This window comes from Solanum verrucosum, unplaced genomic scaffold (genome assembly GCF_900185275.1).
Source record: "Solanum verrucosum unplaced genomic scaffold, falcon-dt-bn FXZP01000129.1, whole genome shotgun sequence".
Taxonomy (NCBI): domain Eukaryota; kingdom Viridiplantae; phylum Streptophyta; class Magnoliopsida; order Solanales; family Solanaceae; genus Solanum; species Solanum verrucosum.
Window position 1 is genome coordinate 777029 of NW_026020333.1, and position 72089 is coordinate 849117.

Below are 72089 nucleotides of genomic sequence, written 5' to 3' on the forward strand. Positions count from 1 at the left end.
CCGACCACACAAACTTATCCTTCTTTTGAGTCAAAGTCGTAAAAGAAGAATTAATGGAAGAAAATCCCTCAACAAGCCTTTTATAGTAACCGGCCAAACCCAAAAAGCTTCTAATATCGGAAGGAGTTAGAGGTCTAGGCCAACTCTTGACCGCATCAGTCTTCTTAGGATCTACCTCAACCCCCCTGCTTGACACAATATGACCAAGGAAAGCTACGGACCTTAACCAAAATTCACAATTGTTAACTTTGCAAAAAAAATTTGGTCCTTAAGAACTTGCAAGACAATTCTCAAGTGGTCCACATGTTCATTCTCACTGCTTGAATAGATCAAAATATCATTGATAAACACAATCAAAAACATGTCTACGTATTGCCTAAACACTTTATTCATCAAGTCCATAAACGGCGCTGGAGCATTAGTCAAACCAAACGACATCACTAGGAATTCAAAATGACCATACCGAGTTCGGAATGTTGTCTTGGAGGTTGCTGCCGATGTTGACATTGCGAACGTTGCTACGAATCTCATACACGCCCTTTACTATTGTTGTTGTCCTAAAAGTTACTGGCTTTACTGGATTTTGGTAGGGTATAGTTGTTGATGGATCGCTGTTCTCGCAAAGAAGAAGGACAAAGCAGGTCGGGTCCGGTATTGTAATACGTATTACTGTTGCTTGTATTTTGTTTTGCTGGGTCTTGAAGCTTGGAAAAAGAAAAATGATGTGGGCTGGGAATTGTTGAATTGGAATTGGAGTAGGCTGCCTCATTTGGCCCAAAAATTTGGTCTCAAAAAATGAATTATGGATAAAGTGAGAAAGTGGTTAGCAATGCTATAACACGATAATCAAATTGAATTTAATCGGTGAGCTTTGCCACAATTTAAATGAGACGAATTAATATAAATTAATTAACGAGCTTCTTAATTATAACAAAATAAAATAATTAATTCAATTATAAAACTAGTTAACTCAAAATATAAACCTAACTTAAATATTAACTTTGGATTAAATCAAAATATTTAAGTAAGAAATAAAATCTTTTGAGATGATTTTTGAATATTCATAAAATATACTAATTATACATATAAATATATATAAACAATAAACATTATTTGAAAATTATAAAAAGGTGACAAATCTATTTAAAAATTACTTGCAAACTATATTATTTTTATTTTTTTTGAAATTTTATAAACCTAATTATTTTGAATAGTTTGAAATTGAAGAAGCTCGATAATTAATTTATATTGTGGAGGTCCAAAATTGGGTATGTATATCTATGTATTTGCGCATCTATGGCAGCCAAGTTCGCAGCTTTGAGAAAATATATATGTGTATGTGTATTTAAATATCTATGGCAAATGAATGAGCGGCTTTGAGAAGATACATATGTATATCTATCTGTTTGTGTATCTATGTCATCTATGATAGGCAAGTAGGTAGCTCTGAGGAGATATATGTGTATTTGTGTATGTATGAATTGTCGTACAAGTTTTAAGGTCTTGGTTCTCTTTCCAAATTTGATATACACTTCTCGAAACAATCTCACTGATAAGATATCTGATACTTGATACAATCTACACTACTAAAAAACTGTCAAAAAAGGATGGCCAAAAGTGACGGACTGCGTTGCTTTTTTGGTCAAAATCGACGGAAAAGTGATGTAGTCACTTCCGTCGCTTTTTGTCTCGAAACTTTTCAAAAAACGACGGACTGCGACGTTTTTTGACTTTTTTTTATATAATTTTTTTTAAAAAAAATGCGACGGACTCCGTCGCTTTATTTTAATTTTTATTTTTTTAGTTTCCAAAAGGCAATGCAGTCTGTCGCTTTTCTGGAAATTTTACTTTTGAAAATTCCAGAAAAGTGACGGACAAAACCACGCTATCCGTCGCTTTTCTGTATTCTTTTAAAAAATAAACCCAGAAAAGCGATGGACAAAACCACGTTGTTCGTCGCTTTTTCTGCAATTTTTTTGACATAATTCAATTCAATTCTACATTATTCAGCCCAATCAAACACACACAATAATTATAAACAATCTACACAAAACATAAAACAACAAACTTAAAATAACATTCAAAAGTATCTAAATCACAATTTAAAGACTTATAAAGTGTTTCAAAATTCGTTTCAAAATTTCAAAAAGTTCATAAATGTCCAGAGATCTAAACTAGGGAGTGGAATCTACATAATCATCCTCATCAGTATTGTCGTCATCGGTGTCATCGGGAGCCGAAGTAGTAGGTCGACGAGCGAAGTTCATGACTTGTTCTTTGATTTGTTGAACGGTCTCACTCATGCTTTGTTGTTCAGCTACTCTTCTTCGCTCCGACTCTCCCAGTGCCGATGTAAGTTAGTGTTATTTGAGCCGACATAGCAGCAATCTCAACACCGTCAAGTGCCTCGGCTTGACGTGATGATCCAATACCTTCTAAGCTTGACTGGAGTTGTCTTACATCTTTTCGAGAGCCTAGACCATAGACTCTACCCTTGTGTGTCCCCCCTACCACTTTTTCTTTCCAAATCTGGGTGGACAATTTAGGTGTCATTTCAACCGTACTATCTAGATTCTCAGCGACGTGCTGATGAAAGTCATTTTGCATATTAAATATAAAAATTGACATCAATATATATACATATCATAAATATATTCACTATTAATATATATTATTTATATTAAATAACTTACAAAAGTTCGTTCGTCCGTCCCTTTCCTCCACCCACACATTCGGATCCGACTCATTTTCTTTCCTCCTGACATGAGTAAAACCTCCAGTCTCATAGGAGTGCATCCCAATTCTTTTTCCTATAAATAAAAAATGAAATTTATAACGATATATATGAATCAACTAATTATTTATTTAAAAGTTTGAATTAGAACTTACCATCTCTCTTGCAATTGTTCCAACGGTCTTTGCACCTCTAGTGTGCAACGAGCCATCCTTAAGATTGCCTCTAGCCTTTTTGGCTTGTTCTGACATTGCCTTAAACTTGTTTGTGTTCCAATACAGACCAAATTCATTAAAAACATGAGGCAACATCCAATCCGAACGTTCACCACTATCCCGAACTTTCTTTAGCCAGCTAGACAGTCTGGCGGATGCCCTCCTCTCAAATGTGGTCGTAATGACCAAATTGTACCTCGGCTCCCAAGTACACATAGTCTGAAAAAAATTGAATAATGTTAATTGGATCGATAGTAAAAAAAAGTAAAGTATACTAAACTTAACTAAAAAATATATACCTTAAATTCATTAAACATCGCCTGGTGTATAGTGTTTGGAATCTCGCTCCAAGAGTAATAAGCATGTGTATAAAGTCTTCTAACACAGTCTTTTAAATCCCGGGCAGCATCCTTTGCAGGATGCCACCTGCAAAACACATAATAAATATGTTAGTTCATGAATAATATAGTAAAGTATAAGAAAAAAATAAAATAAACTAACAAATAAATAACAAAACAAACTTACGATGATCCATCCGGCTCAATCATGACTCTACCAAGTCTGTCCTTTTGGCCAGGAGCTAAAGCAGGCATCTCATAATCTGGTGTAGCACTAGGTCTAGCTGTAGATGAAGGTGATGCATCAGGATGCACAAAAGTTGATATCGGCCATAGCATCTGACTGCTCGCTACTAGAATCTCCAATCCTCATGGCACTAATATCAACTTCAACACCACTAGTAGCTGCTCGATAGATAAAAGTCACAAAATTTCCAACTTCTTGCTTTCTCATGGATTGAAACAAATTGATCTTCAGAGTACTAAGCAATTCTAACGTACACAATTTTCGCATATTTCTCCAATAAGGTCCATATTTTGCAAACGTCAAATTTCTCTGATTGTACGCGACAAATTGAGCAACTCTATTCTTTGGTCGACTCGCAAAAATAAGATCATGTTTTTTCAAGAATTGTTCAGCAGCATGAGGAGATGAAGCAACAATTATAGGAACTTGACCAAATCGCATGCTCATTATGGGACCATATTTTTTGGCTATTTGATGTAGCTCTTGGTGGACATTTTTCCCAATCATATGGAGATTTCCTATAATTGGAAGCCCTTTTGGGCCTGGAGGGATTTTTTTATTCTTTTTCATGAATTTATTGTGTAATACTTGAATAATGTATAGCACTACAAGTAGTGCAACAACTTGTAAGAAAATTGAAGCCATGATATATGGAGAGATATTATTGTGTTTTAATTTTGCTTCATGACTCCCAAATTATAAAGATGTTAAGAGTTGGTTGGGGTGAAGGAAATTCAATGAAAATATTAATTGTTATAATTCCCCATATGGCAAAAGGACAAAGAAAGAAAAAAAAAACAAAATTTAAAAGTGATAAATTTGTCTAGAAAATTCATGTGTTATAATTTGACTTTCAGGGTTCAATATTCACTTTGAAATTTAATTGAGTCAAATTTGCTTTTAAAATTTTTTAACTTGTGGGGAAAACGAATTATATGTTAAAACTCATACTTTTCATTGCCATCGTAACTTTCAACATTCAAATATCAGACACTACAAAAAAGAATACTTCATGTTTTTATGATCAAAACAAATTTGCTTAATATGATAAAAAGGGAAAAAAACAACTAACAACCTACTCTCTCCGTTCCTTTTTATATGTCATCCCTTTCTATAAATAGTTGGACCATAATACTTGTCATTTCATAAAATCAATGCATAAATTATCATATTCTTCCTATTATACGCTTGATAGAGTAGTTAATTAGTCTTGAAAATATATGTTTTGGCCAACCTAGGAAAACTAATAAGTAATTAATATTCATTGGAGTACGTCATACATTGATTAATTACTCTCTTCATACTTGTCAGTTGTCATTCCAAATGCATTTTACTTTTTGAAATCTAGAATATTCATCATTTATTGAAAAGTTGACTTAAGAAAAAAAGATTAAAAAGGGTAAAAGGCTAAAGTTACTTAATTTATTAATGCAAGTGCAATTTAAAAAGGTGACATATAAAAAGAAACGGATGAAGTATTATAAATCTATATTCGATATTGCACTAATAATATATTATTATTTTTTTCTTTTTGGAAAAATTAGCTATTTAGTCATAATACCTAACATAATTAGTCAAAACAACTACACTTTAAAATATTTATTTAAAATGTCAAAATGTCAATATTTTCAAAAATAATTTGATCCAAATTTTATTATTTATATTTCCTTTTAATTATCAAAAGAGTCCATCATTGGACCAAATTCTAACAAATAACCGATTAAAAATAAAAAACAAATACAAAACTACCCATTAATATTCTTTCCACATCTTACACATTTCTCAGTTAAAGAATTTATTTCTCCCCACCTTTCACAGTTTCTCTTTCTTCACGTTTTTCTGCTAACCTAGAAACACAAATTATTCAAAGTTCTTATAGATTCTTCAACAAAATCTCTGTATTAATTCAAGAAATTTCTCGTTGGATACAAAATCTCTATATTAATTCAAGAAATTTCTCGATTGGTAAAGGTAATTTCGATTATTTATGTAGATTTATTTTGATTTGTTTTCAAAATCACCGATTATGGTGGTATATTTTGGTTTGTATACTTTACGGATTTTCAATCAATTTTTTCAATTTTTATGCGAGTTTGTTTATATATTCATCTAATATTTATGTATTTCAGAATTTTAGCCTTTAAACAATTTTTTTCGATTTTTTTGTGATTTCATTTTAAAATTTCACATTTATTAGAATCTACAAATTCATTCATATGTTTATTTTGTTTGATTTTTAATACATTTATATTTGATAATTTTGAAATTTGTTCTTAGGGTTTTAGATTTGGTGTTTTCATATTCACCAAGTATTTTGTATTTTGAATTTTTCAACTTTTAAACATTATTGTTCATTTTTTTGTGAGTTTGTTTTCAGATTCATTAAGTATTTTTTGAGATTTCCCTCTTTTATGTATTTCATATTTTTCGACTTTTAAACACTATTGTTCGATTTTTTTTAATTTTGTTTTCATATTTGAGATTTAGTAGATTGTAGTAATCTACTAGCACCCATACATCATATATTGTTTAATTTTTTTATACATTCATATTTAATAATTTCGAATTTTGCTTATAGGGTTACTAATGCACAAGTGAATACAGATTCAGATTTGGTTTTGATGAAAAAAATCGGAATAAAGAACATAGAAGAAGAAGGAGGAGGAGGAGAAGGTTGCAAAATTGTATTCATACCAGAATTGTATTCATATTAATTTTTGTTTGTCAATTGTTTTTCTTTTACTCATCATTTGTATTTTTATTTTAAAACATTGTATTTATTTTTTAGTTTGTAGTCATTCAAATTGGTATATAATGTATTCGTTACAATTCTATATATTATGATTGAATACATAATTTATAGAATTGTGACGAATACATTATAAGAAGGGAAATAGAAACTTATTGGTATTCATTTTTTCGTTTGAAATACAAAATAATACTGAAATACAACCTGATATTTGAAATACAAACTTAGTAAGATATATATTGTATTTTATTTGGCTAAAGCAATATAATTTTTATGAATACATAAAATATAAAATTGCGTCGAATGCATCACAAGAAGGGGAATACAAAATTATATGTATTCATTATGCGTTTGATATACAAAATGATATTGAAATGCAACCTGATATTTGAAATAAAAACTGAGCCAGAAAATACTTTCTGCAAATTTAAAGTGAAATAATAATATAACAAAACTGGATATTGAAATATAAATACAATTTATTTTGAATACATTTACAACTAATTTGTATTTATATTTTGATATATACTTCATAACTGCCTTTATTTTTGTACTTGAACTAGAATGCCAAAGAGTTGTATTCATCATAATTCAATACCAATATTTTTTGTATTTTAATTTAGTTATACATATCATTAGGTATTCGAATACATTTCGGATGAACACATATTCAAAGAAGTTCAAACATTTAAATATCCAAAACAGAGGGCATTAGAAATTTTCCAACATTTCCACTTATATAAGATATAAAATACAAACTACTGTTTTCAAAAAAAAATTGAAATCTTAAGAACAAAGGAAAAAAATGCTAGAAAGAAAAATGACAATATATGATTTCAAAGACGTAACTAATGTTAAATTTTTTTTAAAAATTACCTTTTTTGAAATTTTCTGTTTCATGATTTTCTCTATTCTATTATTAATTATTTGTATTCTTTCAAATTAATCAAAATAAAATAAATACATAATTCAGCTCTTAACAAACTAAAATATTGACTAAATAAATAGTGAAACTATTGCTAAGGAGTTCCATTAAAAGCTAAAATATTGTTGTTTTGAAAAACTTTCCTTATTTTTTTCATTATAAATTATAAACCCACTTAAAAATTGTAGTAATTTTTTCTATATGACTTAACTATGAGTTACTTTATCTGTATCAGTTATGAAAGCTTTTAGGAGATCAAATTAATTTTAAATTTTCATTGTATTGAAATTTAAAATTTCATTAAAAGGATTGAAAAAATCAAGGGAAAAAAATTATCGCATGTATAAATTATTAAAATTTTAAGATATAGAATTTATTCATATTTGTATTAAAAGTTCATTAAAAATAATCTGACAATTCTAATTTCTTAGAGTTTTATTTTTTTTTAAAAATCACTGGCATTTTTTTATGAACCACATACGAAGTGACATGTAAATGTTATACTGGTGAGCTTTTTTTGTAGTATGACTAAATATATTTGTTCTTAAAGTTAACATCATTTGTTTACAATTTTTTTAGAACTATACATTTTACCTAATTACAACAATAACATTTTTCTTAAACCTATTAAGTTGAATCTAAGAACAAAACATGTCCAAATAAATAGATCATTCATATATAATTAATTGAAAGGAAAAATAATCTAAATATATAATTTATTTTATTATATTCTCTAAAATTCCTTATCATTTGAAAAAAATTTACAAAAATTCCTACTTTACACGATGTATCAGTAGGATACATCACTTTACGCGATGTATCGGTCGGATACATCACTTTACGCGATGTATCGGTCGGATACATCACTTTACGTACCTAAACTATTGAGAGTGTGAGTTTCATACCTAAACTATCACTTTTTAGTTTAAGAAATACACATCTCTCTTTTATAAAAGAATTTATTTGTGTTTACTTCATCTCCCTCTCCGCCCCCCCCCCCCCCCAAAAAAAAAAAACTAATTTGGATATTATTTTATTTTTATTTTTAAACAATTCTACCCACCCCACCTAACCCTCCACTTCCAATTTTTTTTCTCATTTGGTGTTACATATATACATATCAAAAATATATTTTACTTGCCGCCGCAAGACATTTTTTAATTTTTTACTTATTTATGTTATATTCGGTACAAAAGTAGAATTTTTTTTTTCTAAAAATATATGTATGGTACATATCTAACACAAAATGAGAAACATGTAAAAAAAAAAAAAAAAAAATTAGGAGCAGAAGGTTAAATAGGATGGGGTAGAATTATTGTTTTTTTTTTTTAAATAAAACAATATCAAATTATTATTTTTGGGGGTGGGGGAATGAGTGGGTGGCTTTTTTTGGGAGGGGAGAGGGTGAACTATGAATTTTTTAAAAATATTTTATACTAAGATTATTAATTTTTTTAAATGGATGGGGGATTATGGGGGGGGGGGGTACGTGGAGGAGGTGGTGGAGTGGGGATAAGAATTTTTTTTTATGAATAGTAACACTTTAATTATTAATTTTTAATTAATATTAATAGTTTATTATTTATTTTTTGTCAAAGTGAAATATTTTATCCATGTGGAATGCCATGTGTCAAGTTTTTTTTCAAATAAAAGAGAGAGTGTATTACACACACCACTGATGTGTGTTTCTCAAACTAAAAAGTGATAGTTTAGGTATGAAACTCACAATCTCAATAGTTTATGTATGAAACTAAAAAAAAGGCGATAATTTAGGTGTGTTTTAAACACTTATCTCAATAAAAAAAGTAAAAATAAAACGCCCATCCAACTTTAAAGGTTTCAAATTAGTAAAAGCTCAATTATAATTATTTTTCGAGTCAAACAGCTTGAGGAAATGCATGTAACTAGTTGAGTCTTGCTTTTGAAATACATATTTTAAGGAAAATCTTTTCACAAAATTAGTTTACAAAAATTTCTTAAAGCTCAAGATGTCAAATTTTCAATATATATATATAATCAAAGCTACCAAAAAGTTTGCCTTTTAAAACTTCATTATATAACTATTTCATGCTAAAAAATTTACATTTAAAGGTGTTAAGAAAAGATGTATTTTTACACTCAAAATTTGTCTTTTAAAACTCAAGATGCTTCTCTTTAAAGGTAAAAGTTTACATTTTTTTTAACCTTAAAATCTGATCTTGAAAAGTGTTGGAATAAAATTGTGTTTTAAGATTTTAGTTTATAAAAAAGTACTATTCAAAGATTGATACAAATCTATTTAAGAGAAAAGTCCACCTTCTTTGCAAAGTTATGCTCTCTTAACCCAACAAACAAGTCAAGTAAAAAGTGAAAAAATATTAATTAAAAGATCATTTTAAGCCAAATTAATATACTAAACCCAATCTCTCTCTCTCTCTCTCTCTCTCTCTATATATATATATATATATAAAGTTGGATATAAACAATCTGATGTGGCACCTCTCTGTGACCTCCATTTCTATTTATCTTTTATCTGCTTTTTTGGACATTTTATATTTGTTTTCTATTTTTAAATTTATACTTTAAAAAACTGAAAGTGTTTAAATGCATTACCAATTAATCACCCCTTTTAAACATTCCTCAAATTAATATACATTTAAGTAAATGGAAGATAAAGAGACCAAAAGCTTTGCATTTTTCATAACTGTTTATATTTAGCCTATAAAATAGAAACATTTGATCATCCATAAACAACAACAATAGACTCCTTCACCTCTTCTTCTTCACGTCAATCAATTTCTGAATATCACGTTGTTTATAAAGGAAGGTCATGCAACAAGTGTACCTCTTCAAAATAAAAAACTTTTTCAAAGGATGTTGCATGATAATTTTCTCTACAAAGAGATATTTGTTGGGAAAAAAATTCATTTGGTTGAGAAATTTATAAGAGTGTAGATTGTTCAAAGGGCAAGAATAATATTTGGAGAAAGAATCAATCTATTTATGAAATTCATATCAAATTAAGGGGAGAATAAGGAAGAATTATTTGGAGGGAAAAATAATATATTTATGGAATTCATATCAAATTAGAAGGAGGATAAGGAGAAATTTATTTTCTCATTTGAAAAGAGCCAAAATTAATGCTGACATTATTTCTTTCAACTTCTTTGTTCTACTAATTTCCTTCTTTTTTATTTTTTCTTAAAGGTATTTTATATTTTATTTTTTCTTTTATGATATCATGCAAATATTAGTTACAAGAAAGAAATTTAAAATTTTACATTATATAATACCATGATAAATGAACATGTGTGCGTGCGTGCATATATATATATATATATATCCCCTCCGGTACAAATTTGTTCAGGGACACAATTAATTTTTGTCAAGTTTTCAAATAGTATTTAATAGTTGGGATCATTTCATTGTATATGGCTACTAAAATAATTAAAAATCTTAAATAATTCAAATAAGTAAAAAAACAAAGATAGAATTTAATATATAAAGCGTTTTCAAAAGTAAACTCAAATGTTAGGATTACATTTTATTTTTGTATTTATTAATTGATAGGATTTCACCTCAAAGGAATTTTTTTTTTTTTTTTTTGTGTGTTAGATATAGTGGGTAAGTCCATTATATTTAAGGTAGTCATATTTTACCTTACTATTTTATATTTAAGGTAGTCATATTTTAATTATTTTCATCATTAATGCTATTAAATCTCATTTCCATTTCTCAATTATCTCATCATTAATGCTTAAATCACTCATTTTTCTTTCTTTGAGGTTTTTTTTAAGAATTTATTTAACTTAAGGAATTAGGTATTATAACTTTATATGCGTTGTATTTTTATTTTTTTTTAATCAAAATTTAATTTATCATTTTATTTTTTTAATCATTTCTTCGGCTAAAAATCTATATCTATATATAATACTAAAGTTAAATGACCAAAAAAAAAAAAGAGAGGTGACATGTCTTATTGGACAGTATTATTATTTATCCCTTTTTTCGGAATTTTGAACTTTTTTTTTTTTAATTTTTTGATTAAAACTTGTATTTTTATTTTTATTTTCCTTATTAATTATTTACATTTCTTACATTTCTTCAAATCTATCCATCTTCTTCTCTTTCTTTCATCTTCCTCAAACAAAAAATGAATGTAATTTCCTCATTATTGTCATTTATTTTGTTTCCTTAAAATGCCTATCTTGTCATTTTTTCTCTAAATAAAATTATCTTAATATATCCATTATTAAAATTCTTTACATAATTATGAGTATTAAATAAGGGAAAAAATCACGTAATAATACAGAATGTTAATATTGATTGAATAATAATTTAACCATTTTCTTAAATTTTTATTTAGAATGCCTATAAAATTTCTTCACTTCATTTCTCCAATCATAAAAATAGTTATTATACAATTATGATGTTAAATTGCACTTAAATTATTATTTTACATTTTGTCTTCAAATTCAGTAGTTGATGATCAATTTCATCAAAAAAAAAAATCCTCTCTCTCTCTCTTCCGTCTTCTATCAAGTAAAAAATGCAAGTTTCCTCATTTATTTCATTTCCTTAAATACCTCCCTTGAGTTTATTACTATCATTTTCTCCTCTCTTTTTTTTTCTCTGTAAATAAATCAAAATTATGAATTTATATAAAGACAAAATGAAGAAATATCATAAGGTATCTTAAAATTTATAATTTAATAATTGGGAGTTATGAATATAAAAACTTAAAAATCATGGAGTGAATGATATTATTAAGAGAGGAAGTTTAATAGATATAAGTTATGGAGGTGATGCATTAAAAATAAATAAAAGGAAAAAACACATATGAAGAAGATAAAAGAAATAACTTTATATTATATAAAGATATAGATTCTTTACATTGAATAAATAAAAAATAACAAAATAATGAAGTGATTTAAGAAAATGATACTATAAATAACATAAACAAAATAAAAGAAAATAAGTTTCCTCATTTATTTCATTTCCTTAAATACCTCCCTTGAGTTTATTACTATCATTTTCTCCTCTCTCTTTTTTTCTCTGTAAATAAATCAAAATTATGAATTTATATAAACACAAAATGAAGAAATAGCATAAGGTATCTTAAAATTTATAATTTAATAATTGGGGGTTATGAATATGAAAACTTAAAAACCATGGAGTGAATGATATTATTAAGAGAGGAAGTTTAATAGATATAAGTTATGGAAGTGATGCATTAAAAATAAATAAAAGGAAAAAACACATATGAAGAAGATAAAAGAAATAACTTTATATTATATAAAGATATAGATTCTTTACATTGAATAAATAAAAAATAACAAAAAAATGAAGTGATTTAAGAAAATGATACTATAAATAACATAAACAAAATAAAAGAAAATAAGTGATTTAAGGAAATGATATAAATAATATAAATAAAGCGTAAAAGAAGAAATTAAGAAATATATTATAAAAAAGAGAAGAGTAACATTAATAATGAAACAAAATAAATATGGCCACTTCCAACATTCTGTAAATCTCCATTTTAGGAAAAGATATTAATAGCTTTATTGATGATAGAACTTAAAAATGACACTTTAATGTTTTGTAGAATTTTGAAGTAAATTTTTATGTCTTTTAAAATTTTAAAAGTGCCAAAAAATTCACAAAAAAGATAAATAAGATTCAAGCCCTTGAGAGCGCCACGTCACCATTTTCATATTCAGTTTTATTATTATATATAGATTATGATTGTTTTTCTTTTATTAACATTATGATGGTTAAGTACATTCAAATTATTTTATATCTTATCCTTTCAAATTCACTATTCAATGGTCAATTTATAGTTACATTATTATTTGTATTTTGTCATTATCTAACGATAAATATAAATAATATGATATAATAAAATTTATAGAACAATTAAAACAAACATATATTTAAATTAATAATATAATATAACAGATAATAACCATCCAAACAAGGTGTAATATTTTAGAAAATACAACCAACCAACACATAAGTTCCAACAAATAAATACCAAAAAGAGACTTTAGAGAAGAAAAAAAATGAGTTACATCTCATATCTTTTAATTATCATATATTTTTCATTACTTATTTATTTTATGTTATTTCTATAATCCAAAGTAAAATTGATTGTTTTTATTTAACATGAAATATTTTTTCACATTCATTCTTTAAAAAATAGGATGTTGAAGAACTATAGAAAATTGCTATGTTTTGTTAAGTTGATTTCTTTTCTAAAAATTTGGTATGATATTAATTATCAATATTATATTATCTTTTTTCTTTTCTTTCTATTCGATTTTTTTTCATTTTAATTTTTTTTTATTGCAATTAAAAAAGTGGAAAGAAAAATAAAAATTTACATTTGTTTAATTTGTTAATCGGTAGTCACAACTCACAATATAAAAGACTTTATTTTACCTTTTCTATAATTAATTTTCAATTTTAAGAAATAATAGTAACTTATTTTGATATTAATCATAATCTTATAAATTAGCCTAATATGTGGTTATGAGTTTGTCAATATTTGACTAACCTTTTCATATTACACATTAATAAAATTAACACACCCTTTCATATTCCATTTTAATGGAGGATAACAAAAACCCTACATTCTCCATTGCATTCACCATTTTTTTTATTCAAATACAAAAAATATAATGAACTTGCATTTTGTTCAAGTACTGTTATGACTATCATTACTACCCATTACAAGATAAACTTAGACGGGTCGGGCATGAATTTAATTTGTATGGGTTAAGATAGTTAGAGGTCGGATATGAGTTAAGAGTGAATGATGGATTATTTCTTTTTTTAAAATGGGTAATTTCATTTGATTTAGAGTTTTCTATCCAATTGAAGAGTACGGATCAAAAGTTTGTAGATGGGTATAAATGATCAGATAGTATAATTGAGGATAGAGCCAACTATTAAACAAAAATTTAGGGATATTTTTTACCCTTCTTCCTACAATTAAATCAAGAGATAATGATAACGGCATACAATATAATATAGTGAACATATAATTAATCGGAAAGAAAGTTGATTCTAACACATATATTTTAACACTCGCGCGAAGCTCGGCTACATTTCCTAATATCTAAATATAGGTGAGCGACTATGTCTTACTATCATTTTTAGTTGGTTTACACAAATTCATACATAAAATAAAACAAACATAAATATAGTTGCAAAATAATGAGTAAAACGTTAGTCAAAAGATAACAATATATATGTATGCATATAAAAATGTAAAGCTTTGAGATGAGGTGGAAATGCGGGGTTTTCTTTTGGGATAGGTAAATCTCTCTAGACACGAGCAAACATGCATATATTGATCGCTTCTCTGATTTGGACAGAGATGGAATCATATTACAACTCCAAATGCGCTCCCGAGTGTACATGTATAGAAGGAGAATGGAAAAAGGATTAGAGAATAGATATACTCAAACTGATCAAATATATTTACTAGAATATGGGTTACTCAAATGTGAGAACTCAAATAATTCTCATATAGTAAAATAAAATGATGCACCCCGTATCTATGATGCCATGGTTTTTAATAAGAAAAAGAAAGAACGACACAACACTCCATACACATTTAATTTCAAGACAAAATTAAAAGATTAAGGGTGTGTTTGGTACGAATGAAACTGTTTTCCTAGAAAATGTTTACATGGAAAACAAGTAGATTTTTTTACTTATTTTCTCATGTTTGGTTGGTGAGTAGAAAATATTTTCTGAAAAAAAATTTTAGTGTTTGATTTATGAATGAAAAATATTTTTGAGAAATATCTTTTATTTTTACTAGAGTAGAAGATAATTTTTGAAATTGAAAATATTTTTTAACAACAAACTTAATTTTTTTTTGGTGGGGGGGGGGGGGGGGGTCGAGGGTAGGGGTGAAAAAATAAAAATTAGAAGTTGAAAATATTTTTTTAAAACAAACTTAAATTTTTTGGTGTGGGGGGTCGAGGGTTGGGGTGAAAAAAATGAAATTTTGAAGTTGAAAATATTTTTAAAAAAACAAACTTAAAATTTTGTTTTGGGAGGAGGGGGGTAGGGGTGAAAAAATGAAATGCGGAGGGGGGGGGGGTTGAGGGTAGAGGTGAAAAAATGAATTTTGAAGTTGAAAATATTTTTTAAAAACAAACTCAATTTTTTTTTTTTTGGGGGGAGGGGGGGGGGGGAGGGCTAGCGGGGGAGGGTCGAGGGTAGGGGTGAAAAAATAAAAATTTGAAGTTGAAAATATTTTTAAAAAACAAACTTAAATTTTTTTTCCAAAGGGGGTGGGGAGCTGGTAGGGGGGCTGATGGGGGAGGGGCGAGGGTAGGGGGTGGGGTAAAAAATAAAAAACTGAAATTAGAAATATCTTTTAAAAACAACTTTTAATACTTTTTTTTTGGGGGGGTGGTTGGGGGGTAGGGGTGAGGGTGAGGTAAAAAAATGAAAATTTGAAAATATTTTTTGAAAACAAATTCAATTTTTTTTTTGGGGGGGGGGGGGGGGGCTGGTACGGGGGGTGAGGTAAAAAAATGAAATTTTGAAAATATTTTTTAAAAACAAACTTAAATTTTTTTCCGAAGGGGGTGGGGAGCTGGTAGGGGGGCTGATAGGGGGAGGGGTGAGGGTAGGGGGTGGGGTAAAAAATTAAAAATTAAAATTAAAATTATCTTTTAAAAATAACTTTTAATATTTTATTTTTTGGGGGTGGTGGTGGTAGGGGGTTGGGGGTAGGGGTGAGGGTGAAGTAAAAAAATTGAAGTTAAAAATATTTTTTAAAAACAAGCTTTAATTACTTTATTTGGGGGGGAGGGGTGGTTGGGAGGGGAGGGTTAGTTTGGGGGTAGGGACAAAATAAATTGATTTTTTCAACAAAAATAAATAAATGGAAAAGGGCCAAAAATACCCTTAGACTATATGAAAAGGTTCAAAAATACCCGCATTCACCTATTGGGTAAAAAAATACCCCACAATCCACCTATTTGGTCTATTTCTACCCTTAAAACTAACAACCTTTTAAAAATATATATATTATTATTATCACTTATTAGGTGTCATTTTCTTATTGGATAATCAAATCCCAACCCATTTAATTTTTTCCTACCCACTCATTTTAGTGTCCATGACCCAAACTCAATTAGAAGACCCATTAAAAAATAAATTGATTGATTGATTGATTGATTCTTTCTTCCTTTAACCCGAAGTCTCTTTCTTCTTTCCTCTTTTCTTATTCAAATATTTCAAAACTATTTTCAGTCAAATGATGCAATTTTCAGTACTATACTTTTTATTTTCGTATGAATATGAGAAGTTCCTTTATCAAAATTGTTTATCAAATTTGTATTGCAAATGATGGAAATTTCTGAAAAATGACCTACTAAAAACTTCCACATCTCTTAGCTTTTCAATAGAACATACTCATGCAAGTACATTCCACATATCTCCGAGGTCAATTCGCAGTGTTTATATAGAAAATCAACTCCTAATTCAAGGGATTTTAGCAAAAGATCCATAAGCTTTTTGAGACCATACAGATGTAGATAAATTAGCCTGTCCAAATTTCCTATTAACTTATGGATTTACGTCCACCTAGCCGCAAAGTATCAATACTTGGTGAACGATTGAAGTTTGGAGTTCTTCTGAGTTGATTGCACTTAGAGAGATCCATTTTTTTTTCAATTTTTTGCAAACTAAATATAATTTCAAGTATGATTTTCTTCCCATCAGTCACAAAAATAACACACACGAAATTGTATTGCACTGAAAATTGTAACATTCAACTGAAAAAAGTCTTGAATTTTTTTTAATAAGAAAAATTTAATGGGTCTTCTAATTGAGTTTGGGTCTGGACACTAAACTGGGTGGGTAGAAAAAAATTAAATAGGTTGGATTTGATTTATCCAATAAGAAAATGACACCTAATAAGTGATAATAATAATAATATATATATTTTTTAAAAGGTTGTTAGTTTTAAGGGTAGAAATAGACCAAATAGGTGGATTGAGGGGTATTTTTAACCCAATAGATAGATGTGGGGTATTTTTGAACCTTTTCAAATAGTCTAAGGGTATTTTTGGCCATTTTTCGATAAATAAATTGTAATTTGAAGTTGAAAGAGAGTTTTGGAAAATGTTTTCCTTAAGTTTTGAAGAAAAGTCATTTTCCTTAAATTTGAGGAAAATGAGTTGATTTGAAAAATATTTTCCAAAATATTTAACCCAACCAAACATGAGAGAATTGAAAAACATTTTCTGGAAAATGTTTTACTTTCATACCAAACACACCCTAAGAAGAAGAAGAAACATAACTGAACTTACGCCTATATCATAGCTAGCAGAGACATAAATGAACTTTAATCATACAAACTAAATTCGTGACATAAATAATACATATACAACAGGCTTCAATAAATGAAGACAACCCACAAGAAATTAGTTGGATGAAATTGCAGTGTGAAAAGACATTGATAAAACAAACTATTGAAAAAGGCAAGATGATCACTTCATTGATATAAACCAACTATTCAAATAAAATTTAAGATCAAGGTTCTCAAGAAAAAATTCCTGCATATATTTGAGGATTAACCAAGATTCAAGCAACATTTGATAGTCAATTCGAATATAGTCATCAAAAGCCAAATTTGACAACACTCAACTTGAAAATTACCTATCAAATGACTATCAAGAACACCTACTTTAGCCTATGACAACACTCAACTTGAAAATTACCGATTTGAGATCTTAAAGAGTCTTTATCTTATTAAGATTGGTCTTAAAAAAAGGAAAAACTAATAATAATTTAGAGATAACATCTCTAAATGAATCACACACCTTGAAAATACATTTTATATTAGGCTTAAACCAAGATATCATAAGAACATATTGTATCTAGAAAATATGATAACTCATAGGCATGATATTCAGAGATGTGATAACTCTAAGACACATCCTTATGACAGAAAAAAATAAAAATATGCATAATAGACAATATGTTACTCAAGATTCACCACGTAAAACAAATCTAAACATAAACAATATTTTGTAATTAGAAAATTTTAAAAGCCAAAAATGTTGATTAAAGCAACATAGACAAAATGAGGGGAGACAAAATTCTACATGTTTCGGAGCAATAAACTTTAGAAGCCTTCTTGATCACGGATCTACCCTCAAACTTGGACTACTCCGAACTCAACCACATACAAGAATCCAGAGTCAACAAAGATATGAAAAGTTAGATAGTTTTTGGAGTAGGAAAGGGATTTTGGGTAGTTTTCGATTGTGTATTGATGGCTGAAAAAACGATTCTCAAAACATCTCCCAAACGGATGCAAAAAGGCTGGTATTTATAGAGAAAAGCTAAGGTTTTGGGACCTCTTTTTGGGCAAGATTTTGAGCAGGTTTAGGATTTTAAACTCAAGTCCATGAACCCTAGAATGTGAACGTTGAAATCTCTGTCTCTATTGATAACACTCAACTACACTTCATCCGATTCAAGTGTATGCGGTCGCTAACAAGTATAAACCCAACTAAGAGTTGGGTCGACCCCACAGGGACTGATACGGTAAAGAATTTGATCAATAAGTGAAAGATGTGTTCTAATCGTCTGTAGAAGTAGACATTTTCGAAACAATTAAAGTAAATGGCAGGGGGTTGATAATTAATGTCAATTGGGGGGGATTAGAGTGAACAACTTACAACTACTAACAAACGGGAGTAATCAAGTAGAGAGGGATCCTTGGGAGTGTGATCAATTGAACGCCAATTTCGCTATATGAATGATTATTATTTACTTAAACTTGTGAACATCAGTGGCACTACAAAAGGAACTCCAATTACCAACAAAAAAATTCGTTGGTAAATTAATCAAATTGGTTGGTAAATTGAGTTACCAACCAAATGCCAACTTATATTAATCCGTTGCTAAAAGATTCGTCGGTAAATATTACCAACCGATTTTAATTTGTTGGTAAACTTACCACCTAAAAAGCAGTTGGTAAACACCCAAAGATGTTACAAAATTTTGAAACATGGCCTGAAAATTTCCGTTGGTAAATTCACCAACTAATTTTTGGTTAGTATATCGTTAGTACCTTTACTAACGAATTGAAAAGGAGTTGGTAAATTTTTTTCGTCATTATTCAATTCCGTTGGTAATTATAGTAACAAATGTCTGATAGTAAACTTTTCCAAATACATTGGTAATTGGTTGGCAATTTTAGTAACATAAAATTTATGTTGGTAATTTACCAATAAATTTTAAGTACTTTTTTTTTTTGGTTTCCCATCCGGTCCGGTACCCACATTGGAGCCCGATTAAATCCGGATTCACGCCGGGAAGTCCCACATTGGGGGTAAAATGTTCCCTAACAAAGGCGACTCCGTACCCAAGGGGAATCGAACCCGAGACCTCTTGGTTAAGGATGAAGGAGTACTTACCACTCCACCACAACCCTTGTTAGTAATAAATTTTAAATACGTTAGTATGATTATTTGTTTTTCTAATAAATTTACTAATTGATAGTTAGTTTGTTGGTAATGTATCATTCAAGTTCAATGTTAGGTTAGTAATTGATTAAAAATATGTTCAAAATATTATTAACTGAATGATTATCCAATAGTAAAATATTTATTAATTTATTGCATTTAAAAATCTAAGAGCACGAACATAAATCCAAAAATATTAATATCAATTTTATAAATCATAATTGAATGAAACAATGCAAAATCTACGATAACAAGTTAAATTAATTTCAATATGACACATATAATTACATCAAAAAATTTAATTTGAACATGCTTATCAAATATATTGACCAAATCTAAATTTTGGCCAAAACTTAAAAGTTAAAATGCCTAACAGCACAAACTGAAAATGGAAGCGTCAAAACCTGAACCAACCATCCTATTAGATATAAAAATGTCCTTTCCAAGCTAATCGCGCTAACCGAATTCTCATCAGAGTACGTTTATAAAAAATGTTAAGCAAAGTCAAATTTTGGCCAAAAGTTAAAAGTTAAAACGCCTAACGGTACAAACTGAATATGAAAACCTCAAAATCCAAACCAACTATACTATAAGACGAAAAATGACCTTCCAGAGCTTACCGCGCTGACGAAATTTCAATTTGAGCATGTTTCCCGAAAAAATTAACCTAATTCAAATTTTAGCCAAAAGTTAAAAGTTAAAACGCTTAACGACACAAACTGAAAATAAAAGTCTCAAAACCCAAACCAACTATCCTATGAGACCAAAAATGAACTTATATGGCTAACTGCGGTGACAAAATTTCAATTCGAGCACGATTACCAAAAATATTGACTAAAGTGAAATTTTGGCCAAAACTTAAAAGTTAAAATGCCTAACTACACAAACTAAAAACGGAAGCCTCAAAACCCGAACCCTCTATCTTATTACATAAAAAATGACCTTCAACATCTAACTGTACTGACGAAATTCTCATCTGAGCACATTTATCAAATATATTGACCGAAGTTAAATTTTGGCCAAAATTTATAAGTTAAAACACCTAACGGCACACACTAAAAATGAAAGCCTCAAAACCTGAACCAACCATCCTATTAGATAAAAAATGACCTTTGGAGTTAATTACGCTGACAGAATTCTCATCTGAGCACATTCACAAAAATATTGACAAAAATATAAGATTTAAAACACCTAACGACACAAACAAAAAACGAAAGCCTCAAAACTTGAACCAACCTTCCTATTAGACCAAAAATGACCTTTCGAAGCTAATGACACTGACAGAGTTCTAATTTGAGAACGTTTATAAAAAATATTGACCAAAGTGAAGTTTTGGCTAAAATTTAAAAGTTAAAACGCCTAACGACACAAACTAAATATGAAAGCCTCAACACTAGATGCTGATTTACCAAAAAATTTAACTTCAATTGGTAAATTTACCAACTATTCAAATATAAGTTAGTAACTAATAATTTACCAATAAATTTTATCACAATTGGTAATAGTTACTATTCAACTAAACATTCATATGTAATATTACCAACTAATAATTAATATGTTGGTAAATTTTATCAATGGATTAATGATCGGTTGGTATATTACCAACTATTTTAATGATGTTAGTAATTTACTAACTACAATCTTTATTCATCGGCAAAACTTCCAACTAATTGGATATTGGTTAGCAAGTTTACCAACAAATTATATTTCGTTACTAATTTACCAACACATTTATATTTGGTTGGTAAATTTAGCAACACAATCTTGCCGTTGGTAAATGTTTAGTTAGTAATTCATTGGTAATATGTTAATAAATTATATAAACAATTTTTTGTCATATTTACCAACCGATATATACTTCGTTTGTAATATTACCAACAAAAGGTGTGCGTTAGTAATATTTCAGTTGGTAATCCATTGATAGAATGTTGCTAAATTTGGCGCCATTTTTTCCCGCCGTATTTACCAACTAAAATACTTAGTTAGTAAGATATTGGTTGGTAATCTGTTAGAATTTCGTTGTCAAGTTTTAAAGTATAATTCAGTTAGAAATATGTTGGTAATTTGTTAGTAGAATACTAACCAACTTAAGTTGTTAGTAAAATTTGTTGGCAATTTGGGGTTTTTTGTAGTGTGGGTAGGCTAGGCCTTAGGTGTGATAGCTATTTCTCAATCAACTAACACGAATCAAGAGAGTTTTCTCGAACCTCGACAAGCCCAATACATGTAAACAAGCCAATACCTCAATCAATCTACTTTTTCAAGCTAGATTGGTAGGATTGAATTCAGACCCACTTTCTCAAGCTAAGTCCACAATAACCCAACCACTACAGTCATCAATTAAGAGTTTTAATCCTAAAACCTTTTTCTCAAGCAAGCTTATAATGCTAAACTAGAATTGTATTTGCAACTACAATTCATCAATTTTTAACTCAACTATCAATTGAACCCACATAAAATCAACAATAAAATCAATAAATATTAACACCCATAAGCTAATTGAAACATTCAATCACATAATCACACTCCCAAGAATGGGGGTTTTAGCCACACATAATAAAGAGCAAGAAATAGTTACCAACTATGTTTTCCATCAGTTTGGGTAACAAATCACAGGTCTTCAAAATGCTCAAATTGATTTCAAAATCAAAACCAACCCTAAATCCCTACTCAAAAAGACTAATACCAATGCTTAGAATGTTGGGGATAAAAAACCCAGGACTAGATTATGAGGGAACTCCTTTTCTTCTTTTCAAAATTTCATTTATATGTTCCCAGAATTTCAGCTTCGGAGTCATTCGGTGAAATAAGTCGGGCTTCGCCGAATGCTCCTTCCCATCACCTTCTTGGCTTGAATTTTCACCACTTCACTGTTGTAACTTTAGGCTATCCAGTTTGACATCGCCGATCCACTCGACACTTCGCCGAAACACCAAATGTCTCGTCGAGTTGGTCTTGTCCCAAGGCTGGCCTGCTGAATTTTTTGGCAAGTTGAATGTCCACTCAGCGATTTGCCGAGTAGCTTTGGCGATTATCAATCCTTTTTGCCCGGTGGTGTCCTTGCCTTGCTTTTTTGCCTTCCTTATTATAAATTAGCATTTTAACATTAGTTTAGAGCATCAAATAGGCATTGAGGACACTAAAACTTTGAATAATAAACCCTAAATGAGTCGAAATCTCTGACTCATCATCTATCCAACAAACTTGGTCGAAAAAGAGAGAGAAAATCTTATGAAATTTTGCATAAAATCACTTAAAACAAAGGAAAACTAACAAAAAAAAGAAAACCTTCCATACTAGTAACGGAGCTTGAAGATATCCTTGGTCAAAACCTCGGGATTTCTAAACGATTCTGCATAAATGGATACTCCAAAAGGCATACGAATCTCTACTTGCACAAAAGAGCGGTTGAAATTATCCTCAAAATGGAGAAGAAGCCAAGCTCATTCTCTGTTGAGACAACGAAGAGAGAGATGTGGCTGATCCAAATTCAGAATATTTTTAGGGTTTTGAGGGCACTTGGGACGATTTAGGTAGATTAAATGAGAGTAAAATAGGTAGTTCATGATATTTGGGATTCTAGGGCTTTTGATTTAAAATAACAACCAATAAGGAGAAGACAAGTGGAAGGTGTTTGCTGGCTATGAATGACATGTGAAGAGCATATGGCAAGCATGTGTTTTGGAACGTTGGTGCCTTATGTGGCACCAATGTGGCGCTTGGCGCTTACGTGGAAGGGGAATGTAAGAATGGGCTAGAAAAGGGTTTCTTCTTGGGCCAATGTTGGGTGGATTTTAGTTGGGCTGAAAATTTGTTTTTTTTTCTTTTCTTCTTAAATTTGGGCTTCTCATTTATTAACTAATGCAATATCTTATAAGATGACAATTAAAATTTATAAAATGAAAAAATCAATATTACGACTTTATATTAATATAAAATATAGATACAAAAAATATGGATTTATAATTAAATAAATAAGTACGAAACTTTTAAATAAAGTGACAATAAATCCATTATTTAAGTAAAAGAGATATAAAAACTAAAACATATAATTTAAAAATATCATTTTAATACGCTATTAATTTAGAAGCTCAAAAACAATGAATTAAAGAAAAGAAGGGTCAAAATTGGGTGTCAACAATTGAAACATTATATTTCATTTTGTAACATCTCGCAACTAGAAAGAACTAGAAGGAAGTTTAAAATCTGGAAATAGTTATTTTTGGAAAGTATAAGGAAATCTGGAAAAGTTTAAAGTAAGTTAAAAGTGAGTTTTTGGTCAACTTCAAACGACCATAACTCCTAGCTCATGATGAGTTAGGTGTAGTTCCAGATATGGTTGGAAAGATCTTGGAATGATCTTTCCAACGCCGCCAATTTTGCACAATTCCGAGTTCGTATGAGTAAGTTATGCTCTTTTGAAGTTGGCTGTTGGATTAAGAAAAGTCTAATCCGGATTTTGGAAGGGTAATTTAGTCTTTTCCTTACCTAATTATTCTAATTCGTCTTTAGGAGATTAATTGGGGTAAAACCAGATTTTGGTCAGTTTAGAAAAATTAGAGTTCACGTTAGGGCTTGGAGAAAAGAGAAAAGAGGAGAAAGGAGAAGAAGAAGCAAAATTCGTCAATTTTGTTAAGGATAGCTTGTGGATTTCGTCGGGGGTGATCCCTAAAAAGGTATGTGAGATCACATAGCATTGGGTTAGTTCACCCATGCGCCAATCATGATTTAATTCAACGAATTTAAGTCTTTGAAGGTTTAGAAATTGAGTTCTTGATGAACATCATTGAAGGTTTTATTGAATTACTGTGGGTTGTGTTGATTGAAGTTTCTTGTAATTTGATTCATGTTTTCGGGTGTAATTTCAGTTTGAATCTATCGTATATTGAGGGTATAAATGATGCTAAGTGTTCGGGGAAGGAACCACGGAAGTTTAGAGGGTTTAGAGATGAAAAACGAAGAAGAAAAGTCGTCAAACACTTAGGGATAGGGGTGGGGCGTCGCGCCAGCCAGCGCCCCCCAAAAGTGTCTCTGAATCTTCACCCTTGGGGAGCCGCACCAGCCAGCGTGCCCCAGACCATCCCCTGAATGTTGAGGGCTGGCGCCCCGCACCTCTCAGAGCGCCAGGGATGCCAGTTCTCCCCATTCGTTCCCCATCTTTTAATACTTGTTCCTTAGCAATGTACCTATGTTTTCTAGTTAATTCCAACACTATAAGGTACATTTAAACATCATGAAATCATCCATAACCATGAGATTATGAACCTTGAATCCATAATCCAATTCAAGGAAGGTTAGGATCAAAGTCAAGAGAAGTTAAGAGTCAAGTCTAGAAGTTAAGAAGCAAGTAAAACAAAGTTTTTAAAAAGTTTTCAAAAGTCTTTAACAAACGTTTCAACTTTGTTTTAAGACTTAAGTTTCAATTCAAGCAAAGAGTAAAGAGTTGAGTTCATTTCTCAAAAGAGTTATAAGGGAACTAAGTATTCCCAAAGAGTTTATAAATGTTTTCACATTTGAGGAAGAAAAGGGAACATCGATTCCAAGAGAGCTTTTAAGCTAAGCTTTGAGTAATTATCTCAAACCAAAGAAAGAAGTTGTTTTAAAACATATGAGCTAAGTATATTTTTGGGAGTAGTATTGAGCACCGATATGGGGATGCGAGTTCATATTAACTCAAGTCTCCATAAATCATGTAGCCATCATGGGTATTAATGGGTCATACTTTTTAGATGATCACATAAGTTAAGCTAGTGGATCCACTAAGTTAAGTAGTTCTATATGACGGCAAAGTTTAGGATAGTTTGGCAGCGTGATGGTAAGGACGTTGTATCACCACTTAGGCTCATAATGGTGGTTGTCGGTTAGAGAATCTCCCACAGAAACTATATTATTTTATTATATGAGTAAAGTTGAGTTTGTTACTGCATTTCCTTTAACGAACTAAGTTGCTTTAACTGTTTTATAAAGATTTTCATATATTACATGTGTTCATTGCTTTATTCTAAGTTAAGTTATTCATGAGTTGAGAAGAGCCAAGGTAAGTGTTTCTTTCAGAATCTTTTCAAGCCTATGTATTGTTTAACATTCCAACTCGCATACTCGTACATTCAATGTACTGATGTCAGTTGGCCTGCATCGTCTTATGATGCAGACACATGTAGCTAGAATCGGCATCCCAGCGCACAGTTGATCCAGTGAGTAGTTCAGAGTTAGTCGGTGAGCCTCCTTGCATTTTGGAGAATCTATTTTCATTGCTTTCTAGTTAGTTCATTAGGATGTTGTAGGGTTTGTCCCAACATCTATCTTAATTGTTTTAGAGGCTTCATTGATAGTCAGATGTTAGTCCTATGAGTCTTTTCATTTTCATTTCTTATTGTTAAGACTTGGGTTGCCACTTTTGGCCAAGTTGAATGTTTAATCTTTAAAACATTCCCAGTTATTTTATTATTCAGTTCAGTTAAGTTCATTGATCATTATAGATATGAATATTGTCTTTCACTGAGTTAAGTAAGCCAGGCCAAGGGTTCGCTTAGGGCTAGCAATGGTCTTCGAGTGCCAGTCCCACCCAGGGTGTAGACTTGGGGAGTGACACATTTATTATAATTGTGTTTCCACAAATTCCTGAATCCATATTGATTGTTTTGTTGTATACTTTTATTAGAAAATAATTAAATTAATAGGGGTGCAAGTCGAGTGTCTAGGAGACACCATCATTAATTTCTCGTTCTTTGAAAGTACACCTACAAAAGGGTGGTGTCATGACCCGAGCCTACACCCTGGATGTGTCCAGCACTCGAGAACCATTGTTGGTCCCCAAGCCTGACTGACTACAAGCGGAAAACTAACTTGAGCATATATAAGCATTAAATTGAAAGAAACGTTTAAAAACAACTTACTAAATCTCAAAACTTTGCTGAATATACTAAGTATGAAACATAAGTTTTAAAGAAAACCTTTGAAACTGAAAGACTCTCCAAAACTGTCTATTTATGAAACCTCTACTATATATAGACGAGTCTCGGGACAAGACCCATGACTACTCAAAATGTTACTAATACCGACAATTCATAAAACTGGAGTCCTCCGAAAGCAAGGAGGTCTTACTCAAAAGCTGGGAGCAGACGAAGTGATCTCAACGGACACTTGTTGAGGATACTAAGAATATGTATCTACATAATTAAAAGATGTATGTCAAATGACATCAGTACATTGAATGTACGAGTATGTAACATAGCTGAATAACAAATATCTGAAAGAAAGGATTGCAATAGATAACAATGTACTCAAGCTGAATGTAAAGAAATAAAAGAGTTAAATCATTTAAAGCTTTGTAAAATACTTTCTCATCTCTGAACTCAACATAATAAGTGATGTATAAAAATAAAATTTAACTTTATTTGAGAGATTTTCTAACTGACAACCATCACTATGAGGTACGTGATGATACAACGTCTCGCCCACGCTGCCAGAACTGTCCTATACCTTGTCGGGGTATAGAACACCTTAACTAAGTGGATCCACTAAGTTATGCTTAAAAAGCAATAAGGAATCATCTAAAAAGTATGACCCTTTACCCATGTTGGCAGACATGATTTATGAGGATTTTGAGTTGTTTGAACTCATCGCCATATCAGTGCTCAATACTACTCCCAATAATATATACTCATGCTCATATGTTTAAAAACATAACTCTTTTTCTGGTTTGAGATAATTGCTTAAACTACCCTCTTAAAAGAGGTAACTGCTCCTAAATTATCTTTTGAACTCATACCTCATTTAGAAATCTCAGTTTCTCTTTTATCAAAGTAAAAGTTGATGCCGTTGGGAATACATAGTCCTCTTATACTCTTGCTCAACTCATACTTGAAACCTCTTTTTTAAAAAACATATCAAAATCATATTATAATTTGATCATTGATGACTGCATAAAAATTGATGATATAACTTGATACCATACTGCTTATACATTGATGACATACTCGATTGTCATACTAATCATGTTTTAGAAACTTTTTTTCTCAAAACTCATCCCGCCCCCAACTCACACTAATCGTCAGAATTGGATTCTAAGGTCATCTTCCTGAACTTCTGATAAAAAATGTCCGTTCACGGTTCAAAAGCTCTCAAAACACTAAAACTCGCATAATAACTAAACAAACGATCAGGTGACCGAACTGTCAGTCCCAACAAGTCATAAATAACTTGGGGTTGCTACATAAAACTCTAAACTACGAATAGGAGACATAAATACAGAAATGACCTGGAGGTCATTACAAAAATAATATGTGAAACATCTATTAATTCTTTCGGAATCACTTGATTAAAACGAACATATAATACACATACAATTAAACAAAAAAGAAACACAATATATTACCCTATTAGTGACTTTTATTTTTATTATACATAAAGAAAAATACAATCCAATATATATATATATAGCTTAATAAAACTCATGTTTTTATAATTTTCCAAACATGGCGCAATGTATACTAATTTAATTTTTTTAAAACAAAATGAAAAAATATAATGGAGTGTCATTGCAAGGGCAATTTAGAACCTACCAAAACATCCACTTAATTGCCTAGGGTTTCCAATAATTAGCCATACAACATTTCTCTGTACACACATTATTCGGTGTATGTTTTGCAAGTGTTCTTCGATAATCGGAGCCTTTTAGCGAAATCGTCAGTCTCTCTGTTTAATCTTCTTTTGTTAACCGTTATTAAGTTGTTGTTTCGACTGATTTTTGTCATCTGGTTTCAGATTTTGAAATGGTGAGGACTGTGAAGAATAATCATGAAGAGGACGAAGAAGACGATGAAGAGTTTTCATCTAGAACTCCCGATGGTTCTTCTCAAAAGGGTATTTAATTTGCTATTTCTAAACTAACTGGGATTTGATGGTTTTTTTTTTTTTTTTTTTGGATAAAAGCTAATGGGGTTTGAGTGTGACAGGGAAATTAGAAGGGAAGAGCAATAATGGGAAGGTAACTGCTCATCGTTCGAAGCATTCTGAGACAGAACAGCGGAGGAGGATCAAGATTAATGAGAGGCAAGTCTATTAACACCTTTTCCTATTGGATATCTCAAAATTATTAACATTGTTCAATTAACCGCTCGTTTGGATGGTTGTTACCTGTTGTATTGTTTTGTGTTCTTAGTTTAAATAGGATGTTAGTTTTGATTGTTACTTATTAGATTTTATTGTATGGTTAAATTTATTGTTAGGTGAAGTCCCGCTTTGTGTAATAACTGATTTGGTGTGATTGCATGATCATCTTATTTTTTTTTCTTATTTTGTCGTTATTTGTTATTTGATAATTCTATTTTATCATTTACCCTACCTTTTCGTTTTACCCAGTATCCTACTTTTGTTTAGGTTGTATTTCAAATTGTTGATGTGTGACATTATGTAACGATGAGAAATGATAAATCTATCCAAACATTACATTGATTAAAACAATGCAGTACTATACTATACAATATGAAACAATATATAACGACCATCCAAACAAAGTTTAAGGGTTTAGGACTCGTTAGAAGTTGCAATATATGTATAAAAATCAACAACATTCCCACTGATTAACCCACAAGTGGGGTATGTGGATGGTAGGATTTTTTGGGAGGGTAGGATATAAGCCGACCTTACCCCTGTCTTTTGTGGTGTAGAGCGAAATTGTTTTTGATAGACCCTCAACTCAAAAGAAAAAGAATTCAAAGTAGGTTTTACAAGAAAAAAATATGACGGCAAAATAACATTTTACATGAGTTTTTGGCTAGAGACATCCTCCAACTATATTCAAAACTTAAGCCACATCCTTGAACCACCATAGTTAACAAAATACATCCTTGAAGTATTTAATGCTTAACAACTTTCATCTTTTTGTTTAACACCGTTAGAAAAGTAATGAAACCAGGCATGTGAATTCCCACACCAATATAAGCACAAACCAATATTCAAGTTGCTTTCACAGCTTCACATCATTTTCCACAAGACCCAGCCAAAAAATCTTCTTCCAGCTTTATACCATTAAAAATTGTCAATCATCAGAAATGATCAACCCCGTCACATAGAGGCAAGTGGAACAAGAGGGGGAATCATTATGTTATGGGATAGCAGGGTGTGGAAGGGAGAGATACTACAAGTTGGTGCTTATACTCTAACATGTAGTTTTGAGGCTTTACTTCAAAATTTCAACTGCCACATCTCAGGGGTCTATGCACCAAATTGTAAGGTGAAAAGGAGGGAGGTGTGGAATGAATTAGGAGGGGTCAGAGGATTAATGGAAGGGCCTTGGGCAATTTGTGGAGATTTTAATGTGTGCAGGTTCTCCTCGGAGAAAAGAAACTGTCAAAGAAGATCTTCAGCCATGAGTTCTCTGATACTATTGAGGACCTAGAGCTTATAGATTTGCCACTTGAAGGAGGTCAGTACACATGGTTCAAAGGGGATACACATACAACAACATCCAGAATAGACCGAATACTTTTCACGTCTGAATGGAGTGATCAATTTAACAAGATGAAGCAAACTACATTCCAAAGAATGACCTCAGATCATGTCCCAATAGCTCTATTTTGTGGACCTTGGGAACATAGTAAATCATATTTCAAGTTTGAGAACTGGTGGCTGAACACAGAAGGTTTTAGTGAGAAAATCAGTAACTGGTGGAACTCTTTCTCCTTCTATGGGAGGCCAGACTACATCCTAGCATGTAAAATGAAAGCACTGAAAGAAAAGCTCAAAGAGTGGAGTAAAATTGAAAAAGGAAATCTACAGATTCAAAGGTCCAAACTGCTTAACAAAATGGCAGATTTGGATTCTTTGCTGAACAAAAGAGCATTGACAGAGGAAGAGGCTACTTTGAAGGCAGAAATCTTTATGGAGTACGAAGAACTGATCTAAAATGAGGAATGTGCTTGGAGACAAAGGTCTAGAATCTTGTGGTTGAAGGAAGGAGACAACAATACAAAATTCTTCCATAATTCTGCAAATGCCCACAAAAGAAGCAACCATTTTGACCAGTTGGAAGTAGAGGGAACGATCATCACAGAACCAGACAGAGTAAGGGAGGAAATCATCCTGTTTTATGAGAAACTGTATTCTGAAACAGAGATGGAGACCTGATGGAAATTTAGTGAATTGTCCTTCAATATCAGAGGAAGAAAGATCACAACTACAGGCCAAATTTGAGGAGCAGGAAGTTTATAAATGCTTGAAGTTATGTGCCATTGATAAAGCCCCAGGACCTGATAGTTATACTATGGGTTTTTTCATCAAATGTTGGGAAATTCTTAAGCATGACATCATGGTGGCCTTCCATAATTTCTATAAGCAGGAAGTGTTTGAGAAGAGTTTCAATGCCACCTATATTGCCTTGATCCCAAAGAAGAAAGGAGCAAAGGAACTTAAAGACTTCAGACCAATAAGCTTGATAGGCAGTTTCTAGAAGTTGTTGTCTAAATTTTTAACAGAAAGAATCAAAAGGGTGATGTACAAGCTGGTAGACCCCCAACAAATGGCTTTCATCAAAGGAAGACAAATCATGGATGTGGTGTTAATAGCAAATGAAGCAATAGACTCTAGAGTGGGTCAAAAGAAACCAGGCATCCTATGCAAACTGGACATTGAGAAAGCTTATGATCATGTTAACTGGGGCTCCTTCTCAATATACTCGGAAAAATGGGATTTGGAGAAAAGTGGATTAGATGGATACATTTTTGCATCTCAACAGTAAAGTTTTCTGTCCTCATTAATGGTGCTCCTGAAGGTTTTTTTGAAGCCCAAAGAGGAATCAGACAAGGGGGTCCTGTATCTCCATTCCTCTTTATTCTTGCCATGGAGGGACTTAACAACATGATCAAGACAGCTAAAACAAATAGGTGGATCACGGGATTTGAAGTGTCTACAAACAATGAGAGGAGTTTGGAGGTAACACATCTCCAATATGCAGATGACACTTTGATTTTTTGTGATGCAGATGAGGAACAACTAAGATCCCTTAGGGTCATTCTGGTGCTTTTTGAAGGTATGTCAGGCTTCACATCAACTGGGGAAAGAGCCATTTATATCCCATAAACATGGTCTCTAATATGGAGCTTTTGGCCTCAGTGCTAGGTGGCGAGGTGGGAGCACTACCTGCTATCTACCTGGGATGCCATTGGGAGCAAAATCACACTCCAAAGAAATTTGGAATTCTGTCTTGGAGAAATGTGAGAAGAAGTTGGTCAGATGGGAAGCACAATATTTATCAAAGGGGGGCAGGCTCACTTTGATTAAACTTTGATAAATGCAGTCTTGGATGCCCTTCCTACGTACATGCTAACTTTGTTCCCAATACCTGCAGGAGTAGTACAGAGATTGGATAAACTAAGAAGGGGTTTTCTCTGGCAAGGAAACAAGAAAAGAAAGGGATACCATCTGGTAAAATGGAAAGTTATGATCACGGGAAAAAAACAAGGAGGATTAGGCATCAAAAATTTGAAGAACCAAAGCAAGGCTCTAAAGCTGAAATGGTTGTGGAGATATGCTCATGAACCACACTCAATGTGGAGCAAGGTGATTAAACTGAAGTACGGAGAGATGGATTCATGGGTCACCAAGGAAGCAACCAATCCCTATGGTGTTACTGTTTGGAGATCAATTAGGAATTGGTGGCCTTTCCTAAGGAATCATACTACTATAACAGTACACAATGGTGTCAGGACACAATTCTGGAAAGATAGATGGCTTGGTAATCAAAATTTGTCAGAGATCTTCCCTGACATCTTTGACTTAGCACTACATGAAGACAGAACAGTGGCTGAAATGTGGTCTCCCCAAGGTTGGGATCTATCTCTCAGAAGGAATTTAAATGACTGGGAAGTTTTTAGATTAGTTGAATTCTTTAAAAGGTTGGAATCATTTCAAGGTTTGAAGGAAGGGGAGGACTGCCTATGGTGGACATAACACAACAAAGGAAGATACAAAGTGAGCTCAGGTTACAAGGTCATGAACAGGGCTCCTCTAACCCTCAATTGGCCTTGGAGACAAATCTGGAAAACCAAAATTCCACTAAAGGTGGCATGCTTCACTTGGCTGCTAGCAAAGGAGGCAGTACTAACACTGAGAATCTGAGGAAACGAAACAGCATTCTGGTGACACATTGTTGTTTATGTGGGGAGGCAGCTGAGACAGTTAGGCATTTGTTCTTACATTGCAAAATCACTGATCAACTGTGGAAGATTTTCATCAATCTCAGAGGCATTCAATGGACAATGCCTAGCAAGATTGTTGACACTCTCTCAAGTTGGGAGGAAGCAGGAATTGAGGCAAAGAACAGAAGTTATTGGAGGACAATTCCAGCATGCATCTGGTGGACCATTTGGAGAGAAAGGAATGCTAGAAGCTTTGAGGATAGAAGCAGATCCCTACAAATGATCAAAACAGATTGTATTCTGTTATTATGTTTTTGGTGTACAAAGAGTTACCCTGTAGATGCAGAAGCAATCCTAGAAGTATTAGAATCATGCTAGGCTTGCTGTTTTTGTTCCTAGATTTTCATACGTTTTTGTAAAGGGGCTTTCAGTACTACATAAGTACTGGTTTATAATACAAATCGTTACCTTCTCAAAAAAAGAAAAAAAGAAATGAGGTATAAAGCTGGAGGAAGAAATTTTTCTAGGTCTTGTGGAAAATGATGTGAAGCCGTGGAAGCAACTTTGAATATTGGTATGGACACTCACCGGGGTGGTTGCGTTAGTTCTCTAACGGTGTCAAACAGAAAGATGAAAGTTGGTAAGTATTAAATACTACGAGGATGTATTTTGTTAACTATGGTAGTTCAAGGATGTAGCTTAAGTTTTGAGTATAGTTGAAGGATGTTTTTGGCCAAAAACTCCATTTTGCAACAACAAAATAGAGTGTACGCTAACCTCACCCCTATTTTAGGAGGTAGAAAGGTTGTTTTCAATACTCTTAGCTCAAGAAAAAGCATTTCAAAGCTGTTCAGAATCGACCTATTATTTTATGGGGATATAATGTGGAGCAAGTATGTGGGTAATAATTATATATGGATTAAACAATTGAAATTACAAGGATATCCTTCTAACTTATTTCTTCTTTCACTTCAATTTTGAAGTATACATATTTATTCACAACAAACTAGAGGTCCAACAAGAAATAATCCCTGTAATGTAATGCAATAATCCCTGCATAGCTTATGTTTGTACTAAACGACCCCGGATCGTATTACTATACTTTACCACTTTCAAATATTCAAAATTATTTGATTTTAAACTTTGATGTGATATGATCTCCATTAAATTGACTTCTCAATAATTACTTAAATATTTTCTCTTGCTACTACTTATATAAACATAAATAAAGTTAACATTGTTTAGGGAGAAATGGACCTTGGATCTAACTCAACCCTCACAAGCGTAGCTCATGAGGAGAGAATTTCTCAAACCATATAAGAAGACCACAACTCAATCCCTCTACAAAAATTGGATTTGACATCCTCCTGCTTGCCCAAGACTGGACAATTGAAGAGTGGATAACAGAACACTGGCGCCCAACCTTGAGAAACACATCTAACTCAACCTCAAAAGCTAGTTCATGAGAGGAGTTACTCCCAACATTATATGAGGAGATAACAATCCATTCCCTCAATAATTGACATGACAAAAAAATTAAGTTCATGTGACAAACACATCAACAAAAAAGGATCGGGAAGGATATGGAATGGAGTGATTTTTTTTTTTACCTCTATTAGACACCCATAACCCCATCTGTGTAACATATATGACTGTTGCGTGGAATTCGAAACACTATAATAGTGCTCTTCTTTGTTTGAATCTTCTTTATTTGTTCATTAGCTCTTTCCAAATGTTAAAATATCCTTGAGTTGTTGAACTAGTCTTTTGGTTTGTTTGTAAGCTTTAAAATGGCACTTGGGGACAACTCTCACAGTAATGATTAACAACACTTCTATATATGAATCTAAGTAAGAGGTGATATTTTGCTTATGTTCTTCTGGCTAATTATTGGTTCAACTGGTATTTCAAAATTCAAAGTGAAGAGGAATTGATTATTGTCAACCAGCATGGAAAGCCGTTGGTGTTTACTTGCACGTAGCTTTTCGTTATTTTGTAGAAAAGGATCAACATTGTTCTTTACACATTTGCTTATGTACATCATGTAACAAGACTAGGTTTTTATAGTCTCTTTCTATACATGGTGAATTTTAGTTGCCTATTCAGTCACTTCTTCAGGAAAATCTTCCCAAAGTTAACTAATACTTAATAATTTGCAGATTTCAGACTCTAAGAGATCTCATACCACAAAATGATCAGAAGAGAGACCGAGCGTCATTCATGTTAGAGGTGTGAGTTGTGACATTTCAGTTCCTTGCCAATCTTGCTGTTTTTTCAATCCTGTTTACTGCATCTTCACAAAGATGGCTTCAAGATTTAATACAAAATACAGGTTATACAATATATCCACTTTTTGCAAGAGAAATTACAGATATATGAGGGAACCAACCAAGGATGGAGTGCAGAACCCTCGAAGTTGCTGCCATGGGTATGATCTGTGTTACACTTAATTCACTTTTAGATTCTTAGGTAATGTGGATGGCTTCTTGGGCTGTGTATTTTACTTACAATTCCTGTTCTGATCTCGCTCACTACCTTTAGCATTGATACAACAATTTGCTTTCCTTATTAGAAGGCAATCTCTTGTTTTTCTGCAACGAGCTTCGTGATGTTTGCCTGGTTTGGTCCAACATTTGCTGGTTGTAGATTGGTTATGACCAACTAGAATCAAGTCTTTGCTCCTTCTTGTCTGTTGAATCCTTCACACCATGAGGCCGAAGATAGTTAAGGTAGACTTTCATTCATAGTATACTCTCTCTATTAATGCTTTTAAAAGCGAGAAGTGCAAAGAGGCGACAATGGCCCTGCGGCTCTAAGCAAGAAGCAAAGTGAACACAATTTTAGAAGAAAAGCAAAATGAACCTTGCACAAATAAATAAAATTATAAATAAGCAAAAATGGCATGTTTGTCCATAGAATTTTGTGAAAACAGGAAATCAAGATTAGCAAACTGAAAAAAGAAAAGAATGTCCATGGCATTCTCTGGGAAAAGGAAAAAAGATTTAAAGTAGTCCCATTGAATTCTTTGAAGAAAGCAAAACAAGATTTGAACAAACTGGGAAAAAGAAGGACAAACAGAGGAAATAAATTTGAGAAGCATTGAGAAAGAAGAAAAAAAGAAGACAGTGAGTAAAATGAGTAAATGAAACCTGAGAAGCAAACCTAATATCTTATAAATGTACAGTTTGTTAAAAAGACTTATAAAAGCTCTTAGACACTATTTTTGAGGCTTTTACCTAAAGTCCTTTCTGGGTTTAAAGATCTAGACTCTGGTGGATTTCTTCCATAGGAATAGTACTTTCGCCTCCCTTTTTTTCACTCCTCTCAATCTCTTTCCACTTTCTTTACCTCTTCCATTCTGTCACTACAAAAAGGATGGACAATAATAGGATCTTTTTTTTCATTCAGGGAGAGTCCTTTTACCTTAGTTGTGCGGACTCTTCACTTTTGATGCTGCACCCGTGTCGGATTCTCCAAAAATACACTACTTTTGGAGAATCTGACACGCACCCATTGACATTTTGAAGAGTTCGAGCAACTTAAATTTTTATGTCACCAAAGCCAAGGTTAGAGAGAGGTCTGGTACAACTGGGTGGAAGTGGCAGATACCATATGCCTATGGTGTTGAGTAGAGGTGTTCTCCTCTGGATTTGCAAGAGATCTTGTGAAGCATAAGAAGTGATGGAATTCTTTTAAAACATGGAATTATTTCACCTACATCCCTCTTTCTTTGAAGTCCAACAAGTATGGAAGGTTTCTCTCTCTGATAACAGTTAAAAGGGGCAGACACGACATTATTATTCCAGAAAGTGCATTTAATGTTGGGGGGAGGAAACTTGCAGGCAAATGAGGTGACTGTCACCTGAGGTTGGGGTTTGGAAGTCAATCAAGAATCTTTGGTTGTCACTCAAGCATAACACTAGAGTTAGAGTTGGAATGGGAGATATGGTACTTTTCTGGAAAGAGGACTGGAGTGGTCGTGGAACTCTTCAATCTCTGTTCCCTGGTCTGTTTAATATGCTTCCTGATTGCAGTATACAAGGAGTGTGGTCTCCTCAAGGATGGAACCTGATCTTTAGAAGGCTCTGAAATGATTGGGTATCTAAACTTCTGAATTTGATAAGAAACTTCCTAGGTTTTAATCTAGAACCAGACAACTTCATTTGGGAGCACCACAATGATGGAATTTTCACTGTTAGCAAGGTATACAAGAGGGGTCTGAATGAAGCTGCAGGTAGGTCAACAAGACCTTGGACTGCTATTTTGAAGATTGTGGCTCCTACTAAAATGAAGTGCTTCACTTGGCTGGTATCTAGGGAAGCATGTTTGACACTTGAGGCATTACAAAAGAGGGGGATCAACATAGCTTCTAGATACCTTTTATGCAAGGAGGCACTAGAAACCAACAAATGGCTTCTTGAAATTTGTCAAAGTTGACTTAACTTTTCTTTGGCTTCAATTCTTTTTAAATGCTCTCAGGCACATTCCCCAAAATTCTCTCTCTCCTACCTTCTAGGAGAGAGAGAACCCTCTTTTCCGGTAGTTCGCCTGAGACCTACCATTTTCTTCCGAAAGGTACCTTTTTCTTTCTTGTAATATCTTGTTTGCAGCTATGGGGGAAAACAGGATATATTTTAATGCTGGTTTCAAATCGTTCGACATAACCAAATGGAATGCTGAGGGTTCTGTTTGGTATGAGTGGATGGAGAGAAGTCGAAGAATGATGAGAAGAACAACTATAAGCAGCAAAGCAATGGACTGGATTTGCTCACTGCTTAGAGAAGCATCCACTGATAATGAGAAGAACATTAGGAGATGGAGGTTTGCTGACAGAAAGGAGGAGTTTTTCTGTACTAGAAAACATAATGATTATGGGAGATATATGAGCATTATTGCTTTGAATGCTGGGGGAAGATCTGTAATCATCATTCCAGAACCCGTCTTAAATGCTGGATGGTACGATTTAGCATTTAAGATTGAAAACTTCATTAAATGCCACAAAGGACTAGTACCAACGATCCTATCAAGAGCTACAGATCCCAAATATCCTTATGCAAAGGCTGTGAGAGACAGCAAATGGCTTACTAAAAGCCATAGAGGAACAGAGATGACAAGACAAGCAAGAGGATGGGCTATTGAGCAGGTGCCTTGTGGGACATTTGGAGAAGGCCAGCAAAGAATCACCTTCCTTATCCAAGATTAGAAGATGGTCATCTTCTGAATGGAAGAAGACATTTGGAGTCAATATTTATGAGCTATATGGCAATATGTTCCTCTTTGAATTTCCTAATAAATTCATGGTGGAACAAACCCTTCAAGGCCAGTGGAAATGGAAAAACCTAGTTTTCAACTTAGAATGGTGGAGTCCAACCGTAGGTTGTGAACCAATCTTCATGGAAGTTAAAAAGACATGGATCAGAATTATAGGAGTCCCTCTTCATCTTTGGTCACATCAAGTTTTTGCAGAAATTGGACAACTCTGTGGTGGATGGGTGGCTACTGAAGAAGAGACAGAATTAAAGAACCATATGAAGTGGGCAAGAATTTTGGTGGCAGATGATGGAAGACATATACCAAAAGAAGTTTCAATTGTGCGTGACGGAATCAAGTTTTTTTTCCCGATATGGGTGGAAAGCAAAGCAAGATTTGAAGTGTTGTCGGAAAAAGTCTCAACTTTTACAGGAGAAGATGACAGTGTGATAAATCTGGATCATAATATGAACCAGAGGGTCATAAGGAGTAATCTCTGTGTTCCAGCTAGAAATCCCTTATAAATAGGGATTCTAGTACAGAGACCCATGTGGGAAGAGAAAAACTGTCAAAAGTGGTGGTACCCACTGACGTATGTGACAGTTACATATCCCTTTTAATGAAGGATGATGCTTTGGGCCTCAATGAAAGGCCTGAATTTTTAAATGAAGGAACCAGTGGGCCTGACCCAGCAAGTCTGGAATTTTTAACAACATAACAATCTCAACACAGCCCATCTACAGGAGGACTGGTCTCTTAAAGATACAGAAACCAATTTTGTATGCAGCATAGAACAGAACAGAGTAACGTGCAGGAGATGTCAATAATCAGTTCAAGTGATGTTTTGATAGATGCAGTCTTGCAAACCACAAATCCAAAGTCGCAAATCCTGATTAGGGACGGGATGGAGAAGGGGGTAGAAGAAGTTGCATGCAATACACTAGAGCAGAGATTAGTGTCCTCCATTAAAGAATGGGAGGTTGAAGAGGCTGAGCCATTGTGCACACAACAACATCTAGAGCAGAGATTAGTGTCCTCCATTAAAGAATGGGAGGTTGAAGAGGCTGAGCCATTGTGCACACAACAACATCTAACTACGGAAAAAGAGAAAGAGATATCTGTTTGGGTAAAACAAAATCTGATCAGACTGGGGAAATTACTGGGTGCTGACTTCCAAGGCCATGAACAAGAAGCTTTGGAACTTCTATTACAGGTGGATAGTGCCAGACATGCCAGACATCAGGATGCTGCAGTGGTTTGTAAGAAGACAATGTTCAAAGGTTCTAAAGAATTGGAAAGTTTAGTAGCATTTGATGTGAAATTCAAGAGTGGTGGGGGTAGAGAAAAGGGGAGAAATTTCCTTGCCATTTCATGATGCAATTCAAACTAGTATCATGGAATGTAAGGGGTTTGAATAATAGAGATAAGAGGAGGGTTATCAAGAACATCATGGGGGACTGGAAAGTTGACATCATTTGTCTACAAGAAACCAAATAACAGGGGGATATCACTGAGTTGGTAAGGCAGATTTGGGGGGATAGGTGGGTCAAAATGGCATGTTTGGAGTCGAGTGGGACAAGAGGAGGGATAATGATGTTGTGGGATAGTAGAATATGGAAGGGGGAGGTACTAGAGACAGGGACATATACTCTCACCTGTAAATTTGAATCACAATTGCAAGACATTTCCTGCCACATGACAGGAGTTTATGCACCCAATTGCTATGTGGAAAGAAGACTAGTATGGGAAGAAATTGGCTATTGGAGGACTAATAGAAGGTCCGTAGGCAATATGTGGGGATTTCAATGTGGCAAGATATGCTTCAGAAAAGAAAAGTTGTACTAGAAGAACATTAGGAATGAGAGAGTTTTCTGATTTGATTGAGAATTTGAATCTAATTGATCTCCAATTGGAAAATGCTAAGTTCACTTGGTTTAAAGGGGACAACCATCAAATAGCTTCGAGAATTGTCAGGATCCTGGTATCTCAAGAATGGGATGACGTGTTTAGTAATCTGAAACAGTCACACTTCAAGGTGGTTCTTGGAAGAAGAACAAATGTTATTTTAAATTTGAGAATTGGTGGTTAAGAACGGATGGTTTCATAGATAGAATTAGGGAGTGGTGGGACTCTTTCGATTACATTGGGACACCTGACTACATCCTGGCATCTAAATCAAAAGCTTTGAAACATAAATTGAAGGAATGGAATAGAAGTGAGCAAGGAAGTCTTGGCCAACAGGGAAAGAATGTTCTTGAAAAGCTGGCTGTTGTGGAAAATATTGCCACTGATAGAGTATTGACAGAAGATGAAGCAACGGAAAAGGCAACTTTACTTCTGAAACCGGAGGGGACGGGATAAAATTTTCTCAAAAGTGCTCACTGAAAGGCTAAAACGAGTGATGTCCAAACTTGTTAATTCACAACAGCTAGCTTTTATTAAGGGGAGGCAGATCATGGATGCTGTTCTAATAGCTAATGAAGCTATAGATTCCAGGTCAAGTTTGAAAAAACCAGGCATCTTATGCAAATTAGATATTGAGAAAGCATATGACCATGTCAACTGGGATTTTCTTATGGGTATGCTAGAGAAGATGGGTTTTGGTCTCAAATGGAGACAATGGATTAAATTCTGCATATCTTTAGTAAGCTTCTCAGTGTTGATAAATGGTTGTCCATCAGGGTTTTTCGGTTCACAAAGGGGCTTAAGGCAAGGTGATCCCTTATCACCTTTCCTTTTCCTATTAGTCATGGAGGGACTCAACAATATGATTATGAATGCAAATAGAGAAGGATGGCTAAGAGGTTTTGAAGTAGCTAGAGCCGGAAGGGAAAGCCTAAAGATAACTCATCTACAATGTGCCGATGATACCCTGATATTCTGTGATGCTGAAGAGGACCACCTCAAAATTTTGAGACTAATTCTAGTTTTGTTTGAAGGAATGTCTGGACTTCATGTTAACTGGAGAAAAAGCTTCTTGTATCTAGTTAATGAAGTGCCAAATATGGAAAATTTGAAGTTAATTCTTGGTGGTGAAGTGGGTGCTCTTCCAACTACTTATTTGGGTATGCCTTTAGGGGCCAAATCCACGTCTTTGGAAATTTGGAATGGGGTGATTGAGAAGTGTGAGATGAAACTAGCAAGGTGGAAGTCTCAGTACCTCTCACTTGGAAGAAGACCGACTTTGATCAACTCTGTGCATGATGCACTTCCAACATATATGATGTCTTTATTTCCTATTCCTCCAGGTGTCATTAATAGGTTGGATAGCATCAGGAGAAAGTTTTTGTGGCAAGGAAACAAGGATAGGAAGGGGTACCACTTAGTCAAATGGAAAAAAGTGATCAATGATAAGAGAGTTGGGGGTTTAGGGATCAAGAACCTTAAGAATCAAAGCAATGCTTTGAGAATGAAGTGGCTTTGGAGGTATTCCAACGATGATCAGAATTTATGAGGCTCAGTCATAAAAGCAAAATATGAAGGAAGTGACAATTAGATGACAAAGGAAGTTACCACTTCCTATGGTGTTAGTTTATGGAAATCCATCCGATCACTATGGGATGAATTCAAACAAAACACCAAGATTAAAGTGGTAGATGGTGCTAAAACTAGATTCTGGAAGGAGGATTGGCATGAAGCAGGAAATCTGGAGACACTTTTCCCGCACATACATACTCTGGTTCTTCAGCAACAAAATACAATAGCTGAACTATGGACACCTCACGGGTGGAATATTATATTTACAAGGCACCTCAATGATTGGGAAATTCCAAGAGTTATAGAATTCTTCAGCGTCATTGAACAATTTAGTGGCTTGGAGACAGGGAAAGACAAATTGTAGTGGTTGGGGAACAGTACTAGGACTTTTAAAGTAAGTGCAGCATATAGGAAGTTGAACCACCCAATTATGCAGGCATCCAAATGGCCCTGGAAACACATTTGGAAGGCCAAGATCCCACACAAAGTGGCCTGTTTTGTGTGGTTCTTGGCTAAGGACGTGGTGTTGACACAGGAGAATTTGATGAAGAAGGGGATTACACTGTGTTCAAGATGTTTTTTTTTGTGGGGAAGCTGCAGAAACAGTCAATCACTTGTTCATCCAGTGCAAGGTCACTGGCCAATTGTGGAGTCTATTCCTAAGGCGCAAAAACATCTCATGGGTCATACCTGGTAGAATTGCAGAGGCTGGAGAATCATTCCTGCTACTATTTGGTGGACTGTCTGGAAAGAGAGAAATCTTAGAGTTTTTGAGAATAAGGAGAGTAATATGTAGCAAGTAAAATTGAATTGTATTCTAACTTTGAGTTTTTGGTGTAATCAGATCTACTCTAATGACACTGTCTCTATCAATGATGTTTTAGACTCATTATAGGGATAGGTCAGTGCCTTTAGAGTTCATTATGTAAATATGGTTTCAGTACAACCCATGTACTGATTTAAAGAAATAGAAACAATTACCAATCTCAAATTTTTTTTGTCAAAGTTGATCAGGAAAATAATTAGTTTAGAAGAAGGGTAGGAGAGAGAAAATGCTCCCAGGCACGATTTTCGAAGACAACCTAGTTTGAACTAAAATCGATCTGGGGACTTGTTCTCTGACATATATGGCCGGAATCACATCATCAAGGGTCAACAACATTTACTACAATGCAGGGTTTAAATCATACGAAATCACTAGATGTAAAGGTGGTACAGATTCCTGGTACGAATGGATTGAGAGTAGCAGAAACTTAGTGAGAAGAATGAAGATTAGCATTAAAGTTTTGCGGTGGTTGGTATCAATATTTATTGAGGCGTCCAAGGTACAAGGGAAAGTTATTAGGAGATGGAAGTTCAAGGAACACTTTGCAGAGTTTTACTGCTATCTTAAATACAACGAGAATGGCAGATTTGTCAGTTTTATTGCTATCCAAGGTCAGAACAAGTCTATAATTATTACACCGGAAGCTTCATACATGGGGATGGAGTAATATCGTCCACAAAATAGCCAGATTCATCTATGAACCCAACTTGCAACCAAAACCCCAAGTTAACATGGGCAAACAATCAAACACATCTTATAGGGAGGCAGTCCAAAGCAGCAGGTGGATGGCGGATTCCATGAAGAGAGCAAAGTTACATGTGAAGGAGGCTCACATAGAAGTCACAAGCGGAGCACCGCTGGCAGAAACAAATCTTCTCAATAGATGCATCGTTGGAAGATTCCAGGACACACTACAGAGACCCCAACTTTAAACGACGTAAGAAGATGGGACTGCAACACTTGGAAGTCAGCCATATGAGTCAATGTTTTTGCCATGAATGACGGCCAATTTCTGTTTGAACTCCCATCAAGAGTAGCAACAGAACATGTCATGTCGGGGGTATGGGTATGGAAGAAGATGAACCTAAGCTTGTACTGGTGGAAGCCAACCACTGGATGCTGGCCAGATGAAGTAAAAAGAGATTGGGTCTGGATAAGAGTCATGGGATTACCTTTGAGCTTATGGTCATCGAGTATCTTCAAACAAATCGGCGACCAATGCGGTGGATTTATCGAAACAGAGGAAGAAACAAAGCTCAAAAATCACCTTTACTGGGCTCGTATAAAAGTGAAGGGTGACGGGGAAAAGGTTCCGATTAAGGTGAAGATTTCCAGTGACGGCTACGTCTACAAAGTTCCGATTTGGTGCGAGACACCGGTGACCGTTAGAAAAGTGGAGACGAGGAGAGAGAATGAAGACTGAGAACCGCTGGGTAAAGAAGTTTCAATACCTAGTACGATGGAGAAACCAACAGTTTATACACCACAACACTTGGGCACATCGACAACTGGAGAACTTTTGAATTGGGAGTCACGTGACCATGCACATGACCGCGTGACCGCAGCTGGAAAGGGAAAGGGCAACTTTATGCAGTAGCAGGCCAAATAAGCGAGAGAAAAAACCAAGGCCCAAAAAAATCTTTAGGCCCAACAAGGTTTAAACAAAAAGAAAGCAATCAAGAAGCCCAAAGACTAGACTTAGTAAGTGTTGAAATAATGGCAAATCTTTCTCAAACAAAGACGCAAAATAGATTAAAAAATCTGGACAACCTGGAGATGGAGGAGAGAAATTTCATGCCTCGCGAATAAGAGGAGACAATACAGGAGGAGGGGCTACAAACATGGGAAAACAAATAATGGCCGTATCACAACTGAATGGGCAGAATGATAGCAATACGGAGATCACAGAGGATGCTGTACCGCTGATGATTCAGCTGCCATTAGAAGAAAATTTTAATGCAAAAAGTCCTCCACTTTGGATTAAGCAAACACATACTCAAATTGAGCACTGAATTTGGGGTAGATTTTAGAGGATGTGAGGAGAAAGCAGAGCTCTTTATGAAAATTGATAATAATAAGCAAGGGAACAAGGGGGGCAAGGGAGAAGTCACAACAAACAAAAAGAAAGGAGCAAACGAATTGAAAAGCCTGGAACTGGATACAAAGTTCATGAGCTTTTGCACTAGAAGTAGAGGGGGATACTTGACAATAGAACAATAATGAAGCTAAACATAGTGTCATGGAATATAAGGGGGATGAACTGTGCTAGAAAGAGGGAAGTGATAAAAAATATTATGAAGAGCTGGAAGGCAGCTGTAGTCTGTTTCCAAGAAACAAAGGTGGAAGGGGAAATTGAAAATATTGTGAAGGAAGTATGGGGGAATAAATGGGTGAATTATGCACAGTTAGAAGCCAGTAGAACCAGGGGAGGCATCGTTATTATGTGGGACAAAAGGGAGTGGGAAGGAGAAATTAGCAGTGTAGGGATGTGCTCTGTCACCTGTAGCTTCACAGGGATATGTCAAGATTTCAGCTGGCACCTCAGAGGTGTCTATGCTCCAAATGATAGAGTAGAAAGGGAATAGACTTGGTGGGAAATTGGTGCTGCCAGGGGGTTGATTGCAGGACCTTGGATCCTATGTGGGGATTTCAACACTATGAGGTACCCATCGGAGAAGAAAAATTGCAACAGAATCAACAAAGGAATGACAGATTTCTCAGATTTCATAGAAGACTTGGAGTTAGTTGATCCTGAATTATCTGGGGGAAAATACATCTGGAAGAAAGGAGACAGGCATACAACAGCAGCCAGACTTGACAAAATTTTGTTCTCGGAAGAGTGGGAAGCAAATTTTAGAAATATAAGGCAGCACATACTTCACAGAGTGACATCAGATCACTCTCCCATAATGTTACAATGCGGTGCTTGGGAAAACGCAAAGTCATACTTTAAATTTGAGAACTAGTGGTTGGACATAGAGGGTTTCAATGACATAATTAAAGGATGGTGGAACTCCTTCAGTTTCATAGGGAAATCTGACTATGTCTTGGTTGCAAAGCTCAAAGCACTAAAAGAAAAGTTGAAAGAATGGAGCAAAACTACACAAGGGAACTTGGGAACACAAAAACAAAATGTCTTGAAACAACTAGCTGAGTTAGAGAAGATACAGGAGAACAGAACCCTGAGGCCAGAAGAGATAACCTCTAAAGCAGCATTAATCAGTGAGTTTGAAGACATAGAGGAAATAGCTTGGAGGCAAAGATCTAGGGCAGTGTAGCTAGAGCAGGGGGATAGAAACACTAATTTCTTCCACAGAACTGCAAATGCACACAGGAGAATGAATACAATCTCTTACCCAACCCTTCATCTTTGCTGTGTGAATTAGGTTACTCAAACCTTCCATGGCTAAGATGAATAAAAAGGGTGACAGACTGACAGGGGGTCACCTTGTCTCAGTCCCCTTTGGGATGAAATGAAACCACTAGGAGATCTATTAACTAAAATAGAAAACTCTGTGCTTATGCAGAATTTCACCCATCTAATCCATTTGGCTCCAAAACCCATCATTTGCATCATAAGTAGTAAGAAATTCCAATTTAAATGATCATAGGCCTTCTGTATATCAAGCTTGCATAGAATTCCAGGGCACTTGCTTCTTTGTCTAGACTCAACACATTCATTTGCTATCAACACTGCATCCATTATTTGTCTACCTTTTATGAATGCCATTTGTTGGTTGTCTACAAGCCTGTGTAGCACCTTCTTTAACCTTTCTGCCAGCAGTTTGGCAATGATCTTGTAAACTCCACCTATTAGACTAATAGGTCTAAAATCTGTCAGTTCCTCAGCTCCCACTGAAGTTTCATCTAGTCAAGTGGGAAGAGGTCATAAAAAATAAGTAAGAGGGGGGACTGTGGATCCAAGGGCAGGCAAATTATGGATGCCGTTTTGATAGCTAATGAATGCATAGAGACGAGACAGAGGAGCAATAAGCCAGGAATTGTATGCAAGCTGGACATACAAAAAGCTTATAACTTCTTAAACTGGGACTTTCTTATACAAATGCTGGAAAGAATGGGTTTTGGGGCCAGGTGGATAAGATGGATAAAACATTGTATTGGCACTGTCAGGTTCTCTATACTTGTGAATAGAGTACCCACTGGCTTTTTCTCTTCCCAGCGAGGCTTGAGGCAGGGGGATCCTCTTTCCCCATTTTTATTCATCTTAGCTATGGAAGGAATGAGTAACCTTGTTAAAACAACAAAGGGAAAGGGGTAGATCAAGGGGTTCCAAGCAGGAGAACTCTCTAGTTTGGAGATAACTCATCTACAATATGCAGATGACACATTGGTTTTTTGTGAAGCTGAGACAAAACAAATCCTGATTTTGAGGGTTATTTTTGTCATTTTTGAAGCTGTCTCTGGTCTCCACATAAACTGGGGAAAAGCTTCATCTATCCTATCAATAGTGTGCTTAATACAGAAGTTCTGGCTAGAACACTTGGAGGTAAGGTTGGGGAGCTTCCAACTACTTACCTAGGTATGCCTTTGGGAGCTAAAAGCAAGTCCAAAGGCATATGGAATGGGGTCCTGGAGAAATGTGAAAGAAACTCACCAACTGGAAGAGTCAGTACTTGTCCTTGGGAGGAAGATTGACTTTAATTAACAGTGTGATGGATGCATTACCCTCTTATATGATGTCAGTCTTTCCTATGCCTGCCAATGTATCTAATAGCATTGATGCTCTTGGAAGAAATTTCTTATGGCAAGGCAGTGAAGATAAGAAGAAGTTTCATCTTGTTAAATGGAAGGAACTGATTGTGAGTAAAAATACAGGAGGCCTAGGCATAAGAAATCTGTGGAAACAAAACCAGAATCTAATGATGAAGTGGTTGTGGAAGTTTGCAAATGAAGATAACATGCTCTCGAAAGAGGTCATCACAGCAAAATATGGCATGGAAGATAAGTGGATGACTAAAATGATAAGTACTCCATATAAATGCACTGTATGGAGGGCAATCAGAAATCTATGGCCAGTGCTATATCACAGAACCAAGGTAGAAGTGGGAGATGGGTCAAAGACATCCTTCTGGGAGGACAAGTGGAATGGGTCTGTCCCTTGAAACAGTTGCATCCTGAATTGTTCATTTTATGCCAACATCAACAGGCCACTGTGGCTACAATGTGGACTGGACAAGGATGGAATTTGTTCTTAAGGAGGAACCTTCAGGATTGGGAGATAGACAAAGTGGTAGAATTTCAAGATTCAGTAGGCTCTTTCAGCAACCTCACTGAAAAGGAGGACTTATTAGTTTGGCAGAATGACACCAAAGGTCAATTCTCAGTAAATTCAATTTATAAGGAACTCAACAAGAATGCTGGACAGGAGACGGAATGGCCATGGAAGAGCATCTGGAAACCAAAAGTACCCTACAAAGTAAACTGCTTCATGTGGTTATTGACAAAAGAAGCGGTTTTGACTCATGAAAATCTAAAGAAAAGAGGCTATCAATTGGCTTCTAGATGTACTTTATGTGAAGAACATGCTGAGACAATTGACCATCTTTTCTTGCATTGTACATGGACGGAACAATTATGGAGAATGTTCATCTGTCTAAAGGGGATAAGAGGAAGTTCCAACTATGCTCAAGATGCTATTTGTGTGAGGAACAGGCAGAGACAGTCCACCATCTCTTTTTGCATTGCAAATGGACAGATCAATTATAGAGAATATTCAGCAGCCTTAGGAAGATCACTTGGGTGAAACCAAGAAACATAGTACAACTCCTAAATTGTTGGATCAATATTGGCAATACTACAATTAAGGAGGAGAGATGGAGGATTGTCCCAGCTTGTATATGGTGGACAGTGTGGAAAGAAAGGAATCAAAGATGTTTTGAGGGCAAGAAGAACAATTTGCAGAATTTGAAGATGAATTGTATAGCTCTTTATTATTTTTGGTGTAAACAGAAAGTCTTAGTACATCTTAGTACAGGCAAAAGAACTTTTTGATGTTTTAGACTATTTGTGACAAAAAGCACAGATGGAGTCTGTCTAGTTTGTAATACTTTTGGAAGGGGGCTACTTTGATGTAGTATACCTGTGGATAAATAGAAAAAAAAGTTACCATTCTCAAAAAAGAAAAAGAAACCTACAAACACTTCTTACTGCATTGTAAAATAACAACACAAATAGGAGCCTTCATCACTACCATTGCTGGAGTCTATTGGATCATGCCTGGACATACTACAGATTTGCTTAGCTGTTGGATCAGTAGAGGAGGAAGCAAGAGCCAGAAAAGATGGCGGAGGACGGTCCCAGCTTGTATCTAGTGGAACATTTTTGGATGGAGAGGAACCAAAGGATTTTTGAAGGAAAAGAATGCACTATACTGAAGATTAAGTGGAAAGTTATTACTTCACTAGGTTTTTTGGTGTAAAGAACAAAATATAGAAGAGGAAATCCAACTAGTGGATTTTATATTCTCTTGGTAAGTATCTTTATTCTCTTTACTGTACCTTTTTGGAGGTGGCCAGCATAGTCCCTAGTGCTGAAGAATACAAATTACCAGTATAAAAAAAAAATAAGGTGAGAAGTAGCGAGAAAGAGAAAAAGAAGAAAGAAAAGAAGCCACAACACCAGATGCCAAGGAAGAAGCAGAGAACGGCGAAACTAGTGAAAGCAGCAGCGCCGGTGAGTTTGAACTCTGAACTCATTTTTTTTTGGGTCTAAAAGGCCTCCTTTTCTTTTGCTTTCGAAAAGTTGCTCCCTAAAAGATTACATAGCAATTGCTTCATACCTGTTCAATTGAAGCACTCACTTCTTCAGTGTCGGCTCTCCTTGCACTTGGAAAGCAACTTACCTGCACTTCGCGTTGCTCCGGCGCTTTAAAGGGGCAAAGTGCTCGATTTTCACAACACTACTTTTCATTCCTTCATGATTGATAGTAGAATGGGCATAGAGTTTAAGATGTAAACTTAACTTGTATACATTGAAGTAGTAGTAGGAGAAAATATTAAAGTGATGGATAAAAGTCAGTTTAAGATTTGAATAAGAAATAATTCTAGCCTTCAAGATTGTGGAAATCGTAGAAATCATATTATTTGTAAAAGGGGAAAATGTTCAAATGTACCCTGAAGTATTCAATTTGTCTTATATTTGCCATCTGTTTACTTGTCTTCCATGAAAGCCTCTACTGTTATATTTCATCTCAATTACCCCCCCTACCTTTAATGTTTTCCTGCTTGGCTCTGACTTTTTCCACGGTGGAGCCACATAGACAAATAAAAGATTCAAATCACCCCTAAACTATTAACTTGGTTTATATATACCCTCTGTAAAATAATTTGAAGCATGCCCATAGAACAATTGAAAAAGTCAAAAATACTTCTGCATAATTGAATAAGATTCAAACATACTCCTATGTGGCTCCACCATATCAACCAAATAAGTCCCATTTTTTCATGGCCGAAAATATTAGTTGGAGGGGCATATTTGAGACAAGAAAATGGTGAAGGCTTTTATGGACTGATAGGTGAACATAGGATAAATATAGAACAAATTGCAAATGATTTTTAAATCTTTTCCCTTAGTAGAATGATGTCAAGCATTTTGGAATGTTCTAAAATAGGAAGTGTGATATTAATCTGAATACAGGAGTATTACAAAGAGATAAGTATTGAAAACACCTCTAAACTTGGAGTTTAGAAGGCTGTGATTGGTCAAAGGGCAGGTCACAGACGGATTTCTCGGTTATAAAAAAAAAAACACCCCTAAACTTGGTGTGAATTATTATTTTAGTCCCCCAATTATTGACAACTTTAAAAACACACCCCTCTTATGCCACATGTCATCCACCTATGCGTATATGTGGATTTTTCTACTAATGTGGCGTACACATAGATAAATATAGTAAAAAAAAAGGAAAAAAACATTCAAATAATTAAATGCTAAAATTTTGTAAAGATTTTTTTTTCTTCTCACCCCATCCCCTACCCAGTACCCCCCACCCCACCCCAACCAAAAAAAAAATTCAAAAGTTTTTTTACAAAAAACTTTTTATCCAACACCACCGAGTAGCCTGACTCCCCCCCCCCTAAAAAATTATTTTAAAAATAAAATATTTTTTTTTTCTTATTCCACTCCTCTCCCCTCAAAAAAAAATAAGTTCAAAAGAATTCTTTTTGGGGGTGAGTGAGGTGGGAGGCTGGGGGGGTACTGGGTAGAGGATGGGGTGGGTGATAAAGAAAAAATAAATCTTCAAAAAGAAAAAAAAGTTCTTTTATCTTCTTAAATTGCTAAATTCTTAACATTTAATTATTTAAATGTTCTTTAAAAAAATTTCTATTACATATATTTATGTGTACACACCATTACCATATTCAAAAAAAAATATATTTATGTGTACACAACGTCAACAGAAAATTCTACATATATGCCCATGTGGCATAAGAAGGGTGTTTTTAAATTCACTTAATCAAGTAAAGGGGTGTTTTTAAGGCTGTTAATAGTTGGAGGACTAAAGTAATAATTCATGCCAAGTTTAGGGGTGTTTTCAATACTTATCTCTAGAATGGTCTCCCTATTCCTTGCTATATTGTTGTTAATTTAAGTTCTCTTATTGCTATTCTGCTATGTTGAGTAAAAAGCACAGTAGTTCCTTGCTTCATTTGCACTTCTCATCTGTTTGATGTTATGCTGTGGATTCTTTTTTCAAGTGTTGTTGGACTTGTTTGCTTGGATGATAATCTTTCATGTTTACTCCTTATTGTTGAACTTTTTTTCTACCTCCCTATTAAGGAAAAAGAGGCACTAGTATTTTCAGTCCATCTCTTAAGGAATGGCTAATGTTGAAGATATAACGAAGAACTTCCTTCTTTGGCAACACATGGTTGGCCTATTGTCCTCTAGCTATGTGATTTTTTATACTTCGATTTTTATTCCCTCCTTCACTTCTTATTTGGCAGTTTAGTTGTAGCATTAAAATAGATTCATTATAACCAGATGGCTTACTGAAGGAATCTTCAACTCTTTAATAATAGTATTAGAAAATTATGAAGTCAGTGCACCATGAGAAAGAAGACATTGTTTGACCCAAGAGAAGTAAACTGAGCTATATAAAATCGGATTGAGCGCTTTAATTTACTGCAGATATACCCTCTGAAAAGTACTGGATTAAAGAAAAAAATGTTCTCTGATGTTACCCTATACCTGTGTGCCCCAGTTGCTGTACAGTAAAGTCATAATTCAGTAGTTATTTTGGATGCTTTCCAAATACAGAAAAACGCAGACGTTAGCTGTTTTTGTAGGGGAAACTCCTCGCCTACGGTTCAAACAAAGGCTTTACATTTGTTTTTAATTTTCTTCCTCCAAAGCAAAGTTACCGGATTTCAGGCTGAGTTGGGCACAACTTTAGGATGGAAGCAGTAGTGTTTTTCTGAAAGTAAAACTAATGCTCTTCTCTTATTATTGACAGAGAAGCACTCCTGGGCCCATGGAAGGCTCTGTTGAACATTCTCAAATAATCAGAAACGGCTCTACTCATGAGGATGATATTGTCATTAACCCAACATTGCTTTCGAGTGCCCAGAGCTTTGTAGAACCGAACTTGACTGCTGCTGCTTTATATAGAGCAACACACGATTCTCATATGGCAGCGGATGAAGCAATTGCCTTTAACATGCCACTGCAACGTAATTTATTTGAAAATGCATCTGTTGAACTATCTCCTGATGCTGAGCACCCTTCCCAGCCACAATCATTATGTTGGCCAGGTAAACGAGATACAATTGAGTCAGAGGTTCTGAGCTATGGCAGAAATGATCAGGAAGAAGTGAAATGCGATGGTGAAGCAGTTGCAAGAGCACATGCGTATACTCAAAGGTAAGATGATTTATCACGAGTTCAATAGCTATGACTTAATGTCCTGGTAAGGTGGAGATTCAAATTTATTTCTTCTACACCCCCATGACTTGCTAATTTCTGTAATGATGCCAAACTTGTATTACGCCTACGAAATAGGCATGTGATACAGAATCACTTTAAGTACCTTGGACCCAGTGGGCCTAGTGGCAGTCAAGGTCTTAGAAGAATTACCTGTAATGTTCCAATTTCTTATTGTCCTGTGATTGCCAAGTGCATGAAATAGATTCAGACTAGTTAATGTTTCTCGTGGTTATTAGCTGGTGGTTGGTTGAAATGCAGATTGTAGCCTTTCTGAGCCCCTTCCAGTATAGTTTTTTTTGTAAAACCTGCTGCAACTTGTGGGTTTGCATTTTTTTGTGAATAAAATTGCCAATTCAAAAAAGATTTCATTGGCTTGAAGGAAGTCATTTATATGACCCGGCATTGTTTACCCGAGCAATCAAATATCAATCAGGTTTCCCTGCATGGCTTCCCTCAACTTTTCTACCTGACCCATCAAATGGAAATCTAAGTTGAAGGTTAATAACAAGCGGATCTCTGGATTTCGAGGTTTGAGTCTCACTTGAGGATTTTCCAGACTTCCCATTAAAACGAAGAAATGTATAACAAACATGTACATATCATTCTGACTTGAGCAGTTGTCCTCTGAACCTTTAGGCACATTCTGATCTAATTTCAGTTGATCTGAAATTATATTATGATGCTAGTATACTACTGATTTTGGATTCTATTTATGTGACATATTGAGTCTTGGTATTGAGCAGGTTGCTTAATATCATAAACCAGACACTAGCATCTGTGGGAGTGGATCCTTCACTGGCCGATGTTAGAGTACAGCTTGATATCAGCAAAAAACCAAGCAGTGGAGCCACAACTACAACATTAAGCAGTGAAGAGAACTATGATGGTGCTCCTAAAAGGCTTAGGACAGAAGGTAGTATGTGATTGTCAATCTAGCATGGTTCCACTCCTAATTTTTCTGCATCTTGTCATTGTTTCGATGGGGAGATACTTGAAGTGGTTGATCTCTGTGGATGAGGTGGTGGACAAACAGCTTATGGTTGTCCAGTTAGGTTTCCATTTAAATATGAGAAGCTGCATTGTCATTCTTAAGGGTATTTAGATAGTCGACTTTGGAAATTCTGTCAGTGTGATGTGGTTATGCCTATCGATTTGAGATGCCTCTATGGATCTGGTTTCATAGTTGATAGTTAAACAGGGAAATTTGAAGTTGTTTCAAATGTCAGCATGAAGAATTTTATGTACATTACCAAATCTTTTCCTTTATACAGTATTTTGTGATTAGTTCACTTAAACAGGATGCTGGCTTTTCAATTGTGTTTTCAGAAATAAAAGTCAGCACTTGTATCATTGTGAAAAACTGAAAATTTTGGTCTTTAAGTCGAATCAACAACATAATGCAAGTATTTACTGATAACGGCGTTTGGTCAGATGAATACGGCAGTTTCACAATGATTGCATATGAATATGCTCATGTTAGTCCATGGTATATATTGTAATTTTATCCTAAAGATATCGTAATGAGAAGTTAGATGAGTTTGATGCGATGAACTGATGAAGCATTGGTAATGGGTTATTGGCTTAGCAGTTTTGCTAATTCTCTTTATATTTGGGATATCCGTTGTCAACTGTTTGAGGTTTTTTTCTTAACACATTAATCGAATTAATAAGTTAAACTCTCGGCTATTCTACTAGGTGCCAATATTTGCTTTTGAGCAAGATGCAATGTCGTTCATTTGGTTTGTCACCTTGTTTCTAAGTGAATTTTAATCTATAACAGGATGTTTGTTGGTAAACCAACATCTTAATGGTTCTATAATATAATGGTCTTGTGTTGGAACATTATAAATAATTATACAATTAACTATAAGTAGGTGAGCCTCGATCACCAAGTCTTCAATATATCTTCCCTCTTTTGTTCTTCTTATGTCTTGAATCCAAGCAAATGAATTTATTGTAAAGCTATTCATATAACTACTAGGTATTTGTATAGTTGCATTTGGACTAAGGGGAGTTCTTTTTCGAAGATGAAGTAGAAGCGGGAGGAACTCCAGGTAAGCCAGGCATAGGACTGAATGGGAACGGAGGGAGAAGAAATTGGGAAGGTGGCGATGGTGGTGGTGGTAATGGAATTAAATCAAATGTAGGTGGTGGTGTAATTGGAGGTGGTATTGAAGGAGGAGGAGACATTATAGGTGAATGAAAATTTGGTGGAAATGTTGAAGGTGGAGGAATTGGAGGTGCATGAAAAAACGGTGGAAATGTTGAAGGTGGAGGAGACATTGGAGGTGCATGTAAAAACGGTGGAAATGTTGAAGGTGGAAGAGACATCGGAGGTCCATGAAAAAACGGTGGAAACAATACAAGAGGTGGCAGAGGAGGGAGTTGTGGTAAAGGAGGGAGCTGCGGTAAAGGAGGGAGTCCTGGAAGAGGTGGAAGATAGCCTTGATTAATAGTAACAAAACGCGACACTGATGGAGTTAATATGGGATCAGGATATGGTTCTTTGTTGTTGGTACTATGAATGCTTGGTTTTTGGTTGCAAAGTTTTGGCTGGTTTACAGGTTTGAAAGTGAAGAATCCAGCAGAAAAAATAGGTGTTCCCTTTTTCTTCGATTTGAGTTGGAAAGAAGAAGAGGTTGTTGTTGTCGATGCCTCAGCGCACTGTGGCTCACTGCTGCTGATTAGCCTGGCTGAACATCCTATAACATGTTTGACATGTTTGTCCACGTTGAAAGGAAGGTGTACACTGAATTCTCCATGCATATTTGTTTTCACTTCTTGGTAAAATCTTGAGTTTTTGCCTGAGTTTGCACATTCCACTGCAACAATAGCTCCTATAAGTAGAAAAATGCATCAAAAGTTTAAAAGATTCCCAAGAAAGAAGAGAGAATAGAATGTGTTTGGTATGATAGAAATATTTCTCAGAATATAAGTCATTTTCCTTCACAATTCTCTTTTTTCCCTTTTCCCATATAAAAAGAACTCATTTCATAAAGATATGACATTCGAGTCTAACTTAATCTCAAAAGTTAACTTGAGGGGAGGAGTGTCCAAATTCATATAAATAGGCCAACAATTCATTTTCCAACCAATGTGGGACTCTAACACCTCCTTCATGCCTGGGCCCAAAGTGGAGTGTGAACCTGACTATCATACCATGTAAAAATATAGTATTTGAACCTAACTCAACTCCAAAAGCTAGCCCATGAGAGGAGGATTAATCAAGTTGAATATAAGCAGCACCAACCCATTCCCCAACTAAAATAAGACTCTAACCCTCTAACATTTTTTAAGAAAATACTCCTTCCATTTCAATTTGTTCGTCTTACTTACTTTTTAGTCTTTTTTTTTAAAAAAAATGTCTCTTTTCCTTTTCATCACTTTTAAATTTCAACTTTACATATGACATGTTTAAGACCATAAGATTAAAGGATATTATGATAAATTCTACATATCTTTAGTTTAGTACTACAAAATTCAGAATGAAATTTTCTTTATTTTCTTAAACTCCAAGTCAAGTTAAAACGTGAAACAATTTGAAACGGACAGAGTAAGTGATTTTCCAGAAAAATACAACTTTTTAATCATTCCAAACAACAATAAGTTAAAAAAGTTAACCAGGATGGTGATGAACCTGAAATGTAGTGACTGGCCTTTGACAAATCCTGGTGATAGTGACAAACATCACAGAAAACTTTTCCTACAACAAGAGCAGTTGGATGATGGCTAGAAATATGCCTACCTTCTGAAGCTGAAAGGTTACAAAATACCAAACCAAGGAAGACAAGTATCATCCAAAACCAACACATTTTGTTTAGATTGTATGTACAATCTAAAAAATGATTTCAACTCTAATTAATTTGTCATTCTTTGGCTTCCTAGCTAGTAAGATTTTATACTAATAATAATAATATATGAACTTCTTTAAACATAAATAAATTTATAATGGATGTTGCCAATTCCTCATCTGTATCTCCTCATGCAAGACCTGTGACTAACAAAAAATATACCACAACAAAGGAATTATCTTCAACTCTTTTTTGGTTGTCTTCTCTTTTTTATTTTTTTTTAATTTTTATTTAGGGTGTGTTTGGTACAAAGAAACTAAAAGGGATAGTATTTTACTAGCTATTTCATGTATGGATGATTTTGGGATACTTGTTTTTTCGTTTACGTAAACCAATACGCTAAAAAATAAGTGAGAAATTCACTTATTTTATAAGAAAATAAAATTTTTGATCGAAGTAAGCCATTAGTTAAACCAATTCATCAAAATTGTTTTTTTTTTTTTTTTAAAATTTTCAAAACTAGAGTAAATGTATTTCACAATAATGTATAAAACATTATTTTATTAATGAAAACCAACGGTCAAAACTGGCGATGAAACATAAAACATTAATGCCAATAATGTTTTATTAAGTAATTTGTTACCGCAAATAACGTTCTATAGGACATTGACAAAATGGATTATCTGACATTGTAATATTTTTATTTTGATGTATTGTTTTAAATAATGATTTTTTTAAAAATAAAAAATCCAAAAAATAATTATATTTTTCATAAAAGTATTTTACTTTATACTAAACACACCCTTAATCAGTAAAGGATGAGGAGACAGTTTGGTCCTTGCGGTCGAATTATGATACAAGGGGTCCAAATTGTTTGCACACAAGGGCAAAGTTAAAGGGTTCTAAGGAGTTTTATCAATTATATTTTAGGTCAAAAAATTATATCGTGTAAATAAAATAAAAATAAACTTTTTGTATAGATATAAAATATTTGAATTCAAATAAGGGAAAATAGTTTGAAAAATACTCCAACTTTGATCGAAATTGCTGTTACGATACCAAACTTTATGGAGGATCTTTTACCACTATTTAATAGTGTATTTTAAAGGTATATATGTGCCCACATGAACATGTTACTATTTATAATGATGCAATATTTATGATGTCCACGTGAGCATATATATACCTTTAAAATATACTATTAAATAGTGTAGGGGGTAAAAGATCCTTTTCAAAGTTCGGTATTGTTACAACAATTTTGGTTAAAATTCGAATATATTTCAGACGTTTTTTCCTTCAAACAACATAGTAAAAGCTTCTAGTGCAATAGCTAAAATGTGGCATCTTTTTTTTTTAAAAGAAAAAATCCATTATCTAAAATTGATGGGTTTGCCACAATAAGCTAGTTAGAAAATGGGCATGCATTGAGTATGGATTTTGGTTATCCAACTTTTAAGCTGGTGAGACCACGAGATTGTTGCTTATTTTTTTAGTTTACAGTTAGGAAATTTTAACCCTACTACTTTTTAACTGAAAAAAGAAACATTCCACCAACTATGTATTGTGATTTCATGTGAAATCCTTTAAGATTTTACATTCTGTACAACTCATCAAATTAGTCTTCTTTTTTCCACTTTTAGAGCCTCGACTAAATCTGAATCACATAGGACTCGAATCCCATACCTCTAATTAAGGGTAAAATAGTTCCACTATTGTACCGTAACCTATGTTAATTCAAATCCGTCTTTAACATAGTAAAAAGAAAATTAAAATTGCATTATCAGATTATTTAATAGATAATAGGAGGTGGCTATCCGTAATTAGTGAGATTGATATAACCTAAAATTAAGACAGTTAACATATTACAAGCTAAAATGTTAACCTCCATTGTCTTTGTATAATTCATTATGTAATGTGATAAAAGTTAAAACTATGTAAATTATAGTTAGTTTGATAGATAAATCGCTGGCAGCCTCTCAATTCAATTTTGTGTTTGTATATCAGCATAAAATTTGAATGTGTATACAATTGAATCAAAATAAAACGTTTGTGTATCAAATCTCTCTCTCTCGCTTTATACAAACACAAATTATACATTGTATTTTGTATAATCTGTGTTTGTATAAATCGAGAAAGAGAGAAAGACAAAAGAAAACTAGACAGGGGAAGATTTATATTGTATAATTATAAGTGTATAGGACGAAGATATATGTATTTGCATGTGTATATACAATTTTCTCGCTTTATACAAACATAAATTCAATTTATACATTTGTGTTTGTATAAAGTGAGAGAGGGAGAGTGGCGAGTAAGAATTTTAGGGAGAGAGGCGAATGACAACAGTATGCTACGGGTTACAATTAAATCAAACTGTGATTATAACATTTAATTTGAATTAATAATTTGCTATTATATACAATTTTCCCTTGTATATTTAGTTAGTTGTAGTAATTATTTGACCTGAACATAAATGTGTTAAAAGCATTACATTATTTTAAGGAAAAAGGTCAAAATTATCTTAGAATTTTGTATTTTGGAGTACGTGATTTATATATATATAATATATATATATATATGGACTACGTGATATAAATATTTTCAGAAGTTGTATATTGAAAATTTCCAAAAAAAATGTGTAGAATATTATTTTGTCAGTTGAACAAATAAATGTAATTTTTGTTAATCACATCACTACTCGTGACCAATTAAACGCGATAGGAAAAATGACAACAAGAAGTGGAGTTCGGGCGATTACGTGTACACAATTTTATCTCTACCTTATAATGATAGAAAGATTATTGTCAATAGATCCTCAAGTAAAGCATATAAAAAAGTAAATGCATAAAGTAAATACAATGGCAATAACAAACAATATGATAACTAAAGCAAAGAAAATACAAGTAATACAAAAATCGACAAAAAAGATAGTAAGAGAGTAATAATAACAATAATGTGAAGGAAACTAGACAATGTTTGACTATCTACTAACTTTCTACTCTAATCCTCGGCCTTCCTATCTTTCTATCTAGGGTCATGTCCTTGATATGTCGTATATGTGTCACATGTTCTGTCTAATCACCTCTCTCAATTCTTCTTCGACATACCTTTGTATCTCTTTTAATACCAATTATAGTCAACCTCTCGTAGTTCCTCACTAAGACCTTTGAACATCATCTCCAACAAATAGAATGAATAGCATCAAATTGTGCCCATTTGTGTTAACTCGTAAGTAACATAAAACTTCATTCTATGAGGCAGAATGTATAGCTAATTAAGTAGGTTCATAATCTTTTGACGTACTGAAATGTTTTGAACTTCTAGAGAACAAGGGTTAGCTCTGCAGCACGTCTACCCTCAAAACTAACAACTTCACAAATTTCAAATAAAGTGAAAATACTCGCTGTACTATGTAATAGCTCATATATGGGATCTAATCTATAACATTAAAGGCGTTACACAAGCAGTATAGAGAGGCTCAAATAGTGTGAAGTGCAGACCACTTTACATCTATTCTTGAGATTATATCATATGTATGCTATTCTCTCCTTTCTCCTTCAACAAAAAATGACGGAAAGAACATCTGCAACAACATATTGTACTCGACCTACATTTTCAGCCTTGAAACTATGTAAGAGGAAGACAGTCCCCCCATATTAACTGAATTTTTCTTACAGTCCTAGGTCTAGGGTGAAGATCAAATTGCAACAGATGCTGCCTAGATTTGCAGTGACCTGCTTTGCTCTGCTGTTTCTAGATGATACCAGCCTCGAGAAAACCAAAAGCCACATGAAGTTGCAAGGAACTAGCAAGCGGAAAAAGGAAAATTTACAGACATTATGTAACAGCGGCCAAAGAGATGATTCAACGAAGTTGTTGATCATGAAATGCCATAAGCTGTTTTACATCATTCCACCATGCAGCAACATTTTGTCCATCAACAGTAACCCAGTCAACTACAGTTGATGCTGGTTGTTCCCACCATTCATCTACCTGTAAAGATGCCACAATATCACATTTGCATAAGCAGGAACTTTTCAGAACAGAGCAAAGAAGAGTATGTGAGAAAGTAAAAAAAGAAAACGAACATAATAGCATCACCAAGATATCCTAGTTACAGAGCTTGAATGTTTGTTTCTCTTTTTATAAAGACCCATTTTTTTGCTTTCCCCTTTTTGGGCATAACAGAACTAAAATATCCTTCTAACACCAAATAAATTCAGAAACAAAATCTTTGGATCAATTAGGATAACTCTAATTTTTTCCCAGAAATGGGTTCTTGGCAACTGACATAAAGTACTTTCCGTTCATGCAGTTGTGCAGAAAGATGTTAAAATTCACATGATCCTTGGGCCTAATTCCAAAAGCTAGCTCATGAGGCAAGGACTGCTCAAGACCAGATAAGCATACCCATTCCCCCCATAACCAACGACTTAACATCACCCAAGGAGGTTAATCAGAAGATATGAAAGATGTCATTTGGAAGACATGAAATGATAAATATCAAAGAAAACAATTTACAATATAAACTTATATCAAGTAAAAAATAGTCTTTTGTGGCGTGTTCTACCTTCGTTTTGGACACTCCCACATCTGTGTCCAGATGGATGATTGACAGCATATAAAGAAATGTGTAATTCCATTATTTTATCCATTTCTAAGTAAGATATTACCTTGAACAAACTAGTGAACAAATAATCAGCGACAAAAATTACTCACCAGGCCCCGAGCATACTTGCATTCCTCGTCAAGGCAGTGTTTAGCATTACCAATAGCTACATCCAGTTCCTGTAGCCAATTCTCTGTAGCTGTCTTCTCTTGCTCAGCTGCCAGATTTAAGCAGTAGTTTGTTGTCCTACAAAGCACAAACAATAAAACCAACCATTCTATATTGGTTCAGTCTAATGTCCAACAAAGGCACTAGACTCCAATCTAATTTTGTTAAGGCACCCCAGTTTTTGGTTTGAATTAAGAAATAGAAAGACTTGTGCATTGCAAATAAGCAAGGATCTGACCCGGGGAAAAAAAAGAAAAATTGATAAGTGACATTTGTCGCACCTTTCATACTCATTTTGTGCCTTGTTAGCATGATCTAATAATGCACGACCACTTTCAACAAGATCTCGCCGTGTGTGAACCAAGTTGATTGCCTTTTCCAAGTCTTCCAATATGGAAGCTTCAGAACCACGAAATTTCATACAAAATCCCAAAGATTCTAAAACTGCTGCTAAGCCAGCATCAGAGACATCCAAACCTAAATACACAAGTTAAAAGGACAAAAGCAAGATGTACAATCATCAGTACAGGTAAAAGGTGTGATAGCGAGGAATGCAAACCCAAGCTCAAAAATAGTGAATGTTTGAGCCAATAAAATCCAAGAAAGTCATGGTATGAATATTTAAAATTCAATAAAAGCCATTGTGTCTAACAGAGCTCATACATATTACAAAAACAACATAACGAACTAATAATGAGCTCAAGTATTTATGCAACTTATTTCATAAACTTGAGGGCAAGGAGTTCAATCCAGTAAATGGGTTAAAAAAAAAGGCATACTGAAATGCCAAACTTAGATCCATCTAAAGACTCATTCATATAGGGCTTAGTTAGATTGATAAATCGTGATTTAAGTCATTCTCTTGTGATTCTTTTATGGGACATAATAATCACAAACACACCATAAACCTAAATGAGCTTAAGGTGATTCCTATCGCCTTAATTGTTTAAGCTTTGCACATTATCATCCTTCTTGGTCTCTCATGTTCTACTTGATGATTATACTGCCGTATTGTCTCAAATGGTTTTTAAGGGTATTGATAGAAGCTCAGATGTCTGGAAATCCGATCAAGTCAAATTTTGCCTCACTGTTTCTAACACTCAGATGGCCCTTGGTCCAATTAGGCAACTATAATTGAAACTATATCCATCTTAAAGTCCCAAGCCTGCTAGCTGCACCAGAGACTATTGGCCCATAGCTTTTCTGACCAAACCAGACAAGTCAGCAGACAGCATAACACCACCTTATGCTACACTTAGATTTAAACACAAATCAACTAGATTAACTTTATTTTTTTTGATAACCGATAAATCTGCCTGTGACCCATCCTTTGGACCAATCACAGCCTTCTAAACACGGTTGGATAATGGACCCGCCCCTCTACCCTTCTCCACTTAAATACTGGGCTTTGCTTTGCATGTGTGGGGCTTGAACCTGTGACCAAAATGCCAAGAACTGGAAACAAGAAAAGAGGTTGTATTCACCTGAACAAGTCAATAATGCCTATGCTATCCGCTACTGATTTAATGCCTCCACAAGATCCCGAATGCATATTTTGCTTTACAGAGAGTTATGACAGAATAAATGATTGAATTCTTTACTTCCTAAGCTAATCGTGTTAGTTTCCTTCAACAAAATCAATAAGCTTCTTGATTGATCCCCTATATCTTCGGCCTTCAACAATTAGAATTCATAAGGCGATTTGTTCTCCACTACTTCCTGAGAGATCAATAGAAAATGATTGTCTGTGCTTCCAGCCGCTCTTCTCCTTTTTCCACTCACCGACTCAGAAAAGCAAGACATGTACATTATGATCTATCATATACTAATAAAGCAAGGAAGCAAAGTAGTGCCTCTCCGTAACCCTCCTTTTTCCACTCTCTGACTCATAAAAGCAAGATATGTACATTATGATCTATTATATACTTATAAAAAGCAAGGAAGCAAAGTAGCGCCTCTCTGTTGCCCCTCTATACTCTACAAGTCATTAGTGTCAAGTGCACGCACCAGAAAGAGAAAATGGGGGAAGTCAGTTCAGAACTTCAGATACAAGAAGTGAGGAAGACAAAACATTAGGGAAAAGAAGGAAATGAGAACTGCTGGGGAATAACTCGGTTGGGGCCTTTTGGTCAGGTGGACTTGGGAGAAGGGGGGCACAGTTAGCTTCTAAAATCTAAGGTGAGTGAAAAGGAAAACATTAACGCCTCATTTTTTGCACTTAATGGAGGTCTGAAACTCTGAATCTTAATCATTCTTCAGCCCATTAAGTGTGTTTGGTTTTTAGGTTTGAATCTTAATCATTCAGATTCAACCCATCAAATCCATATGTTCTTTTGTTAATAAAACTCTTAATGAATTTGAAAAGATATGAACAAATCAAATCTGTAGGAGAGCCTCAACAACACTCAAACTTATTTAATACGTTTTAAAATAATCATTGTCGCTTTTCTCTCTCTCTTCGCATGCCTTCGCTCTTTCTGGCTACAAACTTTCTTACTCTCTTTACTCGATCAAACACCAATTTTTTTCTCTTCTTGAGTTTACATAATTTTTTGCGACACCCCAAACTTTCTAAGCAAAGGCCCTAACCATTCTTCATTTGCATAGAAGGTCGTATCGAGTGATTCTTAAATTGTTCTTAGGTGTTAAGGTCAATTCTTTAGTGTGGAATGGATTTGGATATGAATTAAGGTCACTAGAATCCCCTAATACAAAGTTGAGTAGAAAGTAATGATCATATCTCTCAGCACATAATGAATTAGGTGGCCCATGATATCAAATGAAAGGTCTATGAGTCGTCTTTCAACGCCACCAAGTGTGCCTCATTTCGTGTTTGGAGTAAAAAATTATGATCGTTTTACCAAAGACTACCACAATAGAATTTTCTGAGTAAGTGACCTACGAATCACTTCTATGTGCCGTAGAAGTTTCTACGATCCGTACTGTTCACTCGTGGAAAAAGTACTGGGAGTCAAAATTTTGGATTTAATTCTTACAGACCCGTCTATGGGTCATAGTTTGGGCCCGTAGAATGAACTTCTAAGCCTTAAAATTTCAATATGAATTCCACAGATGGGATTTACGATCCATAGATCAAACCACGAACTGTAGATGGCCCCGTGGAAGGTTTCAACAACTTTTTAAGAGGGGTAGTTCAGTCTATTCCCACTCCTTCTAAGCCTAAACCCCACTTTTTACACCTATATAAGGTTCTAAATAATATTAATCAACCCTATTACTCTCATTAACACTTCCAAGTCTTACAACAAGAATCCAAGAGGAGAAAGCTAGGGTTTTCAAGTGTTCTTCCAGTTTCGGCAAGAACTTTATTCTTCGAGGTATGTAAGGCTACTCATAGTGATGGGCTAAGTTCGTCCTCAAATCCTACATCTAAATTCAATCATTAAAAGGTTATGTTTATGGTTCTACCCACAGTTCTTGAAATCTAACTTCGGTTGTGTTTTGTATTTTGAGTTCCAACTTCCTTATCATTGAAATTTCGATTACTATTATGCATATCGAATTCTAAACCCTTGTTCATGATTTGTATCACATGAGCCCTATTTTTTTTATAAAAGTCGGGTTTATAAAGGTTTTACATGAGTTTTTCCTATTACATTGAGTTCAGATTTGAAAGGTAAGCCCATGAGTGTACTTTTTAAATGCATGTTTTGAAAAGGGTTTTAAAAGGACATGAATGACTTCATATGTACTATTTGGCAATTGAGAAAGAAAAGAATATAATTGACTTTCTGAAACTTTTTCTTTCTTTTTGTTTGGTAGGTTTTGGTTTAGACACTTTTTTTAAGTCTTATTTGTTCATGGCGACGAGCAATATCACAAGTTGAAATGGAATCTTAATGTTTTTTCCATTTTTGATAATGGTCAATGAAATGGTTTGAGAACCATGAAGTTTCAAGTTCCCTGCGGAGGCAAAAATACTAGGTAATGTTTTCCCACCAATCTTAAGTCTTAATGGATAGAATCACCCAATAGTTGTGTTGGTGGGAGGTAGCTCGAACCTGTAATTAGTCAAGGTACACACAAGTTTGGCCTGGACACCACAGTTATCAAATAAAATATTTCTGCTAAAACTTCCATAATTTGTGGGGAAATTCAAAGGTCTAAACTTGTATCCATTCACGATTTGAGTTTAGGAGAGAATGACAAAAATGGACATGTATGTTTAGTGGTAGGTTTAAAATAGTCCTCTAAGAATCACTGAACAATTATGGTCCTTTTAGTTTGTCCAAAAGTAACACTTTTAGTCTTCGTCAAATATTTAACCATTTATGTTTTGTTAGATTTGACGAAAACAGTGAGGAAAATATGTAATCATAAACAACAAGAAAGTTCCATCAAATCTTAAAATATGCAACACAAAAATTCGCACTAGACACAAAAAATATTTTTAAAAAATAGTAGAATTGCACCTCAAAATATTGCATCAGACTCTAGAAATATATCAAGGTAGTAGAAACTACAAAATTGTACCTCTAAATGTGAGTTCGCACTGCTTTCCTTTTCTCATAGTTCCCGTCAAATCTAACAGACAAAGTTTGTTAATTTTTTTACGGATATTAAAAGTGATAACTTTTGGAGAACTTAGAGGACCAAAATTGTTTTGTGCATACTTAACTGACTACTTTGAACCTATCTTCAAACGTAAGTGACCATTTTTGTCATTTCAAGTTAAGGATATCCAAATTATGCGTAATAAGTACATATTCATTGCATCTCATCACTGAAGAATAAGCTATTCTTCCAGATTTTGACTCAGTACAGCTAAAAGAAACTATTTTTATAGTAGGTATTTTAATTCCTCTCAAATTGGATAACCTATAAGGAAACGTATTTTTTTTTCTTGGTAAAGAAAGGAAACATATTTTCTTTTTATACACACTCTGGCACTAGTCAATCTTCATTCTTAAGCCTAACTTAAAAAAAATAAAGAGAGAGAGTTCAATTCCCTGACAACCAAAAGAGACAGATGCTCCTCTCTCCCTGGTACATCCCTATTCTCTCTTCTACAAATAGTTTCTTCATGTCCATCTAACCCATCAAACTTATGTCAACGTTAATCATTATTCAGATAGCAACATGACATGGTGCCACTTCAACTCAGTAGGCACTCTATCAGCAGGCAAACATGAGCGCAATCAACAATTTTCCAGCAAATCTAGATGAATTATAGATCAAATTTGTCTCAACATCTCTTCTTGGCTTTTATTGTGGCTCAAGGGTCATATTCTGGTCAAACTAAAAGAGCTATGGTGGCTAAGGTGTCCTGGCAAATAATTTAAATTCCAGGTCCATATAAATACTCCCTCTATCCCTAATTACTTGCCCACTTTTGAATTGACACACCTATTAAGAAGACAATTATTAGCATAGTGAGTTTACCATTTTACCCCTATTCATTATGAAGTAGATCAATTAAAAACTTAAGATTTTCAAAAAGTTCTACCTTTAACAAAGTAATTAATTGAGGGTATAATAGGTAAAAAAAAATTGTCCTTCCTTGATTTGTCAAAATGGACAAGTAATTAGGGACAACTATAAAAGGAAAAGTGGACAAGTAATTACGGACAGAGGGAGTAACATTTAAGCTAAAAAAATACGTATTCTTAAACAAGTTCACTTTTGCATTTTAACAATAGCACCTGATTCAAGTGAATAATAAGTCATTGAAATGAAGAAGAATATTTTTTTTCTCACCTGCAGGATATTGTAGAGCAGCAGAAATACGGCATATAGATGGAATTGCAGACGGATCTCTTGCGCCAGCCCTAGCCGTCAATATAGCAGCATTCTTTTCAGCAGCAGCAACAGCTTCTGGTCCAGTAGATCCACTGACACCCATAGATTCCAATAGTGCCTATTAGCATGAAACAAGGCACCATGAGTCCAGAAGAGGAGATAACACAAATGAAAACTGCAATAGGTTAAAGATGATAATATAAAACAGAATAGCAACTGTGATATTGTAGCCATTTCGTTCATATTTTAAATTATCGCTTTAGGTAAGCCCACCATCTCTGTCTTTCATCTTTTGGCTTATGTTAAACATCCAGACAAAATATAGATAAACAAATAAAAAAATCCTTCACTTCTTGTGTGTTTGGCAGGGAGGTGACCAATAAACTCAGTTATTGCCAGGTGAATACATTCTTTCCTCAACAAAACCCAGACGCTTATATGTACAGACACAGACATACATTTATATATATACAACTTATCAGAAAAGAAAGAAGAAAAAACATATATCCACATATGAATCTATACACATTTTTTCTGTATGTATATACCATCACCTCATGTAGGATGTCCCTTTTACTAATAAATATTTTGATAATTGCTCATGGTAGGAGTTCTCACGATGAGATATATGTCGCAACGAATATATATCAAGGCAAATGGTGAGAAAATGGAAAAGGTCCCCTCATAGAATTGATAAAAGCTTATTTGGAAAGCACTTAAACCGTGTAATTCAGTTTAAGCCAGGTTTTGAGCTCCGCCTCACTTAAGTAGTGCTTTATTTCATGAGTTAAGACGCTATGGTGTGTACCTAATCACCTATTAACTATGCACATTACTAGAGGATAATTACAGTTGATAAACTGGCACGTTAATTGTAAAAAAAATTGTTTAAGAAATTAAAACTTTAGTGAGATAATTAGCTTTGGAAAAACTTCAAGCTACATCGTGTGATCTCAACTAAAAAGATAGTAGTTTTTAACCTTGATTAACATGATTTTACTCCACATAGTTTACTTTGTCCAAACAGGAGTAGCTAATTGTGGTCTAGAATTTAAGGTAAAGAATCAAAGGGAGACCATTATATCAAGTTTAATTTGCAGTTTAGCACTCACATCAATTTATGACAAAGATCTACCTTTCTTTATTGATACCTCTTGTTAAAATAGAAAAGTCTCTCATTGACTTAATTAAAAATGTATGAGAGGTGCTCCTAATATAAGAGTCTTCGGCTATGTATAATATGGAAGCTAATTGATCCCTATACTAATAAGGTACGAAAATACTCTATATTTAACTATAGAATATCTTAAGATATCTTATAGAATATTCTATATAATTAAATGCATATTCTCTTGATACTCTAACATGCACCCCCAAATTCAAAGTGGGGAACCAGCTTGAGCTTGGTTACTTTGATAATTTCTTCATTCTTGATTTGCACCTTGTCTCCAAAGCATAAATATTAAAAAGAAACAGTTAGAAGTAAATAATTAGTAATCAGCGTAGCGAGAGATTCTAAACATACAGTAAAACTGTTTTCACAAATGTTCCTTAAACCTAGCAGTGTAAACAACTCTTTTAAATTTCTTCTCGCTGAACCAAAAACACACTTTTTAGATTTATAGAATAACGAAAAATGAAAATCTACAAACCTGGGGTGTTGATGGAAGCATGTAAAGTGTATTATCAGGAGTTTGATAAAATGCTGAAACTTCTTGCTCAATAAGATCTTTTGCACTGTGTGATAAATCTACAAGAACAGTACAAGCAGGAATTATAGTACTCGATGAATACTCCTTTGCAGCTAATGGCTGCTGACTCCAAAATGCTGCAGCATCCTACATAGTGACGGGAAAAATTTATGTAATCAAACAATCAATAAATTTTCCCTAAGTAGTTCAGGATTCAGGCATAGTTGTTGTCATTGTAGTTGTAAACAATCAATATGTTTACCATATTCTCCAGCTTAAAAGCATAAATATATCAGTGGAACGGCTAATTTGTTAACAAACTGGAATATTTTCAGTGAGATGTACATATATTGGGATGCACATATATCAAGTATCACATCGATGTAAACCTACCTATGTTGCTCGGACTCTTCAAAAGTGCCAACGGGTGCGTGTCGGATTCGCCAAAAGTAGTGTATTTTTGGAGAATCCGAGACGGGTGCAACATCAAAAGTGAAGAGTCCGCGCAACTAAGAAACCTACTCCTTCCACCCCATTTTGTTTAACCAAATAGTGACCAATAAATAATCCATAAGCCTTTCAAACTAGGTCAAACAACGCATATGTCAAAACTTCGGTGTTCTAACATGCACGACATTTTTGTACTGCACCTTTATACATATCTATAACAGTCTTAGATGAAAGAGAACTTAAGAGTCTTAAATGAAAGACTTGTCACATGTCTTCTACCTATCTTCACTCATTTCTCACACAAATGGGACAGAACGAGTACATTACAACTAGGTTGGGCTGTTGAAGCCAAATTAATTATGCCAATAACTTCAGCATATGGTCCCTTCGCTTCAATATTTATGACTTTCTTACCATTTTAGGGATGTCCCAGAATATTTACACAATTCCATATCTATACAAAATTTACATTTTTTGAGGAAGGTAACATAATGTATACAACTTTATAAGAATTCAAAACGATTATACTATTCATTTAGCTTTTCAACCATTACTTTAGTTTTTTTTCTCTATATATAATATAAAAATATAAGTCAAATAAACATCTCAGACTATGTGACCAGACAAATGTTGTCATATAGAATAGAATTGACCGTTGAGAGAGTAATAGATAAAGATCATCTTCGCAATTGATCAACATAATTGTGAGCCCTGAGAAATTTCACTTTTAGTTTCCAACAAAAAGTATTTAGACTATGTCTAAGGCAACACAAAACCATATAGTAAACTCAAACATGATGAAGGAGTCCCATTAGAATGACTATCTGGTTTAGTGATCAAAGAGCTCAAGTCAAACAGCCATTCAAGTTAGTAGTTCCAATGAACTCTTTAGGTAAGTTTGAAAATTGGTGTATCATGACCAAAAAGGAAGTCCCTAGTGTAGGTTTATTTATACTTTCAAAAGGCCATACATTATTCCTTAGAGAAAAAAAAAACAAAATAGATCTTCAAACCACAACATCATGACATCCCCCACCCCACCCACCCAAAAAAAAATAATTAAAAAGAGAAGACTTGTATAACAACACATTGCACCACATAGACACACATAATTTCAGTCATACCATGCTTGCCTTTAGTAAGGCACTATAAATGGATTCCAGCTCTGATCTGCGAGCATCAAACTCTTCAATCTTCTTCCATTTCTTTCTCAAAGAATCTTCAGCTTCTTTTCTCTCCGCGCACAATTTATTTAAACGTTGTATTTCAGACATCAGTGTGTTCACACTAGCTTTTAGTCCAGCTGCTTCTCTTTCCTTTGTCCAGACCTCCAACTACAAAAAGTAGAAGAAAATTGCTAGGACATCCCACACGTACAAAATCAATAAATAGGTAGTACAGGTAATTGAGCTAAGAGAAGATTATACGATCACACATGAGACCAGCATATTTGAAACTACCAAGAGAAAGCACTACACAAGTACACAAACGAAAGGAAAGTACACAATGTTTTTTTATGGTGGTGTCAGGACCAGCTTGCCAGACTACAATTTCACAGAGTGCCTGCTTACTCCCACCAATCAGGTCTTAGGTAGATGGGGAGAAGTCACAAAACATTATTTTTCGGTTATTCCTATGCTGAGAACAAAAGTACAGTGTCTTATCAATGTAAAGCAGCATTTCTTGCTGAGGAATTCCTACCAGCAGACTTTCCTGTACTCAAAGTGAATTGTCTAAGTGCTCTCCTTTGTCTCATTGTTTATCTCGTAATCATTCGATTCCGCCCCTAAAGCTAGCTCCTACTCCTCCTCCTTCTCCTTTAGGATAGGATCCTCCTTGGTCCTTTAATTGAACAGCACCAGTAGGCTGAATATCAACACACACCTTCTAGGATACTGTTCCTCCAAAAATAAATTTCCTAAACTTACCTACCTTATAAAAAAACAAAAGATAGATTCAACCTTGTAAAGTTTGTGACCTCATCTAAAAGAGTAAGCTATTAGAAAGAGCACACTTTTACTTATTTATGTCTTTAATACACTCCTTCAAGTGCGGCTCTGATTCTTTTTATGGGCAAGTATAAATTCTTTTTTGATAATGGGTGGGGATGAGACTCAAACCCAAGACTTATGTCTGCTCTAATACCATGTCGAAGTTTGTGACCATCTCATTTAAAAGCTTAAGCTATTAGAGAGAGCACACTTTTATGTCTTCAACAAATCCAAAACCTCTTCGACAAGCTTTTCAAAGAAAAAGGGAAGAATATCGTGGATAAGTTAGAATGAAAAATTTCATCCTACACTAAGACATAATCTAAACCAAGATGTGAAAGAATCTGACCAACCCAAAACCTTAAGGTTATGGATAGAGTAGCCCAAGACATCATAAACACCTTTGAAAACCCTTACTCAGTCGATGAAGAGCAAGTACTTCTTTAACATCCTCGCACACATGTGACAGGGCTTTTAGATTTACACATGAACTGATGGATTGAAGAACTGCTTTTTTCTTAGAAGTTTAAAGAGTGGATGGTAGAAAGAGATATCAAGCTCAACAGTTTTAAGAGTGGGCCTGAAGCTAAGATGAGAGTAGGTTCAACAAGCTAAGGCTGACTTGGATCAAAGCTTCTGGCTCAATGGTCTAAATTGAGAAAGAGAAGCTCAAAGCAACTCCATAGGCTGAGTTGAGAGAGAGAAGCTCAGAGCAATAGAACATGAAGAGAGAATGTGTTTGTGCATGCGGTTCACCAAGTTTAGCTCTGATACAATGCGAAAGAATCTGAGCATCCAACCCGAAACCTTAAGGCTATGGGTGGAGTAGCCCAAGATATTATAAATCACTTTGAGAACTCTGGCACAACTGATGAGAGACAAGTATTTATCTAACATTTATTTTCTCCATTTTCTATCTACCTTACAAGTCTATTACCTCACCTCCTTCGAAGTGTAAAAGTTAGCTACATACATTCTCTTGGAAGAGAAGATACATTTGCCATGAGTTTATTACAAATAAACTTGGTAAAAGATTTCACAAAACTTCTCAGTTCTAACAATAAGCTAAAATAAATGTTACCTGGATCTTCTTTCCTTAAAGATCATCAAAATGAAATGATCTAAATCATTTCTCTGGTAAGTTGTCTACTCCACGACACTCTCAGTCTCATATTTAGTGCTTAAAAGACTAACATTTAACCAGCAACATACAAGTAGCAACTACAGTAAACTAGTAGTTTTACACAAGCATAGTGTGTGTAGTAAGGGTCAGAATAGTTGTCACTCTATACAATCAAG

The 72089-nt window shown here is 34.2% G+C and overlaps 4 protein-coding genes across 4 annotated transcripts in view; 1 reads left to right on the forward strand and 3 right to left on the reverse strand.

Annotated features, from left to right (window-relative positions):
* The window catches only part of LOC125836830 (cytochrome P450 71A12-like), a 6177-nt gene extending 2196 nt beyond the window's left edge, over nucleotides 1–3981 (reverse strand). Inside the window, exons 1-3 of the mRNA XM_049515989.1 lie at nucleotides 3632–3981; nucleotides 3249–3375; nucleotides 2890–3168 (exon numbers count right to left, since the gene is read on the reverse strand). Of these exons, the coding sequence (XP_049371946.1) occupies nucleotides 2890–3168; nucleotides 3249–3375; nucleotides 3632–3981 (756 nt within the window). The remainder of the gene's footprint in view (nucleotides 1–2889; nucleotides 3169–3248; nucleotides 3376–3631) is intronic.
* A 24359-nt stretch (nucleotides 3982–28340) lies between these two features.
* Nucleotides 28341–53598, forward strand: LOC125836821 (transcription factor BIM2-like). Its single transcript, XM_049515982.1, has 6 exons — nucleotides 28341–28561; nucleotides 28654–28750; nucleotides 34995–35064; nucleotides 35168–35263; nucleotides 51864–52270; nucleotides 53077–53598. Exons 1-6 carry the CDS (start codon nucleotides 28471–28473, stop codon nucleotides 53255–53257), a joined length of 942 nt encoding a protein of 313 aa, XP_049371939.1. The 5' UTR covers nucleotides 28341–28470; the 3' UTR covers nucleotides 53258–53598.
* A 465-nt stretch (nucleotides 53599–54063) lies between these two features.
* LOC125836820 (leucine-rich repeat extensin-like protein 3) lies at nucleotides 54064–56148 on the reverse strand. Its single transcript, XM_049515981.1, has 2 exons — nucleotides 55971–56148; nucleotides 54064–55170 (listed from the first exon to the last, which is right to left on the reverse strand). The coding sequence occupies exons 1-2, from the start codon at nucleotides 56143–56145 to the stop codon at nucleotides 54338–54340; spliced, it is 1008 nt and encodes a 335-aa protein (XP_049371938.1). The 5' UTR covers nucleotides 56146–56148; the 3' UTR covers nucleotides 54064–54337.
* A 3440-nt stretch (nucleotides 56149–59588) lies between these two features.
* Nucleotides 59589–72089, reverse strand: part of LOC125836819 (AUGMIN subunit 5) — a 17566-nt gene continuing 5065 nt past the window's right edge. The window contains exons 5-10 of the mRNA XM_049515980.1: nucleotides 69924–70133; nucleotides 68311–68496; nucleotides 66617–66776; nucleotides 61180–61375; nucleotides 60841–60976; nucleotides 59589–60114 (exon numbers count right to left, since the gene is read on the reverse strand). Coding sequence (XP_049371937.1) covers nucleotides 59986–60114; nucleotides 60841–60976; nucleotides 61180–61375; nucleotides 66617–66776; nucleotides 68311–68496; nucleotides 69924–70133 — 1017 coding nt within the window. The 3' untranslated portion in view covers nucleotides 59589–59985. The remainder of the gene's footprint in view (nucleotides 60115–60840; nucleotides 60977–61179; nucleotides 61376–66616; nucleotides 66777–68310; nucleotides 68497–69923; nucleotides 70134–72089) is intronic.

What these genes read in the sequence shown, in the direction of transcription:
- LOC125836821 (XM_049515982.1), top strand. Translation starts at nt 28,471, where the DNA reads ATGGTGAGGACTGTGAAGAATAATCATGAAGAGGACGAAGAAGACGAT. An exon ending in CGATGGTTCTTCTCAAAAGG is followed by an intron (nt 28,562 to 28,653) that starts GTATTTAATTTG and finishes TGAGTGTGACAG; the next exon opens with GGAAATTAGAAGGGAAGAGC. An exon ending in CCTCGAAGTTGCTGCCATGG is followed by an intron (nt 35,264 to 51,863) that starts GTATGATCTGTG and finishes TATTATTGACAG; the next exon opens with AGAAGCACTCCTGGGCCCAT.
- LOC125836820 (XM_049515981.1), bottom strand. Translation starts at nt 56,145, where the DNA reads ATGTGTTGGTTTTGGATGATACTTGTCTTCCTTGGTTTGGTATTTTGT. An exon ending in GGCCAGTCACTACATTTCAG is followed by an intron (nt 55,171 to 55,970) that starts GTTCATCACCAT and finishes TTCTACTTATAG; the next exon opens with GAGCTATTGTTGCAGTGGAA.